Here is a 71,485-nt window from a genome sequence, read left to right on the forward strand (position 1 = left end):
TTGAGATTTACAATGATAATATTATTTCTAGTTCAAATCCAAATAATTTTAATAATTATTCACCTATTCAAAATGACGAGGATTTGACTAGAGATACCCTCGTTTTAGACGATGTAGTATTTCCTGTTTACAAAGCCGATAATGATTTAGAGGAACGATTTTATTCTGAGAATAATGTTTTAGAGTCTAGCGATTTAGAAACAATAGTCTTAGACGAAGAAGATGAACTCGTAGAGATGAGTGAGGATGAACCTGACTTAGAAGAATCAATTGACCATTTCCAGGAATCTGATGACCTAGAAATTAGGGAAGTTGTGACTAGTTTTTCTAGAGACACAGAAAACTCTAAGTTTGGGGGTGATTATCATTCTCCATGTGCTTTAACTCTTACAAAGTTCCCTCGTGTAGGACTTGACATTTATGCCTCAACCATATCACAATATTATCTTCATACATGTTTTCCCGAACCTAATGATGTCCATAGAGAAGCTCAGTTGTTAGAAACCCATCCTCTGGTTGATGTGGTTAACCCAGGCTATGATACCAAGATTGACTTTGTTTTTCCACCAAAAACTTTTCTTCCAATTGTGGGAACATATGATTTTCAGATGTGTTGGATATTAAGTTTTGAGACTAAACCTAATTACTTTAGGATATTAGGGTCGACACATTTTCTTAAGGATGACCATTATTATGGTCAACTTTGTGAGTCAAATCTAATTGACTTAGAGGATCCCCAATTATTCAGGTTGTTGTTATGTGCTTCTAAGTTCTTAGTTGAGTTTCTCCAGACTCTAATACCTGAACCGGATCTTAGCTTTGAGGAAATCCAACCGATGAAAACCTTTTATTTAGACCCTTTTATAGAGCCTGAACCTGAACCACAACTAGATGTAGTTGTCTTAAGAAAGGGTATGTTCGGTATCTTCTTGGTCTGTTGCGGTTTCCTCTTCTTGTGGGTAACACTTTTTGATCCAGATGACCCACAGTTATTCCGGATACTACTATATGATTCTACGTGGTGACTAATCCTTGCTTAGTCTGGCTGAAAACTTTAAACTTAGCACTTCTTGGGAGGTAACCCAATATTCATGCGACACGGTAATATCTTTCCTTATCTCTTTTGCTTCATTGGTAACAGTTTCTCCTTGTTTATGCTTTTAATTTCATCTTTAGAACATTGAGGACAATGTTAGATTTAAGTTTGGGGGTATGGGAGAAAGTTCTTAGTTGCAATAAATAAGCTCCAGAGACTAGAAATTTATACTTATTAAGGTTGGCACTAACTAATATAAGTGTATGGAAGCATTTTCGTTGTAGGATTTGAGGAACCAATCTGATTAGATGGAAACATCTAAAGAGTCTATTCATAAAAGCACAGAGCTCAGGTGTTAGAAAAAGAAAACATGGTAGTTTCGCCATATCCTCGTGATGGAAACATCGAAAGAATCCTGATCACTTCTTTTTTTTCTTTTTACCATTACTAGGGTGAAATAGAGTGACTGAGATGAAAAAAAAAATTGAGACCAGACCACCAGACCAACCGGAATAAATACAATAAAGTCGACCACTGGTACCCTTGTATATGCCAGCTGAGTTGACCTAGAGTTAGGATTATCGACCACTGGTTCCCTTGTATTTGCTATTGTGTTGATATTAGTGCAGACCAGTATCTCAGTCCATTAGGATAGGTTCACCTTAGTCAACATCATCCACATTTTTCTCTACATCCATCTTCTTAATCTATCCATGTGATTGGTTGACTCCGGTTTATGATGTCCAGAAACTATCTGAGTAGAGCTCTGTCACTTTATATGAATTTTAGTATGATTGAGTGCAAACTCGTGTACAACAATTGGAATTTCGCATCAGGGTACTTCCTCCTGTAGTCAATAAGTATGCCAACCAAGGAGATTCTTTAGTGCCTTCCAAGGTTCTGCATAGATAGCTAGGGTCTGGAGTAATGGTTTTGTGGGAACACCTCTGGTAAACCCTCCCGAGATTGACTCGGTTTTATTTATTTTTTATTAATTTTGCTCGAGGACTAGCAAATGATAAGTTTGGGGGTGTTGATAGACACATTTATGTGTCTAATATGTCTCAATTGTACGTATTGTTAATGCTCGATTTTGTATTTATTTTGTTATTTTATGTCTTTGTAGGTATTTATAGAGAAATAAGCTCTTGCGGCGAAATTGGCTCGAAAAGTGGTGGTTTACACCCCAGGATAAAGTACTAAAGGCACCCCAGAAAAGTACTAAAGGCACCCCAGAAAAAAGTTGGAAAAACCCCAGAAAAATTACTAAAGGCACCCCATGGGAATGTGTTATTCGGACTCCAGCAACGGATAAGGGGCGACCACTGGATAAGGGGTGTCCTTCTTCCAAAATTCAAATTTCATTATTGGCGGGAAAATTTCCTTCTTCACTAGCAGATTTTTGATCGAAGTTTTGAACGTGTTCTAGGGAGATTCAATGGCTGATTTTTGGTAGGAAGTTGTGATATGGCCTAGCAAACACGTTGTGGGCTTTTGGTTCGATCAGAATTATCTAGAATCGGCTAGGCAATCCACGAGTTGCAAACAGGGAAAACACGTACAGGGAGAAGATATCCACGGGTTCTGGAAGAATTTGTACGTGTTTTGATGATGTGTAATGACTTGAACGACTTGTTGGAGCGTGACAAAGATAAACAGGGATAGTTTTCACGTAAGTGACAGCTGCAGATACGTGATCGAGATAAAAAAAGGAAAGAAAAATATATCGTTTACTGCCGAGTAATGGGAGAATATTTGGAGTGATTGAGCAAGATTTTATGAGGCTGTTAGGTATAAAAAGGATTCTCGAGAGTCAGAGAAGGGGGTCGAGAGTTTGGGTTGAGAGGAGAGCTCAGGAAGCAGAAATCACGAGTTGCAGAAACTCGGTTCCTGCTGCTGCTGCTGAAGAACGCGAAGAACATGAAGAACGGACGTCCAGGAACCGTCGTTCTTCAACAGTGACAACGACAGGTCAGCGTGGGTCATAGGTGTGGGTCTTAGAACCACAGCGACAATATCACTTCTCTTTTATCGTTCTTTTGTGACGCTTCCTGTGGGTCGCACATTAGCTGTTTACACCATTTTCTCTTCTTCTCTTCATTGTAAACACCATTTGAGCAATAAATAAATATTTTGAGCGTGTTTTTATCATGATGAGCTAAACCCAACACTGGGACGACGGAGGAGGGTGAATTTCATTCACGGGTAAATTTATTTTATTCTTTTTTATGACTTTTGCATTAATTTAAAATTGAAATATGATTTGAATTAATTGGTTGTTATTTAATTTGATGATGTATGCTTAGCTTAGTTGTTTTGATACATCATGCTTAGGACTTACAATCAATGTTTTAAGAATCTATCTTGGCAAAATCAGAGTCTATGTTAATTTTATTGAGTTTTATTTGTCAAAGAATATATGAATGAACCTTCTGTAGTGAATTCAGCCAAATCCTTAGTCCCAGTACCTCTCACCCATTGTTAATATTTTTATGTATATAATTTTATTAAATCTAAAATTTCATTTCCTTTACAAGTCTGAAAAGAATCTTTTACCACTATCACTACAACAATTTTGAAAATTCCATCACCCACTCACATCTCTTGACAGCGTCCACGCCAGTAATCGCGCTGAGTCCCCATGACGGAATAAGGAAAGAAATGACTGGTTGTAGAGAAGATCGTTCGGTCTAACTTACTTGCGTTTGGAATCTATGAGTTAGCGCCAACATGTCATCTCCAGGTGTCCGGGTTCCGTCGGTAACTCGTCAATGCGGAAGAAAGTGGGACGGTTTGTTGGAGATTCTTTCGGGCGTTGACATCGGTAGAGGGGATGTTCACAATTTTTCCTTATTGTCGAGTACCCACAAGTGCCCCAATATCATGTCGTAGCCCAGTTCTTTGGCAATATGGAATTTGATATGCATTATGGCGTCTCCCATCTTGATCTCAAGATTAATGTAGCCGTACGCGTTCAAGGCTCCCCCTCCCGGGTTCTTAATCACGGATGGGGAATGGGTAGCCTCTTGTTTCGTAAATCCCGCAGCTTTCAGAGTCTTGAAAGTAACAATGTTGAAGTCAGAGGCCGTGTCGATTAGCGTGTTGTCGAATTCAATACCTCTTAAATAGGACGTGGTCAGCCCCCAATTGTCCTTTTCGATTCCGCTCGCTGAGAGAGCGTGGGCTCTTGGTGTGGCTTCCGTGGAGGGAAAAAGCCGTTTGCCCGACACGACACGATTGAGAGCCATGAAGATATCTTGGCGCTGCACCTTGGAGAGGTAGAGAATTTCGCATACGTGTTGCATCATGGATCGCACAGTCTCGTGCACGGAGTCCCCAGAGACTCCACAATTCCTCACCGGAAGTGGGTCTTGATGTACTCCCTCGTTTCCTAGTTGAAGTTCCCCTTCTTCTATCTTTTCTTTGAAGATATGCTTCATTCTGTTGCAATCACTAGTTGGGTGGTGAACAAATCTATGGTAGTGGCAGTATTTGGGGTTTGCCATCTCGGCCTCAGTCGGTGGGCGTCTGGGAGATGGTAGTCTGATAACATCATCTTGAATCCATGCTTCTAAGAGATTGATCACCTCCTCAGTGGGAAACATGAAATCCAGGGTATTTCCTTCAGCTTCATGATGACGCATGGGAGCTTTAGCGGCGGCCTTCCGTGGCGGAGTTGCTCGTCATGCTGGTGCTTCGCGTTTAGGCTGCTGGTCTGCAACTGGGGACTTGCTTTTTCCTCCCTCGTTTACTACGCTCACAGAGGAGGGACGAGCATTGTACTGCTTGTTGATGAGACGTCTATTCCCGCGATTTTCGCGTACGTCTTCGCCTCTGGTTGGTCTAGCTCTTTCTAATAATGCTGGTGATGTCGTTGCTGATCGCCTGGCAGCTTCATGGAGCTCAGAGAATGTCTGGAAATGCAGGTTCTCTAGCAAGGCGCGGTAAATGAGAGCCATACCGTTGATGCATGAATTCACCAGTTGTTGCTCGGTCACGTTTGGGTCGTGACAGTCTAGTGCTTGAACCCTGAATCTCTTAACAAAATCATTTGGATGTTCGTTGTCCCATTGGTACATCCTTCCTAGGTCCGGGAAGGTAACTTGTTCAGACACAAAGAAGTACTTCTTGTAAAATGCGGTAACCATGCTACCCCAGTTGGGGATGTTGTTTGGCGCGATGTTGTTGTACCATGTGTACGCTCTTCCGGTAAGCGATTTCGAAAATTCCCTCAGACGAAGAACGTGATTGTATTCATGTTCGCCTAGGGACTCCAAGAAGCGAGAGACATGCTCACGTGCATTTCCGGTGCCATCGTACAGGGTGAATTGAGGAGAGGAGTATCCTCTTGGAAGAGGAATTCTTTGTATTTCAGGTGGGTAAGGAGGTTGATGCTGATGCATGTCTATTTCATCATTCTTGATTAGATTCCAGAGAAGTTGCTCCAGATCCTCTCGTGTGACAAAATTGGACGGATGACTTCTTTCCAATGGGTTTCTGGCACGAATCTCCTCGTCCGCGGAGACGCGTTCCGCCGAGGTACTAGCGTCGGGGGTGTTGGAGGCGTTTCTAATCGGCTCTGGAGGGCGTGACTCACGCGGCAGTCGTTCTGTCAGGACTTTGAGAAAGACGAGTACTTCTTTCTGTGTCGAAGCCATATCCGTCTGGGCTCTAGCGAGAACCTCATGTCGTTCCATCAAATCAGTGATGGTGATAGAGGGTCGGCTTCCTCTGGTTCCTCCGATTTGGTGTAGTTGGAGTCTTAGTGGAGGTTGGAGGCGCCATGCTTGACGAAGTGTTAGGAGCGGTAACGGCAGCTCTAACCCTGGTGACTGGTGGCGTAACGCCTGAAGGAACGCTTTCAGTACTGCCAGGATTAGTAAGTTGCGCAGGGACATTAGAGGCGGCAGCGGCTCTGGCCCTGGTGATCGGCGGTGTTACACCTGAAGGAGTGCTTTCGGTGTTACTGGGGTCAGTAGGTGGCGTATTGACGTTGTTGGAAGTAGCGTTAACACCAAGGACAGATTCTGCGTTAGTGTTCTCGGCATCCGGATCTGAGTTCCACCATGTTGGAGTTGGAAGTGAAAGGTGATATCGGAAATTTGGAAATCGATATCGCAATCGAGAGATTTATCTCCCACTGTGGTCGCCAATTGTTTGAGGGTGAAAATGGTTTCTGCTGATTTTGCTAATTTCGGGTGTGTGGGTGAGAAACGAATTTAAACCTAAATAATGTACTGCAAGGGAGTACTTTAGATTTGAGAGATCAATCTGTACAAATCCGGCCTAAACTAAGAAATGGCCGTTCCAGACTTGCTTCGGTCACAAAGTGAAGGAGAAGAGTTGGTTTTGGGGAGGGAAGCGAAGAGAGTGTTGAGACCAGAATAGTTGATTCTGGAAGAGTAGTTGTTTTCTATGACTTGTATCAGATAGTGGGAAGCTAACAGATGGAAAGCTAGCAAATGTTTTCTGAGTGTTGTATGCTCCTGACCTGAACTTGTTGTTCGGTGGAAATAGGTAATGCCTATTTATACAAGTCGAAGTAAAACGTACTCTAGTCTCATTAAGAAATGGAAAATGGGTGAGTAAATGGGAGGAGGTGGTAACCAGTAACGCCTGGAATTGATGTTCCATAAAAGAAAGCTGTTCACCATTACTCCCTGTATTTACTAACCGCCTCATCCTTATGACACTTTCTTATAACGGGCGTAGTGTACGCCGCACGCTATAAACCGCCAAACCAATACCCAATGAGCATCCCCCAGTTTGTGACATGCGTTGATGTCTCAAGTGTTGTCATGGAAAATATGTAGCACGTTGTTGTTGTCTGGAAAGTTGAGCTTGGGAGACTTGTCGGCTCGACGGTGACCTTCGACGGTCGAGATTTTGCATCTTAAGAGGAAAGATAGCCGTTGATTATTGCAACTTCGTTTGGTATCCAGTGACATGAAAGCATGATCAGTATGGCTTTAATATGGCTTAGTTTAGGCGCGGCCAAAAGTTAGGGTTTTGGCTTTGTTTAGGCGCGACCAAACTAGGGACAAAGGTTGCCATGCGTTAGCTGGTAACCTTGGACGGCTAAGATCTGCACCTTAGATGAAAGAGTGGACGTTGATTGTTGTGGTAGCCGCATAGGAAAGGCCGGCATGGTATGGCGCGACAAGGTGGTTGGCATGCCATGCCTTGGCGCGGTTTGGCGTGGCCAAAACTAGGGTTTTGGGCCAAAGGTTACCATGCGTTGTTTGGCGATCTTGGACGGCTAGTATTTGCATCTAGGATTGAAGGGTGGTCGTTGATCGTCGCACGCCTTCGTTTTGGTAGCCGCATAGGGAAGGTCGACATGATATGCGCGGTAAGGTGGTTGGCATGCCATTGGCACACGTGGCATGGCATGCCTTGGCGCGGTTTGGCGAGGCCAAAACTAGGGTTTTGGGACAAATGTTACCATGCGTTGTTTGGCGACCTTGGACGGCTAGGATTTGCATCTAGGATTGAAGGGTGGTCGTTGATCGTCGCACGCCTTCGTTTTGTTAGCCGCATAGGGAAGGCCGGCATGGTATGACGCGACAAGGTGGTTGGCATGCCATTGGCACATGTGGCATGGCATGCCTTGGCGCGGTTTGGCATGGCCAAAACTAGGGTTTTGGGCCAAAGGTTACCATGCGTTGTTTGTCGACCTTGGACGGCTAGGATTTGCATCTAGGATTGAAGGGTGGCTGTTGACCGTCGCACACCTTCGTTTTGGTAGCCGCATAGGGAAGGTCGACATGGTGGGGCCAAGGCAAATGGCTCAGACGGCTTGGCATAGTGGGGCCAAGAGTTTGGCACGGACGGCTTGGCATGGTGGGCCCAAGGCAAGGTGCGGTTGGCTTGGCATGGTGGGGCCAAGGCAAGGTGCATTTGTCTTGGCATGGTGGGGCCAAGGCGCATGGTGCGGCTAGCGTGGTTGGGGCCAAGGCAAGGTGCGGTTGGCTTGGCATGTTGGGGCCAAGGCAAGGTGCGGTTGGATTGGCATGGTGGGTCCAAGGGTTTGGCATGCCATTGGCGCATGGTGCGGCTAGCATGGTTGGCATGCCTTGGCGCGGTAGACGTGGCTGGCATGGTTTGCCATCGGCACAGTGGTGCGGCTGGTATGGTCGGCATGCCTTGGCGCGGAGATGTGGCTGGCATGGTTTTCCATCGGCATAGTGGTGTGGCTGGCATGGTTGGCATGCCTTGGCGCGGAGATGTGGCTGGTATGGTTTGCGATTGGCACAGTGGTGCTGGCATGGTCGGCATGCCTTAGCGCGGAGATGTGGCTGGCATGGTTTGCCATCGGCACAGTGGTGCGGCTGGCATGCATTAGCGCGGTAGCATGAGAATTAGGGTTTGGCATAGATGACGTCAGTCGATGTTAAGGGTTCTGCCGTGGAACATGACCCATAAAAAAAAGTACCCCGATAATTCTTGCGTAGGCATGCTGATTGATTTAATAAATGTGCTAATGGTCATAGTGACGTCATGTCAGTTGTACAGTTTTACGATTTTAAGCCTAAGCTAAAAACCACCATCAACACCAAGCTACAGTGTTGTATATTCATAAAGGAAATGTTAACATGGTGTACATAGTGGTGCACATAATTTTTTTTATGTAAAGAGTGCTAGGTAGTGTTTTGTGAACTTACCCCACGCTTGCATAGTCAAAGAACTTTTGTATCCTTTTTTTGTCCTCTACTGGTTTCATGTCTTGGTATTGTTGGGATTGACGAACATTTGTCGATGGATTAAGAGGATGATAGTCATATGCCTTTCTATTTAGTTGGCAATGTATTAAGAGGATGATAGTCATATGCCTTTCTCTTTAGTGGCGCAGGATAGCCCAGTTCTTGTCCCGCTTTGATCTCCTTGCCCTTTTGATCTGCTTTTATCTTACCAGGTCTGGTTGTACCCTCGGTAGTGAACTCCAGATCTGGATTTTTCTTTGCAACTCTCTTTTGTGGCGTCTTGAACAACTTGCCAGCCGCTTGTGTCCTCAACATATCTGCCTCTCTCATTTTCCATGTTATTGTCTTTGTTGGTGTCTTTAGTTCTTCTACTTCTTGACTGCTAAAAAATCCACCTTCATGTTGTTGGATGAACTGCACTGTTTCAACAATGATCTTTTCTCGTACATCTTCATTGGATAATGATTTTTGCGACTACTCTTCTTTTGGATCTTTTTGGCTCAATAATGAAAAGCTTGGACAATCGTTGCGGATCATGGTTGTCATCCATTCCTTCACTTCAGGTCGTGCCGTTTTATAACAACCTTTTTCAAGCTTAATGAACACAGTATCAGACAAGTTATCTAGAAGGTCATGAATTGTTGTATAAGGATCCTTTTGTTGCTCTTATCCTTGTGTGAGTAAAAGGACTTCTTCTTCAACCCGGCAACATGCCTTAAGGGTCCAGCTGAGATATGGCTTGAGCTGCGATTATCGTAGCTTCACCAATTTCAACAGTTTGAGTTGTATTCATCACATCCTAGTTATCAAGGTGCATCTGGTCTTGTTGATCTTCAAGAATTTATGTTGTCTTTAACAGAGGAGCGCTGAAAAAATGCAATTTTATTAGGGTGTACAAAGTTGTACACTAGTGTACATATTTGTACACACACACAGAGAAGAAATCACTAAGGTGTACATCTTGGTACACATATACGGAAAATGAAAAGAAATGCGAGCTGAGATCATTTTTTTCATATCTCGGCTTGTTAGCAGTTTCAGATTCAATTCCTCGGCTTGTTCCATCCTTGCCATCCTCTTCTTCATTTGTCTTTGATAGAGGAGTGTTGAAAAATACAATTTTATTTGAGATGTTTTAATTTCCTACAAAGTTGCATGCAAGAATATGACGTATGTATAATTTTTAGCAGTGGTGTACAAGTATGTACACATACATAAAATGAAAAGAATGGACGCTGAGATCATCATACCTCGGCTTGTTAGCAGTTTCAGACTGAACTCCTTTGTAATATTCACTTCCATCATCCCCATCCTTTTCTTCATTTGCCTCATTGGTCGTTGATGAAAAAGTGCTAAAAAATGCAAGTTTTGAGAAACGGTATGAGTTTTAGCACACTGGTGTACAATTATATACACACATAAAGAATGTAAAAAGAAAGGGGTTTTTGAATTTTCACTCTAAACGAATTAGTAATGTAGCTTCCCCCTAAATTGTTAATATATGCAATTTGCCCCCCTAGATGTTAATTTCCGCCCAAAATGTCCTTAGTGTGTATTAAACCGTCAATCACCCATTTTGCCTCTCGTGCTGGACATGTCTCGTCCCTTGAAGAAAAAAACAGAAATGCTTGATAATGTTAGGGTTTTCGATTCTTCTCCAACTCAAAAGTCCCGTCTCCCCTACAACATCATCGATTTTGACATCTCCACCATCATAAAATATTTCCTCTCCAAAATCTCACTCACCTTCTCTACCACCGTTGTAGCCAGAGAGTGGTTATTGCAGCGGACATATATATCAAGAAAGTTTTTTCCTTCATTGTCATCTTCTTCTTTGTGAAAGAAGCAGAAATACTAGTTGGTGTATTTATTGGATAGTTCTTGTTTGTTTGATTTGGAGTATTTGTTTACAAGAAAAGTCAAGATGGTATTTGAAAAGATGTGTGGATCTGCTGTACGTTTAGAGGAGACTTTGTTTGAAATTAATTATGAAATGTTTTGTTTATTTCAATTCTGATTGAAAATTTTCAATTCAGTTACTTTTTTTTTTGTAATTATTTTTTTGTATTACTAAGTTCTTCTAGTACTTTCCAATTACTAGATCTTGTTGGATAATTCTCGATATTCAATGGATGAATCAAGTTTGATTGTTTTGATATACATTAGTGCATCTTCTGTTGGAATATTTTCAACGCCGCTAACCAAAGGGGGGTCCTGGGGGCATCGCCCCCTAGGCTGTGGTCGACCTGACAGGTCAGGTCGTGGGGGTCCAGGGGAGACCGCCCCTGGTGGGGTTTCAAGGGGGCAACGCCCCCGGAAGAATTTTTTGAACTGAAGGTTTTAATTGGCCGATAAAAGCCTGTTCGAAAATTTCGAATCCAAAAGACACCATTGATGTCTGTTGATGAAGGAACCTGACGTTTCGTGAATAGAAACCTGTTGGCGAATAAAAACCTATTCCCAACAGGTGCAAAACCCTTTATAAATAGCTTCTCCCAGTTTCGTTTAAGATATAAGAAAAATCAATCTGTTTTCTCTGTTTCAAAAAGCATCATCAGAAATCAGAAATCTCTTTGTGTGTTCTTGATTGAATCAAGGGGTACAAACCTTGAATTCAGTTTTCGTTGCAGGGCTTTCATTGTATCCTGAAGGCAATATTTCGCATACCTGTTGTAATTGCCAATTGTTATTGGGAGGGTAGAAATATTTGTCTAAAAGAAATTTATACAAGCCTTGAAAGTTTTGGAGTGCAACACTTTCTTCTCTGTGTCATTCATCCTTTGTGAAACCCATTTTTTTCCAACAGTTTTTAGACAAATACTTTCTGGCAATGGAGGGTGAATCTTCGAATTCGAATGCTACTGCTCAATCTCTGCAAGTGATGAACCAAACCTTTACTCGATTGGAACGTTTTGATGGTGAAGGTTTTACCCGTTGGCAAGAGACTGTGAAGTTTTTCCTGATCACCATCAAGTTGTGGTACATACTTGAAGATGGATTGGAGGAAATTCCTGCTGCAACTGACAATGACACTGAGGAATTGAAGGCTAGACGAAAGCAGCGTCAGGAAGATGATTTCATGTGTCGTGGTCATATTTTGAATGCTCTGGACAAACATGTGTACAATGCACATCGGAGTATTGGGACTGCAAAGGGATTGTGGACTGCGCTTGACAACAAATACAAGATTTCTGAAGCAAGCAACAAGAAATTCCTGATTTGCAATTTCATGGATTTTAAGATGGTTGACAGTAAGTCAATCATTGCCCAGGTCAGTGAACTTTTACTCATAGTTAATCATCTTAAGGATGCTGGAATTGATCTTGTTTCTGCGTTTGTTGTTGGGGTTATTATTTCTCGTCTCCCCCCTTCTTGGAATGGTTATAAGAAGAAACTTAAGCATGCTGAGACTGACTATGATTTAGAGGCCTTACAACGTCATCTTCGCATAGAAGAGGACTCTCGTAAGCGAGAACTTAAGGATAGTCCACATTCTGAAAACCATTCTAAGGTGAATAGCGTAGAAGAATCTAAAACACCGAATTCCTTGAAACCTAAGAATGATACTCAGTTTAAGAAGCATCCCAACAAGAAGAGTAAGAAGAAGGGCGCTGGCGGCCCTTGCTACTTCTGTGACAAACCCGGCCATTTTGCTCGTGACTGTCGTCTCAAAAAGAAACAACAGCAGAACCATAAAAAGGAGGCAAATATGGTCGATGACAAACTTGTGATCGTGGTGCAAGCCGCCAATGCTGTTGCTGAAACTGGGGGTGGATGGTGGTACGACAATGGTGCAACCATCCATATCTGTAAGGATAGAAATCTTTACAAGACATACGAACCGGTTAGTGGAGAAGGAAACGATGTTGTCTCCGCAAACGGTCAACGCAGCAAAGTTATTGGGAAAGGCACTGTTGAACTCTCGTTTACTTCGGGAAAGACTGTGACTCTTACTAATGTTTTACATGTCCCTGACATCGTGAAGAACCTTGTTTCCGGCGACCTTGTTATGAAGGCTGGATTCAAGACGACCTATGAGTCTAATAAGTTTGTGTTGTCCAAAAATGGTGTGTTTGTTGGACAAGGATATGCTTGTAATGGGATGATTAAGCTTAATTTAATAAATAATGGTTCTGCTTATATTGTTGACTCTGTTAATTTATGGCATGGTAGATTAGGGCATGTGAATTATGGTTCTCTTGGAAACATGAATCGATTAGGCTTGATTTCTGATTGCAATTTTGATCATGCTTCTAAATGTGAAATATGTGTGCAAGCAAAGATAACTAGAATTTCCCATAAGTCTGTAGTACGAAATTCTTCCTTACTTGAATTAGTACATAGTGATGTGGGTGATTTGCATGGTTCTGCCACTCGTGGTGGAAATAAGTATTATGTCACTTTTATAGAAGATAGTACTAGATATGCTTATACATATTTAATGAAATCTAAGGATGAAGTCTTTGATAAATTTAGGATTTATAAAGCAGAAGTAGAGACACAATTAGAGCACAAAATTAAGATTTTACGTTCTGATCGTGGTGGTGAATACTTTCCTACTGAATTTAATTCCTTTTGTCAAGAGCATGGTTTAGTTCATCAACGTACTGCACCTTACACACCTCAACAAAATGGTATGGCTGAAAGGAAAAATAGAACTTTGATTGATATGGTTAATTGCATGCTTATAAGTTCTGGTTTGCCTAATTCTTTGTGGGGTGAAGCTATGTTGTCTGCATGTTATATTTTGAATAGAATTCCTTTGAAAAAGAAGAGTGTTTCTCCTTATGAGTTGTGGTTTAAGAGGAAACCAAACTTGAGAAGACTTAAAGTCTGGGGTTGTTTAGCATATGTTCGAAAGCTTGATCCCAAAAGACCAAAGTTGGGAAACAGGGCTTATAAATGTGCTTTTGTGGGATACTCTCTTAATAGTATCACCTACAGATTTATAAACCTTGACACTTTTGAGATTATAGAATCTGTAGATGTGGAATTCTTTGAGAACTTAAATAGGAACAGTTCTCAAATGCAACCCATGGAGAATCCATTGTTACCTGATCTAGAACCTATGGAGATTGATAACAATGATGAAAATCCCTCTCCTACTCATGACAATGATATTTCAGTGCCTACTGAAGATATCGAACCTAGAAGGAGTAAGAGAGGAAGGATTGAGAAAAAGCCTGATCCAAACTTTATTTATTACCTTGTAGAGGCAAATAAGAATAGAATTCTTAGTGTTAACCAGTATGTTATGCATACTGATGATGACCCTAAAACTTATGCTGAAGCCATGAGTTCTAGAGATGCAAATTTCTGGAAAGAAGCCATCAATGATGAAAAGCATTCGCTTTTGACTAACGGGACTTGGGTATTAGTAAATTTACCTCCTGGTGCTAAAGCAATAGGAAGTAAATGGATATTCAAGAGAAAGTTGAGAGCTGATGGTGAAGTTGATAAGTTTAAGGCAAGGCTAGTTGCCAAGGGTTATAAACAAAGACATGGTATTGATTACTTTGATACATATGCTCCTGTTGCCCGCATCTCATCCATTCGTTGCTTGATTGCATTTGCTTCTATTCATAAGTTGGTTGTGCATCAAATGGATGTCAAAACTGCTTTTCTAAATGGGGATTTAGAAGAAGAGATATATATGGAACAACCTGAAGGTTTCATATTACCAGGCCAAGAGAAGAAAGTTTGCAAGTTAGTGAAATCTCTCTATGGTTTGAAGCAAGCCCCTATGCAATGGCATGAGAAGTTTGATAAAGTAGTTTTGTCATATGGTTTTGTGGTGAATGATGCGGACAAATGTATCTATAGTAAGCATGATAGTTCTGGTTGTGTGATTCTCTGTTTGTATGTTGATAATATGTTAATCTTTGGGTCTGACATATCTGTTGTGGAAGAAACAAAGAAGTTTCTTAGTTCTAACTTTGATATGAAGGATTTAGGAGAGGCTGATGTAATCCTGGGAATTAAGATCCTAAGAAAGGGAGATGAGTTGGTTTTAACTCAATCTCATTATATTGAGAAATTTCTCAAGAAATATGGTCACTTTGATGACAATCCAGCACCTACTCCTTTAGACCATACTATCAAGTTAATGAAGAACACCGGTCGTACTCATGCTCAACTTGAGTATTCTAGTGTTATTGGGAGTCTTATGTACGCTATGCATTGCACAAGACCGGACATAGCCCAAGCCGTGGGAATATTATGTCGTTTCTCAAGTAATCCAGGATATGAACACTGGAAAGCAGTTTCAAGAGTTATGGCTTACTTGAAAAGAACAATAAATTTTGGTTTGCATTACCAAGGCTATCCCGCTGCACTAGAGGGGTACAGCGATGCTAACTGGAACAATGTAGAATCAAATTTCAAGTCAACTTCTGGATGGATTTTTACATTAGGGGGTGCTGCTGTGTCTTGGAGTTCCAAGAAGCAGACTTGTATTTCTGATTCAACAATGTTGTCAGAATTGATAGCTTTAACTGATGCATGTAAGGAGGCAGATTGGCTTAGAAACCTACTTATGGAAATTCCTTTTTGGAAGAAGCCAACTCCGGCGGTCTTGATTAATTGTGATAATCAAGCTACAATCTAATATCTCTAATAAGACTTATAATGGAAAGTCTAGACATGCAAGTCTTAGACACTACATGGTTAGGCAACTACTCAAGAGGGGAGTAGTTACGGTTAACTTTATTGAATCAAAGAGGAATTTGGCAGACCCATTTACGAAAAGTCTACCAAGTTCAGTGGTTTCAATAAAAAGGAAAGAAATGGGACTAAGGTCTGTGAAGGAAGTTTGATCTCCCATAGCAGAAACCCAACCTATGTTTTGAAAAGGATAAACAAGGTTCAATGTGGTACCAACAAGTTATGGATGTGGATTATGGAGCACTAATATAAAAACTTCCCATTTCTTATTAGTGCTGGTTTCTGCAAGAAAATAGGATGGATGTAAATCCTTAATGAGTCTATGATTAGTAAAAGGTGTATCGCAGAAACACCTTCGAGACTTAATGGAAATAAGGCCGTTTCCTAAGAGAATAAGACCGTTCTCTAAAGAAGACTCATGAACAAGGATATAAGCACATGGCCATTAACGTGCTTGGCTACAGAACACATGATTTTATGAAATCAATATGTGTGGAGACTCCGGTTTTATCATAAGGGGTACTTGGTTCAAGACTGGTTTCACCATAGAACCTCGATAAGGCTTTGAGTTTCTTACACTAAGTGAAGGTTCAAATCCAAAAAATACCTATCATTTATGTGTTGATTTCAACGATGATGCTTAGTCTCAATTGTGCTTGAACTACGTTGGCTTGATCCCACTCGGGTACGTAGGCAGTCACTTCGGTGATGCAGTCACTCTGATTTAAAAGTTTTAACTTTGTTTTATGGTTTTTGAAAATAGGGGGAGAATGTTGGAATATTTTCAACGCCGCTAACCAAAGGGGGGTCCTGGGGGGCATCGCCCCCCAGGCTGTGGTCGACCTGACAGGTCAGGTCGTGGGGGTCCAGGGGAGACCGCCCCTGGTGGGGTTTCAAGGGGGCAACGCCCCCGGAAGAATTTTTTGAACTGAAGGTTTTAATTGGCCGATAAAAGCCTGTTCGAAAATTTCGAATCCAAAAGACACCATTGATGTCTGTTGATGAAGGAACCTGACGTTTCGTGAATAGAAACCTGTTGGCGAATAAAAACTTATTCCCAACAGGTGCAAAACCCTTTATAAATAGCTTCTCCCAGTTTCGTTTAAGATATAAGAAAAATCAATCTGTTTTCTCTGTTTCAAAAAGCATCATCAGAAATCAGAAATCTCTTTGTGTGTTCTTGATTGAATCAAGGGGTACAAACCTTGAATTCAGTTTTCGTTGCAGGGCTTTCATTGTATCCTGAAGGAAATATTTCGCATACCTGTTGTAATCGCCAATTGTTATTGGGAGGGTAGAAATATTTGTCTAAAAGAAATTTATACAAGCCTTGAAAGTTTTGGAGTGCAACACTTTCTTCTCTGTGTCATTCATCCTTTGTGAAACCCATTTTTTTCCAACATCTTCGCAAGTGTCAAGTCCGGTACCCAACGTACTTAATATGATACTCGACGGTCGATGCACCTGGAACTTAGAACTGCCAGCATATTAGTAAGAATCAACCATGACGCACCAATATTTAATTTTTGAGATGAGTTAGTTACGGCTACTTGGTGTCCTGACAAATTGAAAATTATTACACTTGATACTGCCATAGTTTTCATAAGTTTTTTATTATGTTTCTACTCATGGGAAATGCGACCACCTGAGGGTAAATGGGCATTGGATAGTTAAATACACACATGTGAACCGTACATGCACAACCTAAGGACAGTTTGGGTAGAAATTGGCATTTAGGGGTTAAGTTGCAACTATTAACAATTTAGGGGAAAAGCTACGTTACTAATTCGTTTAGTGGGGAAAACTCAAAAACCCCAAAAAGAAATAACTGCCACATTTAATAAAAGTGATGTTATACCTCGGCTTTTCAGGAATTTCAGACGGAACTTCATTTTTTTCAGATTCAGCTTCATCCTCCTCATCACTACCTTTGCTACCCTCCTTGTCATCATCATCATTCACATCACCACTTTGCCACCCTCCTTGTCATCATCATCATCATCATCATCATCATCATCACTATCATACACATCACCACCTTTCTCACCTTCCTCATCCTCCTCATCACTATCATCCACATCATCACCTTCCTCCTCCTCCTCCTCCTCCTCATCATCATCACTATTATCCACATCATTACCTTTCTCACCTTCCTCATCCTCCTCCTCATTCTTGTCAGATTCACGTTCATCCTCACGTTTTAATGCTTTTGTAAATGAAATGATTTCTTACAAGGTGTTAAATCAACAAGATCCTTATCATTTGGAACATTCTTCAGATCAGCTGCATGAATTTTTAGGCTTTTTTCTTCAGTGAAAGTAACAAGCATTTCATGTTTAACCGTCAAGTGATCAAGCTCTTCACATACTTTATCTTTTTGCATTTGTGCTATGCGCAACTTTTCCTTTAGTGAATCTGTGCTATTTTCTTGCCTATTCTATTGGTACTCATCCAAAACCTTTTTCTCTTCATCACTGCAAACTTTTACCCATTTTGGTTGCATCTGAAAACATGCCAAAGTATCAATATGGATCACAGGTGTACATCTTTTACACATGTTTTACAGGTGTATATTGTTGTACACATGACAAAATTCAAAATTTATCACCATTTTGTACACGTTATCAAGGTGTATATCAATGTACACATCTAGCAATAAATCACTATCGTAAGAAAGTTATCGAGTTACCTTTTTCATAGCATCATTAATGTCTCTCTCAATTGTTGTACTGATATCACTTATTATCCACCTTAGAAACCTTGTTCATTGCTCGCCGTCATGCTGTTGTTGTGTTCAGCAAACCAATACTGCATTAACAAACATGTAAAGAGCAAGAAATGTGATAGGACCCAACAAAGACAATGAACCAAAGAATTTAAAATGGTACAACTTAACACAGGTGTAAAACAATGTACACATGTAAACTTACCAACATGTATATCATACAACCATTAACTTTAAGTGGTGACTGGATATGTTTCCTAATGCTATCCATTAGATTTTTATGTATATGAACCGACCAGTTGGTCTTTTTCATTCTATACAATGATTCAAAGTAGTGAGACTTGGTAAGCATGCTTCTGTTTGCTTGGGTAAAAAAAAACTGCGATGCACAGGTACATCCCAAACAACACTACCAAGTCCTCAGCATTTCTTTCAATCTCCTTTTGCAACGTTGGTTTTCCTTCATTATACGCAAGATTTCATTCTCCACATCTAGTTTCCCCAACTTAGTTGATTCCTTCAGAGTTATTCGGGTTATCAGTGCACCATATGTCCTATCAGCTCGAGATTTGGTAGTTTCTCCTTCATCAGTTTCTGATGCCACCATATCTAATCCAATAATTAAAAACAAATCTTCTGGCATACTATTTACTTCCACTATCTTTTTCTTCTTGGCATTATTGAAAACGAAAACATTCTCCCCTGAATTATCATGGCGGATCTGGTTCGCAATCTTCAAGATTGAGTACGGATTCTTGTACCAAACATCTCTCTTTTTACCCCCATTCTTTTCTGACTTTTTCTCCTCTTTCTTTTCAGCTTTCTTGTGAACAAAGACGTCTACAACAGGCCGAAAAGGGCTCTCCTTTTGTTTCTCTAACTGAAAGTCAGTGAACCCGACTTTATCAGGATTCTTCTTTCTTACTTCTCCATCCTTCTCAAGGTGCTTGTTCACAAAATCATTGATTGCATGAAAACCTGATCTATAAGGTTTATTTTTATCTATGAAAATAGACAAATGGGAATAAGAAAAGGAAAGCATAACACATAATACTCATACAAATATGTTGGTGTACAAACCAGTACACTTCTACATAAATATAACAAGAGCAACATTAGTTCCCATACAACATTCCATATATCACTATAACACCATGATGGTGTAAAAACCTGTACAGTCCTACAAAAAACATCTTTAAAAAACACTCAATATGCCTTGAATCAGTGTAACAACATGTTGATGTATTGGTATGTACACACAAACAACAAATACCATAAAAACATCTCAAAAAGAATACTCAACATGTCTTGAATCACTGCAACAACATGTTGGTGTACTGGTATGTACACACAAACAACAAACACCATAAAAACATCTCAAAAAAAAAAACACTCAACATGTCTTGAATCACTGCAACAACATGTTGGTGTACTGGTATGTACATACAAACAACAAATACCATAAAAAAAACATCTCCAAAACACACACAACATGCCATGAATCACTGTAACAACATTCTTGTGTACAAGTATGTATACACCAACAACATATCCCATAAAAATTGCTCCAAAACACACACAACATGCCATGAATATCTGCAACAACATGCTTGTGTACAAGTATGTACACACAAACAACATATCTCATAAAAATTGCTCCAAAACACATACAACAAGCCATGAATCACTACAACAACATGCTTGTGTACAAATCCAACAACAGATCTCATAAAAATTGCTCAAAAACACATACAACAAGCCATGAATCTCTGCAACAACATGCTTGTGTACAAATATGTACACACCAACAACAAATATCATAAAAAAATTGCTCAAAAACACACACAACATGCCATGAATCACTGCAACAACATGTTGGTGTATAGATCTGTACACACCAACAACAAATCTCATAAATTTTTTCTCAAAAACAGACAGAATAGGCCATGAATTGTTACCATTTGCTACTTGAACAGATGTTGAAGCTGTTGTTGTCTTTGAAGGCTTTGATTTCTTCTTAGTTGCTGTTGTTATCTTTGGTTTCTTCTTAGGTGGTGATTTTTTTTGAAGATTCTAGTAATGAAATTGATGTTGAATTTTCCACTGTTGATTTTGATCTGGTCTTTGGTGCTGTTCATTTTCAAATTTCTTCTACTGGAAACCGTTCTTTTGGAGGCGTTTTTGGACTAAACCGTTTTTTTCCCTTGAATATGCCTCTCAATTGTTAAGTGCATAAGAACGGCCTCATAAACCGATTTTACCGGACCAAACAAACAAAGCCCAACAGGCGAATGAACACGGCAGCAGAGAATTTGGAACGACCCCCAGAGGTACATTTATGTGAAAACTACAGTCACACCCATTCTTACACACTTTCCTACTGTGAAATCCACGCCCAAAATTTTACAGGCGCGCACCCATTTTCTGGGTGAAAATTCTCCCACACCCAGATTTTATAAAATTATGTTTCTGTCTTTTTTTCATCTTCTATTCATTTTCTTCTTCCTCTCCACTATACCGGCACCTAAAACTCATAAAAAGGGAGAGATTCACGGGGTTGTGGGATATTTCGAATTTAAGATCTATTAGTGAAAGAGAATGGTTATGAGGCGAGAGACAGTTGAGTGAGATCAGATCGATGAAAAAAGAAATTTAAAGTGATTTTGAGATAATACCGAGATTGGAAGGGATTGAAAATGAAATCGAGTTCGTTTTTTAGCTCAAACAGATGGAGAAGTAATTAGGGTTTTCTGCTAGTTTGTTAACAGAGATGACTCGCAGGATATGTGGTCGATCTGAATTAAAATCAAACAGGGGGAAGATGGTTGAATTCGAATAAGAAATTGAGAGTCTGCGGATTGCAGAAATAAAAATTGGAGTTGATATTGAGACTTGAGAGATGAAATAGAGAATTTTTTATTGGGTTTCTGTTGAATTACCAGTTCTTGAGCAATTAAGAAGAAATAAAAAAGAAGAGAAATTAGATGAGGTGGGATTAAAATGGTTATGAGATTGTGCTGATATTTTTGGTTGTCCTGGTGTTGTTGAGTGGATGTAGGCTGGAGGCAGTGCAACGGAGATGGTGAATGGTTGAGCTGATAGTTGCTTGTTGAATTGGTGAAATAGAATTGAGCTATGTTGCAGATACGCAGTGGATATTGTAATGGAGTTGATTCTGGGAAGGTGCAGTGACACCAAAGGGTATATCCTCAATGCTGATAGCTCAAACATTGACAGGGGAGCTGACATGATTCAAACTTTTAATTTTTTTAGAAAAACATTTGATGAAAAAATATTAGATGCAGCTCAAGCCTAGATAGCTTAGCAAACGTTCTTGTTCACTACTATCCCATTGTTGGACGTCTTATGTTGAATGGGAAAAATAAGTTTGCAATTGTTGCACAGGCGAAGGTGCTCTTTTTATTGAGGCTGAGACCGAATGCACGTTGGAAGAGATCGGTGACTTGATGCAACCCAGACCTGCTACTTTTAAGAAACTTCTTTATGGCAATCTTGGTCCAGTAAACATACATGAATATCCTCTTCTGCTTGTGGTTCAGGTTTATATAATACATGCAGCTCATACTTTTAATTTCGAAATTAATTCTTGAACTCATCCTTAATTGAGTGTTAGTTATATATTATTCAGAGTATTTTTGTTCTTCTTAATTTCCTAGTATTTTTTGTATGAAGGTGACCAAATTCAAGAGCGGAGGAGTTATTCTCGGACTAAGCATGAATCACACAGTATTTGATGGAATTGGTGCAATGGAGTTTGTGAATTCATAGGGTGAAGTTACTAGAAGATTGCAACTAACAAAACCACCATCACTATATATATAGTTAAAATTATATGTTAAATTTTGGAATGCATACAAAATAATAATCGAGATAGAAAACAAAGATTTTGATTATTATTTGGTATAATAATCAAGGTATAATACAAAGATATGCTGGTGCTAATTGAAAATAGATAGCTTTTTCCCATATTTTTTAAATGTATCTCGATGCTGCCCATTACAAATTTTCGGTGTTGCTGAATAATTTTTTATGCAGTCATGAAAATGGATGCATAACCTGTTATGCATCTACATTTTTTTTTCGCATAACACATTATGCAGCAACATTTATGTGAGTATTGAAACCAACAAAAAAAAAGGCTGCATAATTTGTCATGCACCTGCAATAATAGCTGCATAACTTGTTATGCAGTCCAGGGAATGGTTGCATAACACGTTATGCAACTATTTTTTTGTTAGTATTGAAACCAACAAAAAAAAGGCTGCATTACTTGTCATGCACCTACAATAATATTTGCATAACATGTTATGCAGTCGAGAAAATGGATGCATAATCTGCTATGCATCCGAAAATATGACCGCGTAATGCATTATGCATCGAGAAAATTGTTGCACAATCTTTTATGCATCGAGAAAATAAATGCATAACCTGATATGCATCCGTAAATATGGATGCATAGTGCATCAATTTTTTTATGTACGCACTAAAATCATCCAAAACAATGGTTGCATAACTTGTTATAGATGCATAATTTTGTTATCCAAATGCATAATTTTTTATGCAGTGGAGAAAATGGTTGCATAATTCGTTATGCGTCTGCAAAATGTGTTATGCATCTTTTTTGGTTGCTGCATAATAGCTTTGTATCAAGTTTTCGAAAATTTTGCCTAAAATGATGATCACCTCCGATTTTTTCGTGAAAAACAAAAATTTGATATTCTTGTTTGTACTCGTTGCGTAGCTCTCTTAAAAATATTTCCAACGATATAAAATTTGTAAAATTCCCAAGGCGCGGATTTTTAGATATGTTATATCCAAGTTGTGTTACCAATTATACCCCTAATGCATAGCCTGTTATATGGATGCATAATCCCTGATGCATACACTATTAATAATTTCTTATAATTATGGATGTCACGAAAATAATTATGAGTGTCACAATACCTAAAATTAATTATGGGCTTGACAATGAGAATATTATTTTTTTTTTGGATCTCTCCCTAATTTTCCCTACATTTATTTACAAACATAAACCCTCCGTCCGTCGCCACTACCTCTCTCTCTCTCCTCTCTTTTCGTCTCTCGACGTTTCCAGATATACACAGTGAATTACCTAAGCTCTGCTTTCCTGCTTCCTCCTACAAACCTTTCTGTTTAGGGTTTCCATTAAAACAACTCTTCCGAACACCATTTTCAATCAAACTGATCTCCAATGGTGAGGTCCAACGGTACCAGACTTGCTTATTGGCTTGTCAGAAAGTCTCTCGATTCCAAGCTGCTATACTCTTCTCCAAATGTAAGATTCCTATAAATTTTTCTTCGATATGGGTGCATCAATTTATTTCAGTACTGTATATGCATTGATTCGGTGTTTTTTCTCGAGCAGTTAAATTATTCCTTGCGGCAAGGTCGGGGTTTCGTTTCAAATCCCTGCAATTCATACATGAATTTTGGGTATAGGGACTTGGAAAATGGTATGTTAGGTTTTTAATTGGATTTTACTTTTCATAATTAGAATATACTCCCTCCGTCCCAAATTAGTTGAGCTATTTGGTTTTAAGTGTTGTCCCACAAATAATTGAGCAATTTCACTAATCAAGGGGATATCTCTAAAACTATCATTTTAATTTATTATTATTACTATAAGAAATATGTATAATTTGATAGTCATGTTTATATTCGTTGCATAGATGTTTTAAAATGTGCATAGATGTTTTAAAATGTCTTTCAACGGTATAAAATTTACGAAAAACTGTGGTATAGTTTAAGAGATAAATCATTTCTAAATTTTATTAGTGATTATTCATAAGGGTATAATTGTAAAAAATACTTAAATACACTCCTCTTTCCTCTTTGCCTTAAGAATTGTGAAAACTACAACTAGCTCAATTAATTTGGGACGGAGAGAGTATTATATGTTTCATCCATTAATTAATGTTTTTTAATTTTTTGTGTTTCAGCAAAATTTGGTACTGGTGGTTTTCTAAATGGAGTTTTTCATGGGTGTTTGGGTTCAATGAGGAAGATTCATGCTGACTGGTACTAAAGATTCTTTTCTTTGTTCTCAAGTTTTTTTTTGCACCAAAAAAAAAAAGATCTTTTATTTAACTATTATGTATTGTTGTTTTAACGTGGCTTTGCCTCTTATAGGCTCAGTATGTAGAGATTATTACGATATACTTGGAGTCAGCAAGAAATCAAGTGTATCTGAAATTAAGAAAGCGTATCACGGGGTATGTTCCTTTATCTGCATTACACGCACAACAACTGCTTGCAATTCTTGTATTTGTTGACTTATTGTATAGTGTGATCGTCAAGGACATGTACATGTTGTGACACGCTGGTGGAACGGAATTTGGCTTATGCTGTATTATGATGGCCCGTAAAAATTTCAGCATATAACATCATTTGAGGGTTACTGATGATACCTGGATTGCTGTAGTTGTCCTGTTTCTTGAATTAATTCTATTTCTTTGCATGTATATGTAGCTTGCCAAAAAGTTTCATCCAGATACAAATAAAGGTGACGCTGATGCTGCAAAGAAGTTTCAAGAGGTTCAAAAAGCCTATGAGGTATACTTTCACGATATTCTTCTTAGATATTGTAACCCCTTTTCGTCATATTAATTCTATCTATTCATGTGTTATGTACGATTTAGGTTTTAAAAGACAATGAAAAGCGATCGTATTATGACCAGGTATGCGGATTTGTTCTCTATGTGTTCCTAGTAGATATTATGCAACTAATACACTCAAGTGATGTTCCTCAATGTAGGATAGTTTTTAATCTGCTTTTGCCATTCAGCTTTTTGGTTCTTTGCATTATGTGGTACCGATCCATTAATTCTTTTCTACTAATTTATGTTCCTTTTTGGTGTCATTCTTTCTAAGTTGCAATAAGTGCAAGTTTTATACATATGTTGAAGATTCCATCTGATACTATCTTCTTCTTCTTACAGTACCATATTTAATATGTTGTATTTTCACATATAAGGATGGTCTCTGCAAGTATGGTTATTTTTGTTCATATTCACCACTCTTTTCATCTTTAACACCCTTAGCAAATAACTTCAATATTGTGAACTCATTAATCACAAATGTCTAAAAGTTCGAACTTCGAACTATCTTCATCCTGTCTGCTCTCTATATATAAGTCTCATAATCTTGTTTTGTAAATAGGTTGGTCATGATGCATTTGAACAACAAGGTGCTGGTGGTGGTGGCCCCAGTCCATTCAATGGGGGCTTTAATCCATTTGAGGATTTTTTTCGACCCGGAGCTGGTGCTGGTGGTGGTGGAGTGAATGATGTAATGAACTTTTTTCACATGCCTTCATATTTTCTTATCTCTAAATCTTGTTAGGAATTCTCTATTTTTTTATTATGAATTTTAGCATATTTATCATGCGTTGACTTCATAGATTGATGCACATTTATACTTTAGTTGAAAGCCTACCTGTAAGAACAAGCACTGTGGTAGGCAATTGTCTCCTTTACGGCTTCTTCATGCAAAAGCAACTGCTCTGGTTGCTTAGCGTCATGGAAAAAGTACTTTTCTCTACTTCGTTCTTGCATCCTGTGACGAAGTTGGGTACAATTCTGTTCAGACAGTAAACTACTTTTTCATGAGAGACAAGTGTGTCTCTCTCTTTCTCTCTTTCACATGTTTTTAATGATAGCCGGACATTGGCTGTCTGGTCTCAATCGAATTTGAGCCTTGGGTTCGGTTTTGGCTATGGAAGCACCATAGCACTTGCAATTTGGAAGTCTTCCATGGCTGTCTTCCTGGCCACAGTGCTTGCTCTAAGCTGGGCAGTTAAGGTCCTCCGGGAGTAATTTTTGATTGAAAAATCTAATTGATATGTCTTCAGTTAACTCCTAACTGTTCAATTTGCAAATACAAAATCACTTTGTATTCGTTACTTCTGTTACTTATCAAACCAAGATTCCATGCATCCTCTATTTTCATCTTTTTTGTGAAATGTGATTTTTCATTCACAGAACTCCACATATCGTTTCTTTGATTGAGATAAGAATGACTTCCCTTCATTTAATAGGCGCCATATGCTATAATGCTTGTGTTCAACCGTTTTTGGTGATACAAACTACATCCTTATTTTGGTATAGAGAAACATAACAGGGATCACTTTCTTAGTTGAGTAGTCCATGTTATGCATCTAGATCCATTATCTTGGATTCATTTCAAACTCGATACATCAAAGTGTTTGTATTGGAGAAGTGAAGGGTAGTTTTAAAGTTGCTCTGTTCTATACAGTTGAGCATTTGCGTAGAAGTGGCTAACACGGAATCAGAATCAGATGTTCTTACTTGTGCTGCTTATCGTTAAATTATCTTGTTCAGAACAATTGAATTTTCCTCGGATACTGATTTTATATCTTTTGCTTACAACTGGAGCAGTTTTTCAAAGAATTCTTCAAGCAAAAAGGATTTGGAGGCCAAGATGTGAAGGTCTCTCTCTCCCTCTGAGGAAACAAATTTAAAGATGGTAAAGTGTTGAGTAAAAACTAAAACTCCATTGAGCTGACATCATTTCTTTATATAAATTGCTCTGCTTAGGTTGTATTTGAACTCTCTTTCATGGAAGCTGTCCGTGGTTGCTCCAAAACTGTGACATTTCAAACTTCTTTACCTTGTGAAGCTTGTGGTATGATAGATAACTTTTAATTTCAAAGTCTATTAACTTACTGTTTAAGTAGGCATTTTTTTCCTTCCTCAGTTTTTTGATGTTCTTCATGGGGTATGTTTTGCAGGTGGAACTGGTGTCCCTCCTGGAACAATGCCTGAAACATGTCAGACTTGTAGGGGTTCGGGAGTGGTCGGTTTTATTATCCTTCATTTTGCTGGTTCTCTGAACTCCTCTTTTCTGTGTTGTTAGTTAAAATTCGGTTCTTTAAATGTGCAGGTAACCATGCAGACTGGTCCATTTAGAATGCAAAAGACATGCACATGTTGTGGTGGAATGGGAAAAATTGTGACGGTATTGCTTATCTTTTAGATTGAGGATACTCTATTATAAACATGAGGAAGCTAATTTTTGCTGGAAACTGTTTGTGTGGCGTCTGTAGTTGTTATTTTGCCAGTATGCTGCAGATGTCAATAAGGTCCCTTGAGTATTGCCGAATTCTTTGTCATGTCAAATGGACTTCACCATCAGTTTCACCTGTATCATTTGTTAGAAGCCAGAAATAGGACTAATTACGACTTGGAATCAGCAGTGCTTATGGGAGTATATACGTCGGATGCATGTCTTAATTTAGTCTCACGAATTTGTAATTCTTTGAAATACTATATCGCCTGAAGTAACAGGCGAGGCACTGATAAACTTTAGACAAATTCGACGTACTTCTGTTCATCCATTTAATAAAAAGGGCTTAGTTAGAAATATGCTGTAACTTAACATCATTACGAGAAGTTCCCTTTTGCTTTATAGTTTGCCCCTGGTCGATCTTAATGATAGGCAGGAGCAAAAACCTCATGTTTCTAACCAAACAAATATACCCTTTAAGGAGATTTTGGCTTCAGATGATCTGTTTTTTGTGTCTTTTCTGTATTTGTTGAATTATTTAACTTCAAGGATGTACTGCAATGTGGATTATATTTCCTGCTGCATGTAAGTTAACATTGGAGCACCTGCTGTTGTTATCCACATGCAGAGCTTCTGCAAGTCATGCAAGGGAGATCGAGTTGTTAGAGGACCGAAGACAGTGAATATAAATGTGATGCCGGGTATGCTTTAATACTGCATTCCTCGCAATTGGAGGTTTTACGACTTAGATTCTGATCTGCATTTAAATTTTCAAGTCAGGTAGCATTTTTTCTCATTTTTGAGTGTTATGCATTGTTTGGATTCCTTTCTGCTGTTCTGATGCCGATATCTTTCATCTTCAAATAACGAATTTTTGGATAATAGTTTCTCTTATAGTGCTTAGATTTCGGTTTGGAAAGTTAGTAATGGTCTTTATCTGTGCGCTTTGTGTAACTGAGTCTTCAGCTCGATAAAGCTTGTTATTTAGGTCCTGCAAGTTTATTTGTTTATTATCAAAAACAAAGAAGATGTGTATTGTTGAGTGGCTCAACTGAACTAAATCACGCAGCATTCCTGGAAGCTATTGCCAACATCTGTCGTTTACTATTGATTCTTACATTTGAGTTTTGATGCTTTCAGGAATTGATAATAATGAAACTATCAGGATTCCTAAAAGTGGTGGAGCAGATCCTGATGGAAATCAACCTGGCGATCTTTATATTACGATAAATGTAACACATCTAAACCTCGCCATATGTATGTTTTTATAGACCAACCTACGCTACACGTATCGAAACATGAATTATTGCAGGTTCGAGAAGATCCTGTTTTCCGAAGAGAGGGTCTCGATATTCATGTCGATGCGGTAGTGAGTGCTACTCAGGTTTGTGCTTCGCAGACTAGCTTTCCCAATTTCTCAGTTGATGCTTTTGGTTCTCTCTCTCTCTCTTTTTTTTTTGTTCTGTTTGTTAGCTTTAATGTAGTGGTTCTTAAGCTTGAAGATTAAAAGTCATTGGAGGAATATTCGGGGCGGTGTCATGCTCCTTCCTGTTTGGCTATTTATTCTTCATATAAGTGCATGAAAGTAGTTCTTTGACAGCTAAGATGGGTCCCACTTCTTCTGCGTGTCTATGGGTCTAAGGCTGGTCACCTGAGTATCAAATATCTGGAAATGTCTTCCACTAATATGGACCTTTGTATGGGCTTCTTTTCTTTCATCAGTGAACCACAGACTCTTTTATGGTTTAGAAGCTGTGTTACAACGATACACCTAAAAAAAAATCAGCCGTATCGATACGTATTTACACGGATACGCGTACTAATACTCCAATACTTCAAGATACAACTCAGTTAAACTTAACTAAATATTAGATCTCAATACCTTAATATTAGAAAATTTAGATATTTTACTAGATTCTATGAGAAGTTTTAACTATAGTGACAAAATATTAGTTCCAAATCTGTCCACTGATCTTGCTCTAGACTATCTTCCTTCTTATCCAGACTTTTTTTCTCCAGTGAGGTTAATCATACATGTATGTATTTTGTTAGGTTTCTATCTTATATATAATATATTTATGTTAAACTACTGATATGCCGTATCGCAGTATTTTAGTTTTTCAAGTTGGGGTATCATAATAGCGTATTGGTATCTTGTATCCGATACCGTATCCGTATCGTTGCAACACAGTTTAGAAGTCCTGATGAAGACCCCCACCCTGTGTGCAAGACAGGGACGGGCCTAGCAAGGGGCTAAAGGAGGCTATAGCCCGTCCCTAATTTTTGGGTAACAAAACTTTAGTCTAGAAACTTAGGTTAAATTTTATGTTTAGCCCACATATTAGTTGTATTTAGCTAATTGTATGTGATTTTTAGCCCATACTATGAGATGTTCAAAATTTAAGTCATGTTTAAAGTAAATAATCTTCTTCTACTCACTACCTTTCAACTCCTACTTTCTTCTCTTTTGGTAATCACTTTGTATTTCTGTTATTTGTGTTCGTTTTAACTTTTATCTCCCTACCTATTTAGTATTGTACGGGTAGATCACTATTTGGCCACTAATTATGTGATGTATTCCAAAAAAATTTGCCGCTGCCTTCGGCCGCATTATCCACTGTTACAATCCAGCCCTACCCTAGGAAAAATCCTGGGTCCGTCCCTGGTGCAAGAACGATCTAATGCCTGATTTTTTGCTGAGATGGTCTCCACCCTTGTAAATCAACATAAAACATGACACGATCAAGGCCCCATTTTACCTTTTGTTAAACCTTTATGATGCGGGTGATGTCAACTTTTAATAAGATCTTGATTTGGACCCGTTCTCTATGGTGTTTCTGCAGGGTCCTTATTGGCTCAATCAGGTTCTATTTCATGGCTTAAAATGATAAAAATGTGATAGTTAGAAAACTAGTCATCGTAAGAGGACTTGGTTGATTGTGGTTCATAACTGGATTAGGTATTGCATAGATCAGAGGTGAAGTTGATGTTGATCCAATAGATATGCGTCCTCATACAGCATTTACAGAGCTTGTATCAGTTAGATGTAGGATAAGTGGAGGGTAAATACAAAAGTTGACAGCTGAAGGTTGAGATCTCTGGTTGTAAGTCATAAATAACGGGAAAATGAGTGTGAATGAAAGATAGACCATAAGTGTCCCTACTGCCACTAACAGTTCGGCATTTAGAATTACTAAAGATGTTTCTAGGATCTCTTGTAGGGATTTGAAGGTGTCACTGCTGTAAGTAGTTGAATATCACATGTATATGGCACTAGAAATGTGTTAGGTAGTTGGGAGTAGAGACCATTTTCAAACTAGGAAGGCTTTCTGCAACAATACCCGTTCTCTTCATGAGGTGCTTACCACACATACCTTTGCGGCTGCACTACCATTGCCGTCGCCATGGGATCGCATGTTCTTACTTTGTTTCCATGAGTTTATTTCTGAGTTACTGGTGAGCTGGTGAGGTTCGAGTTGCAGTGTGTGGTTGTATGGGTTACTTGAACTTGCTGAATCAGCGAATCAGCTTCTTGTACTTGAGCGGTGAAATAACAAATTTTTTCTATTTTTGTTGTAGGTAAGAATGAGTTTCTAGTTCATGTATGAGGAATATTAACTAGATTCTTGTTTGGGTTGTTTCTTTTATAGGCGATTCTTGGTGGAACAGTTCAAGTCCCAACTCTTACCGGGGATGTTGTTCTCAAGGTATGTGGAGTTCTTGCTATTACTTTATTGGATGAAAGATCAATTTATCGTGTCTGGAAACTATGGGACACATCCTGAACTGCCCATTTGTAGTTCTCTGCTCATAATTTTCACGACGATCATATCTATATATAGTACTCTCTCCGTCCCACTATTAATGTAGGTCACTTAATAGTGGGACGGAGGTAGTATTTTTTATTCAGTTATGTATTCAGAACTTATCCCAGGTGATGTAAATTTATCCCGGTCTTGGTTACAGGTTCCTCCTGGCACTCAACCTGGTCAGAAGGCTGTACTGAAGAGAAAAGGTTAGAAGAGTATATGGATGTTTTTGAATTTTACGCAAATTTCCAACCTGCATATGCTCTTAGTGGTTGAGTGTCTCGCGTATGGAATTAGTATAAATGATCATACTTTAGCCATAGTAAAACTTGATAGGGCCATGCATTTAGTAATATACTATAAAATTGATGATGCTCTATCACATATGATTTCAATTTCTTGGATGCACTCCATTCGGTCCCTCACAGCCTTAGTAAACTTACTGCACATGTATCGCAATCTCATCTTATATCTATACATGTTCAAACTTGGCCTTTCTTTTTTTCCTGTACCATTAATTTGACCCTTCCAATGTTCCAACAGGAATCAAAACCAGTAACTCTGCGTTGTTTGGTGATCAATATGTGCACTTCAATGTCAGCATTCCAACGTAAGTTCTATTGATATGTTTTTTGTTACGTTGATGCTAGAACTGTACTATTGGAGTATCTTTTAGTTGTGTAGAAGACTAGAAGTCCTGTTCCCGTTCCTCTATCAAGCTGTTAATCAATTCTTCAATTAAATTAGTTTTGCTAATATATTTGAACTTGGAAAAAAAAAAGCATATGTAAATAGCACATCAGGTATATATATAGATTTATATGAAAATATCTATTTGATGAGGATTTTATTTTCTTCTGGTACAGGAATCTAACGCAAAGACAACGCGAGTTAATTGAAGAATTTGCGAAGGAGGAACAGGGAGAAGATTACAAGGGTGATAGCGCGCAGTTTGGGTAAAAATGAGCATCATAATTTAAACACAACCAGCCTGCTTACTCGATTAAATTTTTTTGCAAATATTTTGCTTGCATTTCACTCCTACCCCTCTTACATGTTGCATCCATCTAGAGGGTATTTATCTGTAAGATGCGCAGAATTTTTCCTGGTTGAGATCACATTTGAATATTTGAGAGGAGAGTAAACTCATGATTACTCATTTGCAGATGTAGGATCCCTTGTTGTACATATTACAGTTTTCAATATATACTGATTCAATCATAAAGGGCGCTGTTTTATTTCATTTTTCCTCCTTGTGGTCGTATAATCTTATTCTATTCATTTTGTGTTACAACTTGCAAAGCATTCATAATCTTATTCTATTCTTTATCATTCCTTAGGCTAACCCCTATGGGCTAGATTGAACTGCTAGATTGGCCAAAAGTGTGGGAAAAAAGTTAACACTCTTTCTAGCTACTTCTTTCTTAGCATTTGCTCGCAGTCCAACTATCAGGAATGATAAAGAATAGAATAAGATTATGTCGATGAACCATAATCTTTTTCTTAGCATTTGCTCGCTGTCCAACTATCAGGAATGATAAAGAATAGAATAAGATTATGTCAGATGAACCATAATCTTTTGTTTTGAGGGATGCGAAACTTGACGATGAACCATTCGGCGTTATGTGAGGGATGCGAAACTTGACGATGAACCATTCAGCGCCAACATTATCACTTTGTAAAATTTGTGTCGTCACTTATCTTCTCTCCTGTTAAAAAGATGCTACCAAAAACCAAATTTTGTTTTGTCTTATCAATCCAAGTCATGTCTGATGAGAGGAAAGAAAAGTTGCTGGGTAAAGAGATATTTGAATATATTATCATTTATCATGTCATGTCTTTTTCTTACACATTTTGTACCATTTGTCCATTAATATTTTGACATACTTCTTTTCTTCCTAGGGGATGACGGTGGTATTTGAAATTTTTTTAAGGTAGATTTTTTGAGCTGTTTGGTTGGGCGTTGGGCGCCGTTTGGTTCGGCGACTGGCCGCTAGATTAGTCGGACTTAGGAGATTGCTCGTGCCGACGTAGATGGCCAATCTAACAGCTAAATATCTAGCCCATAAGACTTAGCCTTACGACCTACCTACCAGTAGTGGTCCACACAAACACCGATTATGGAAAAAGGAAGTGTTGTCGAAACTCTGCAATTTCCCTCCATTTGGTATCTGTCCACATAATCTATTATAGCTCACATTCAACAGTTGCAAATCCAAACCAATAATGTCCTCTGGGATTCCACCGAAGATCTTATTATGTGATATGTCCAAGGAGGTTAGACTCTTTGGAAACTTGACCTTTGTGAGATCAAACTCTAATTGATTCCTGGACAAATCCATCGTTCTGTCCACTGCGTGATTTGGTTTAAACAGTGTTGATGCGTCCCCAACAAGTTTGTTCCTCGACAGATCAAGTACTTGAGAATCCAGATCTCCTAAAGATTTTGGAATTGGACCCGAGAGTTGATTGTGAGATAAGAAAAGATAAATAGAAGCAGCAAAACTCCCAAAAGATTCTGGGATGGAACCTGTGAGTTTGTTTCTATCAAGGTGGAGGGTACCGAGGTTTTTAAGGCCAGAGAGATTGGGTGGGATGGAACCAGAGAACTGATTGAAAGAGAGATCGAGGTAAGTGAGAGTTGTGAGTTGATTAAGGAAATTGGGAACCGGCCCCGAGAGATTCATCCAGCTGAGACGTACAGAGCCGATCCTGAGCCTGAGAGGGCCCTGTGCAAAAATTTCTTTAGGGGCCTCTTATAAGGTCCAATATTTTTTTGTTGTTGATAATTTTGTAATAGCAATTATATCAATTATCAGTACTTATTTGTAAATATTTTTCTTCAATACTTATTTGTGATCGGTGCACTTATTAATGGTCGGAGATAATTTTGACGACACCAAATTTTATGTCGCTATATATGGCTTTTAATGATTACCGTAAATTGTCTTCAAAGTTCAAAATTAACGTCGAAAAATTAGGCCATCAAAAATAATTCTGGTGATAAAAGATTTTTCTCACTAAATACTTTCGTGATAATTTTGTTTTGTCTCCGTAATAAATTCCAGCAACAAAATACTTTGTCTTTAAATCATATTTTATCAACAAATGTTTTTGTCTCCTAAGAGATTTTTGGATGAGCGTAATAAGCGTTTTTAAAAATGGTTTCTGAAACAAATATTTCAGCCGCTGAAAGTGAGTTTTATACGCAAAGAAATTTGGTCTCCAAATATGTTTTATTGACTAATGTATTTAGTATGCAAAGATTCACTTGCGGAGACAGAAAAATTGGTCTCGAAATAAAAACATTAATGACATAATAAGTTCACATAATATTTGAGGTAAAGCAGCTGATTAAAATCAGTCCAGCCGATTGAGTGCTTTAGTTTTTCCTTTAGGTCGCAGGTTCGAATCTCGGTAGGTGATTTTTGGATAATTTTACACTTTAATGTAATAAGTAAGAAAATTTTTGGGCCCTCAACATAGCTGGGCCCTGTGCGGTCGCACGGCCTGCACACCCTCGGGCCCGGCTTTGGAGACGTAGCATTTTAAGATGCTTTAACTTTGTGATAGACTGTGGGATTGAACCGGTGACATTTGTAAGGTGCCGGAAAACAAGAGTTTCGAGGTAAGGAAGGTCGCCTACTGAGGATGGAATTTGGGCAGAGATATTACCTTGAAAGACTGTGAGTTGGTTGATACGGTTGGTGTTGGGATCACATTCGACTACGTACCAGTTACAACAGTCTGTGTTTGGAACCCATGAAGCTAGATGGTAAGGGTTGTTTAGAGACTTCTTAATATTCATAAGAGCTTTGTAATCACTGGGATTGCATTTTCCTAAAGCCCCAAGAGAAGGAGATATTAGGGTAGCAGATAAGAAGAGAAGAAAGAGCGAGTACAGCAGACAATTCATCATGGTGATCGACTGACTGATCGGTTTTATTTTGAAGATAGTGTTAGGGAGTTGTATATGTAGCATTAGCCAGCTTGACACGCGCATAGTGCTATGTTAGGAACTTAAAGAGATAAAAAGATACTGGTGTTTGCAATCTTTGACTTGTCTTCCTTTTTCTTATCTTTGTTTCGTTTCTCCATTTGTTGTATTTTGACTTTCAAAATTTCGTTCGTAATGATGGCTTGGCTGTGTTCTTACATTCATATCTTCTCATGCTGCTACTGTCTTTTTCTCTCTTAGCTGTAATGTAATGGAGAAGATATTCACATGTTCCTTTATGTATGTCCAACTAACACTGAACAAGGACGCACTACTCTACGTAATACTTAGTTGATAGAGATAGTGATATTGTTGGCTGTAATAATAGACAATATATTATATTTAGAGATGATATATTTAGAGATATTTAGTTACCATAATATTCTGGGAGAATACCAGATTTTCTGTAATACTCAAACTCTATTTATATGAGTTTATGGAATAATAATAATTAAGGATTGATTAACCTCCGACATGGTATCACGAGGCCAACCTCGATCCATCTTCTTTTTTCTCTAAATTACCAATAATCATCCATGGCAAGTGACAAAAAATCCTTACATCCGGCTTTCGCCGTTTCTAACATCAAAGTTTTGATCCCTATTACTCTAGATATCAAACAAGATGAATATTCTTCATGGGTTTTCCTTTTCCAACTTCATCTACAAGCACACAACCTCCTTTTTCTTATTGACGATTCCGCTCCACCACCAGATCTTGATGCTGCCACCATACTACAACTTGATGCCCTCTGCCGTCAATGGATGTTCTCCACCATGGCCAAAGATTTGATGCTTACTGTTCTCAAAACTGGTAAAACTGCGAAAGAGTTATGGAATCATCTTAAAAATCTTTTCCAAGACAACAAAGGAAGCCGTGCCGCTAACCTAGAAAGTAAGTTCGTGAATCTAAGATTTGTTGATTGTAACAATGTTGATGATTATTGTGATAAGCTACAGGCACTTTCGAATCGACTAAGTGATCTTGATTTTCCAATGGATGAGAAACGTTTGGTTATACAACTTGTCAATGGACTTCCGGAGGAATACAATATTGTTGCCTCCTTCATCCAACAATCGATGCCATCTTTTGACACTGCTCGCTCTCAATTACGCACTGAGGAGATTCGCCGTGAACAGCAATCAAACTACAGCTCCCATACTGCCCTTGCGGCTGCCAACAACCAGCGTTCACCTGCTACTTCTTCTTCCGTCACCAGCAGTTTTCACTCAGCGTCTGCCCACCAGCGTTCCGAGCCCAGTTCCCTGATGGGCCACCAAGCTGCTCTTCTGCCAACTCCACCAGGCCCAAGACGTCACCCTATTGCACCCAACTGGGCTCCCCAATGGACGTCTCCCCCAAGCCCATACCCTGCTGTACCTTACTGGAGTCAGCAGCATCATCTCTCTGGTCGTGGCCGAGGTCGTCAGTTCCGTGGGCGTGGCCGTGGTCGCGGACGCACCTTCTCAGCAGCCCTTTCACCACAAGCTTACGTCACTCCTACAATGGAATACCTTCAACCATCGGATATTGCCGAAGCATACAGCTCCATGAGCATTCGAGCGCCTGATGATGACTTCTACATGGACACTGGCGCAACATCGCACATCACCTCGGATCCAGGTACTTTACATAATGTTTTTCCTTCGAGCAATGTGCGGTCTATCTTAGTGGGTAATGGCAGCAGCATTCCGGTAACTGCTAGTGGATCTAGGTTCATAGATCTTCCATCTCACACCCTTCATCTCAAAAATACTCTTGTCGTTCCTTCCATCATCAAAAACTTAATCTCTGTTCGTAAATTTACCACTGATAATCATGTGTCTGTTGAATTTGATCCTTATGGTTTTTCTGTGAAGGAGTTGAATTCGAGGAAGACTATTCTCCGATGTGATAGTTCTGGGGAGCTTTATCCCATCACCACTTCTTCCGTGCATTCCTCCCTTTCGCCACTACCTCACCAATTCTCTCTTGCCGTCTGCTCACCTGAAGTTTGGCATAATCGCCTCGGCCACCCTGGCGGGGCTATCTTAGATGCTTTACGCACAAAGTCTTTTATTAAATGTAATAAGAATCTTTCCCCCAATCTTTGTCATTCTTGTCAACTTAGCAAACATGTTCGTCTTCCCTTTTATGACTCTCATTCTACTAGTGCTGCTCCTTTTGATATTATTCATAGTGATTTATGGACATCTCCGTTGAATTTAGACACGGGTTTTCGTTATTATCTTCTCTTATTGGATGATTTCACTAATTATCTATGGGTTTTTCCACTAAAACTCAAATCCCAAGTCTTCACCAAATTTTTGGAATTCCGTTCTTTTGTTCAAACTCAATTTGAACGCCAAATTAAGTCATTCCAATGCGACATGGGTCGCGAATTTGACAATTCCTCTTTTCATAATTTTGCTAGTCAAAACGGCTTAGTATTTCGCTTCTCTTGTCCTCATACATCCTCTCAAAATGGTAAGGCGGAACGCATGATTCGCCGAATCAATGATATCACCCGTACCCTAATGACCCATGCCTCCGTTCCTCATAAATATTGGGTCTATTCTCTTCTTATGGCCGTCTACTTACACAACATTCTTCCCACTAAAATTCTCCGCTTCCAATCTCCGGTGTCCGTCTTATATAGACGTCAACCCACATATGATCATCTTCGCATCTTTGGTTGTCTTTGCTACCCTAATCTTTCTTCCACAACACCACACAAACTTGCTCCTCGTTCCACTAGGTGTGTCTTTCTTGGTTTTCCATCTAATCATCGTGGTTATCGTTGTCTTGACATTTCCACAAACAAATTCATCATTTCAAGACATGTCACATTTGATGAAACCATCTTCCCTTTTTCAAGTCCCTCTCATCTAGACTCTTCCCCTTCTCAAGACCCACAAATCCATCCTCTTTACTCCTTCCTAGACTCCTCCACATATCCCCCTCCTGTAGCCTCTCCTAATACTCATCCATCTCCATCCTTCTCCGTCCCTGTTGACGGCCCAGTCGTCTCAAACCTACAGCCAAAGCTGTACTCTCCCCCTCATCGACGCCAATCTCGTCCTTCCCAGCCCACTCCCACTGAGCCCACTCTTTCTTCCGAGCCCACTCATCCTTCCAAGCCAACTCGTCCTTCCCAGCCCACTTTTGCTGAGCCCACTACCCATGACTCTCCACCGTCCTCCCTTACCCAGCCCATTACCGTGCAGCCCAACACGGTCTCCTCTCCACAGCCCATCAATGCCCCGTCCAACCCCTCCAGCCCACTCCCTCCGACCTCCCCTTCCAGCCCACTTCTTCCAACAGCTACTCGCCCAACTACTAGGGCTTCCCGTGGCATTTTCCGCCCCATTCAGCGACTGAACCTTCATGTCCAGTCCAACTCTCCAATTTCCCCTCTTCCACGTTCTTATCTTTATGCTCTTCGAGACCCTAACTGGAATGCTGCCATGTGGAACGAATACCTTGCTATGATTAAGACCGGCACTTGGGTACTAGTTCCTCGCCCCAGGAACGCCCATATCATTCGGTCGATGTGGGTCTTCCGTCACAAGTTTCACGCTGATGGCACCTTGCAGCGGTACAAGGCTCGTCTAGTAGTCAATGGCAAGTCTCAACAGGTTGGAGTTGATTGTTTTGAAACGTTTAGTCCGGTTGTTAAACCAGCGACTATACATACTGTGCTCAGTATAGCAACATCACGTTCTTGGGGTATTCGTCAGCTGGACGTTAAAAATGCTTTTCTTCATGGTGACCTAGCTGAAACGGTTTATATGCATCAACCACCGGGTTTTGTTGATTCCGCTCATCCGGATTATGTTTGCCGCCTTCGTCGATCTCTTTATGGACTTAAACAAGCACCTCGGGCATGGTTTCAACGTTTTGCACAATTTATTATTGGTTGCGGTTTTCGTGGAAGTGTTTGTGATTCCTCACTATTTGTTTATCACTCTGGTTCGGAAACTGCATACTTATTACTATATGTGGATGATATTGTTTTAACCGCTTCTACTGATGCCCTTCTAGGTCGTTTCATTGAGTTAATGAAACGTGAATTTGCTATGACTGATCTTGGTGCGTTACACCAATTTCTGGGTATCACTGTGACCCGCTCAGATTCAGGATTGTTTCTGTCACAGTCTTCATATGCACGGGATATTATTGCTCGTGCATCGATGACGAACTGCAACCCAGTCGTTACTCCAGTTGATACACAACCGAAGCTCAGTACTACATTTGGCCCTGCACTCAAGGATCCAACATTATACAGAAGTCTGGCCGGAGCTCTTCAATACCTGACTTTCACCCGCCCCGACATTTCTTATGCCGTGCAGCAGGTTTGCTTATTTATGCATGACCCTAGGGAATCACATATGCAGGCTATTAAACGCATTCTCAGGTATCTTCAGGGCACTCTTGATCACGGTTTATTTCTGTCCGCTTCCACTGTTACTGGTTTGACTGCGTACTCTGATGCTGACTGGGCGGGTTGTCCGGATTCTCGTCGGTCGACCTCTGGCTACTGCATTTTTCTTGGAGTCAACCTGATATCTTGGTCATCCAAACGACAAGCTATTGTATCTCGTTCTAGTGCGGAGGCCGAATACAGAGGAGTTGCCAATGCTGTTGCTGAGACTACTTGGTTACGCAATTTACTTCTCGAGCTTCACATCCCGTTACGACGTGCCACTATTGTCTACTGTGATAACATTAGTGCCATTTACATGACTGGGGATCCTGTCCAGCACCAACGCACTAAACATGTGGAGATTGATATTCATTTTGTACGTGAGCGTGTACGTATCGGTGACATTCATGTCTTGCACATCCCTTCTGACAGTCAATATGCAGATATCTTCACCAAGGGCCTTCCTCGAGTATTGTTTGTTCGTTTCCGTTCTAGTCTTAACGTGTGCTCCTCTCCCGTTACGACTAAGGGGGTGTAATAGACAATATATTATATTTAGAGATGATATATTTAGAGATATTTAGTTACCATAATATTCTGGGAGAATACCAGATTTTCTGTAATACTCAAACTCTATTTATATGAGTTTATGGAATAATAATAATTAAGGATTGATTAACCTCCGACACATGAAGCTAGCAGCAATGTGTTGTTTTTTTTTTTTTTGATGCAAGAAGTTAGCAGCAATGTGGCTAGGCTAGTATGTCAAAAGAGTTTTAGTGGCGTGGAAGCCTAACCCAGATTTACGATTGGGAAGGAAAAGAAAAAAAGCAGGAAAGTGTTACCAAGTCGAATGAATATGTAGGTCGTGATAGGTTGGCGAGAAGGGACATCTCTCACAGTGTGGGGCTCGTCAAACATGCTTACTAACTCGTGTGCCATTGGAACATGCAAGTATATGTATGACGGTTATACTGAGGCCATTGGCGTAAAGGATAAGACTTGCTAAGGTCACTGGCATAGAGGATGAAACTCTAATACTGAGAAATATATCATGCTTGGATGCTCCTGGAAGCTTGCTCAAGTCTTAGAAAATCCAGATACATTCCAGTTTAATTTAGATAGTAATACAGATTTTAGGGAGAAAAAACATATTGGGTATGTTTGAAATTACAGTTCGAATTGCTTTCGTGACTTACTATGGAGGTGCTGATGTGGTCGTTTTTTTGTTGAATCACTCTCTCTAAGCTGTTCATCCCTCTCGATCTCTGAATCCCCCAAAACCTGTTAAACTGGGGCGATGGGAACTCCTTTACACAGTTTTTGCAAAATGAGTTTCCAAGGTTAAAAGAGCTATGACCACAATAATCTTAGCCGACAGAACTAGAATTTACATGTAGAGGCGATATACAATGTTGCCAATCTATTACGAGAAAAGGAAAACTAAATTTCATTTTATTTCTAGTTCCAGGGAGAACAAAAACGACAACAGAGTGAACACTGGAAAACATCAAGATACAGAAGGGCTAGTTTCGTAACTCATCTGTACAAGAATAAGATCAAAACGTCTTGGATGCTAAATTACTTTACATCAAGTTAAATCCTAGTTTTACTCAGGAAACTCTGGTCCGGTCCCTGCCAGCTCACAGATTAGTTAAATTAAACTTACATTTGAAAGGATTCAAGGAGCTTGGCAAATTAGATTACAGCGTTAGACGTCAACGATGACCATCTCATCATCCTCATCATTATTGGAAGCTGCCACTCTAGCCTCAAATCCTCGTTCACCAATCTCAGTCATCATCTCATTTCCTGTACCTAGAGTATGCCCATTATCACAAATACCACGGCCTTCTCCTTCAGTCATCATCCCATTTTCACTGATATCATGTTGTTTGTTTGGCAACACCAGATCCCTCCCCATTGGTGGCCCATGAGTATTTGCATGTTTGCCATCATCTGCTCCCAGCAATATAACAAGAAATCAAATGTAATTTAATGAAAAAAATAAAATTTGTGCTACTCATTAGTCTTGACACTACAAGGGCCGAAGAGAACACAAGAATCCTCAATTGATCAGATATTGAACTGGTGCAATACTTGGGCTATTTATTACTGGGACGGTTGAATCTATTCACCACAATAAAATCAGATCCAAAATAATTCAAATACACATCCACTCTCTTCTTGTAAATTTCTATTTTCATGCTGGACAGCAAATCCACCTACACATTGACCTAGCTCTCTACATATGTTTTTTTTTATCAATAATTATACGTAGAAACCAAATCTGATTACAAGTGCTAGATATATTATGTTACAGATACCACTTGGATAAGCTACTGCTAATGTATTAGAAGAAATCAACATAAATTAATCCTTAGAAATACAGGTACGATTACATTCACATATTGAGCACTTAAATACAATAATCGAACAAAATCATTCAGCCCAGAATTCTCCAAACGCAATTCAGCTAAATGGTTCCAGAAATGTCAGTCTACTGCTCGCTTTTCAAGTGAGGATATTACTACAATAAGACATTGGGTAATTAGAGTAGAGAAAAACTGATAGAAGATCTCTTTCTAGGTGTTGAGTTACCAAGTGCAATACAATGATTCAATTCATTATATTTTCAGCTATTTTTAATTTCAAAAAAAAATATATTAAAAAAACAGAGACTTCTTTTCACCCATCTACACACAACACACCAGCTGGTTGCATAATAAACAGAGTTGGATAAGATCCAGCCTTCAGTTTTCCTCTCCTTTAATTTTTTTTGTTTCATTAATTTTCCTTTTTCTGGGAGAAGCTAGTCTTGTGTTCACTGACTTGTCATGGCCACGATAGAAAGAGTTGGACCTAGAACCAATTGTCAGCATTAAGGAAGAGACCATACACTTTTTTAATTACTTATTATCTGTTGGTATTTACTCCGAGATAACCAACTGGTCCAACTTACACCAAACTCAGCAGTTGTGTTCTTTTTGTTTTCCTATCTATATGACTTGGAGTAAATTTCAACAGCTTTCGTAGTTAAACGTCCAAAGCACGTGCAATGTGTGACACCACTTAGTTACTTATAAAGCAAAGGTAGGCAGTAGCTGTGAAAAAACAGAAGACGCTAAATATAAAATTCTGAAGGATCAGGAAATATAGCTATTACCACTTTCCCCATCAGAAGCATCTGCAATCCTTGCAAGTGTATCAATTAATGTTTTTTCTTGGTTCTGCAATTACAAGCAATAAGATTTAACTTGCCACGTAAAATCAAGTGAAAGAAAAGTAACAATAAAAATTGAAGGTTTGTGCTTACTTTCAGCATCGTCATTGCCTTCTCAATCTCAAGAGGATCGGGGCGACTCAAAAGGAAAACCTTTTCCACCTGCCCATAATAACCAAGAACGGGAAATGCCATAGAACGATTAGCAATGTAAATTTCACGAGTTGCTCTAGGCTTAGACTGCATTCTAATATAGGACAAGTTAAAGGCTCTTCTTCTTTTTCGAAGTCAAAACATGCACAAAATATATTAGATTCATCTAATATATTGAAATGGTAATTACATTTTCACCAATTTCAATCTATGTACAGAAGATATGATGAAATTCTGATACCGCACGATTCTTTTACAATCTCTAGAACAATATTACCTCTGTTTCAAAAATAGGCTTGTTTCATGTATAAAATTTCATACATGAAACAACCCTGTATTTTTGGAATGGATGGAGTATAAAATACTAGAATATAAACAATCTACTGCAAATTAAAGACTGAACACGCCAGCATCATATTAGATTAAATAATGCAGTAATCTTTAAAGTAGTTTTGCTGGCAGTTAGTTAAGATCACCTGAAGAATTAAAAACTGAGAAAGTTTTCTAGGGCATTATGGAAAGTATTGCAGTAATTCTACTCTTTCATTAGTAAAAACTAAATGATCACTATTGAGGATCAGCATCAAAATAGTAAATTCACATACAATATTCAGTTTTACACCTGACTCCCCACCAAAGGGCCTCTACTTATATGTATGTGTGAATATTATATGTTCCCTTCTATGGCCATGCTTGCTATTGATGTAACATACTACCAACGAGAAAGGAAAGGTGCATAGAGAATCCAATGTTGGTAAGGTTGTCACTGTCAGTATCAGACAACAACCACACAGGTAGCTTAGATATTGAGATATTTGAACATTGAAGCCTTGGCTCAACCATACCTCCTTAACTACTGTTTCTGTGAGAATCATCTCAATATCATCCATATTCTTCTTTCCATTTGTATTTTGTAAGGGTAGAAGGTCCTTCTCCGGTTGACTCCTGTCCTCTCTCCCTCTCCCTTCCCATGGCACAACACCATCATGGTCCATGGACTTCTTCATTCCACGACCACCTTTTCGAGATATTCCCATGTTCTCACCCTCCCACCTAATGTCTTCGGGGGAAATCTGCAGTTAAAATAGATAAATTTAAACAGTCATATTAAAACATAACCCAGCTATAAAATAAAGTGAACAGTGTGGAAATGTATAGCAGAGAGAATAATGTAACCAAATATAAGAAATGATTACACAAGAATTCCCTTTGAGGATTCTGTCTGATCATATGTAAAGGGGCCATACATAAGAGAAACCACTAACCCTTGACTTGCACATGGTCCATCAGATACAATTTGGACTTTAAGTTAAGTGTGACTAATCAAACTGGATAAACACCGAGGATGTGAGTCATAAGCCGACAAATAAACTATATATTGCCCGGCAAACAATAATTATCTTGGTGTTATCATGGAAAAAACATTTTTATTTAACAATATACAAAGTAATGAACTGCTTCAAGGAACAGTAAATTGAAGCTTAAGCATTCAATAACAGACTTAATTGAGATGTGATAAAGTGTCTTCTAGATTGTACCGAACATGTAGAATATTTACCTCATTGAGATTAACCCATTCAAATGCCTCATCATTTGTATGCATATCATACACGAGAGCATGTAAGCCCTGCCAAATATTCCAAATAGGTAAGGTGGGTTAAAAACCTGCCAAAGACCAATATCACAAGCACTTCAAAGTCAAACACACCTGTATAGGATCATAATCAGTTATAACAGCTTCATAGAAGTTGTTATCCTCGGGCCACCTTGTCATCACCTTCCGCCCAATGTATGGATCAGAACTTCCAGCTCCCACGCGTCCATTTGTCACAAGTGCACCAGAAAGACCCCGATTAGGACGGAATCCCCTTCCAGCTGGACCAGTTAAAGGATACTGCACAGGCTTAACTAAGGATACACCAGGTAACGGCTGACCCTGTAAAATAAAAAAGAACATAAACCAAACAGATAAACATAATGTTAGTTTACACTTTATATAACACCTATACTACTAATATTTAACTTACTGATTTAGGCTTCTTGCCCCTAGCTCCTACCGCAACACCTCGTTTTCCAGAGGTTAACGTTGGCTGCATCGATGCAGCCAACATGTGTGGATTCAATGATAGAGAAGGCACTGAGTTTGATATCTTTTGCTTCTTGCGGAATGTTGCGACTATTGCATCATGAGTAGGTTGAGCAGTTGTGAGCATACCAGGCTGATGTCCTGCTTTTCTCCATTCCCTTAAGAAGTTCCCCAAAGAATTCCAGTTAAAAAAACAACCAATTGATCGAAAATGCTGATAAAACAATGCCTATCAGAAAGACAACAACAGAGGTCACTTTCACCAGACCTTATCCTGATAACGATGTCATCTGCATTGACCCTTCCTAGAAGTTCCCTGTGTTCTTCATCCGATACTCTCAACTCTCTTCTAAGTTCTGTCATTAAACTTTCTTTTTCCTAAGACATGCAACAGCAAAAAAAAATGATACTCAAATTATATATGAGAAACATTGGCATGTGAACAATGTAAAGAAAGATATATACCCAAGAAATGGCATCAGATTGCACTTTAAAAGCCCTCAGAATTGAGATGTACGCATCTTGCTCAAGATGGTGGATTTGAGCCTCCATGTCGTTATAAAATCTAGGGTGTGGAGCAGAACCAGCTATAGAAGATCTGCCATTGCCAGCCACCCGACCAACTCTTCTACCTCGATTTTGATTATTCGGAGGAAGATCATCCCCAGTGCCTGCAGTCATTATGAAGAAACTGATTTAACTAAGAAGCACAAACATGACATACACAATATGGACCTAAGAATCTAATTTAAATCTGAATGCAGCAAACTTTGTTCAGGATTTACAAGACGAGATAATCACAAATTTTGCATGGATCTGCGATTGATTATGAAGGAACCCATGAGAGATAAATCAGCATACAATCAACCCATATGATCTTCGGTCCTTCATTAAGATACAGAAATATTATACGAAGTCTATGAACAGAGTGGTTGTGAACTCCAGTCTTTCATAAGTTACAAGCTGCTATTCTATTGCTCTTGCACATTGCTGTACTTAACTAGTATCTGGCTTTCTAGAGGATTCTTTCTAACTCTCACATAACTGAAGGTCTCTCCCATAGCCATGTGAACATCCTTATCTATGTCACATTTCTTATTCCCCATCATTCTGTTCCAACCTAGCTAGTTCTATAAATCACCAATTTTAATGAGCCAAGGAAGCAAACACCGGACAATGAACACAGATTTTCTATAAGTTAAAAAACTTTAACTACCTAACTTTTGCAGCCAGTTGCTGTATACATTCTTCTCACGCACCTTCAGTAGCAACCTAGTTCAGCAACCCAAAGCCTCAGATAACAGAAAAGAGCCCAAACCCCAAAAAGTAGTATTCAGCAAGTACAACAGTGAAGGGGAAATTAAAAAGGGGGGAAATTTCTTTATGTTTTCTCTATTTTTTTTTTTTTTTGATGTATGAGATTCCAACTTTAATTTCATGGGAAACGAAGATTTACACTATGGGAAAAGCTTAATCACAAGAATTACTAGCAACACATTTAGTTAACAAACCCTAATTTCTTTTTTCCTCGGTCGAATGCAAAAACCCTATTCACCGTCTAAATTGATCTTACATAAAAGAATTTCTACAGAGAGAATTAGTGAAAAATCTACAAAGACCTAAACCTAAACCCACACCCTATTCCTGGAAAAGAGACGACGGAATCTCATAAGTAACAAAAAATAAATTCATAAAAGACATGAACTTTATAAAGAGCAACTAACCACTGCTGTCGGAGAGACCATAGTCCATAATAGCCAGATTTAAGAATACCTAGAGTATACTGGAAAAGGAAATTCTTCAGCTGAAACCACGATGTAAATCACGAGAGCTTTATCATTTGTTGATATTCTTTCCCAAAATTGATATAATAAATCTTAAATTAGGGTTTCGAGATGAAACCTATTCTTCTTCTTCTGGTGGAAATGAGTAAGTAAGTACTCTGGCACCTCCTATTGAAAAATGAAATTAGGGCTGATAGCCAGCCAAAAGTGAACCGACACAAACAAAGCGAAAGCCAAAACGAAAAGTGAAACGAGATTTAGAAACTCACATTCCTTCATAGAGATGCCCCGGCCGGCGTATTTATATAGAAAGCAATGGGCACACATGCCCCTCGCTCGTGGAACATTATTGAAATATTTACTTTTCTACCCCTCATCCAAGATTTAATTTTCGTATCCTCCTTCCTTAACCCTCATTTAAAATTAGAACAAATAGAAAAAAGGTCCCCTCAGTTTTAAGATCTTTCAAAAATAGTCCTAAAATGGACTATTCCAGTTTTAGGTCCAGTTTCGAGCAAGTCTATTCAAGCTCCAAAGGAGTTTTTACTTTACATTTCACTTCAGAGCATCCCTACGGTTCACGAATTCTTCGACAGTAGATCTAAAATCATTGTCACTATGACAATTTGAGAAAAGACAGGAAGGGGAGTATTCTTCTTAATCTCTTAATGGTTTTTCCTCGTTGATTCTTGATGACTTGATTCTTTCACAAAGAAAAACATTGACAGCTTCCACAACATCCTTCTTTGTAACACCTATAGTTATTGGAGCCATAATTCTATACCTCTTTTTCAAGGAGTTGGAACAAATATATATAAAGGAGAATCATCAAGAAAAGAATTTTGTGAAAATAAGGAAATTGGTATGTTTAAACATTACATATGAGTTCGTTAACTAGTACGACGCAGGCAGCTGCGAGCCGATCAGTTCGTGAACCCTTTTTAACACATTTAAAAAAACAAACTACTTTTATAATTATCCAGTTATACATTAGATGTCTATCCATTTAGAGGAGTAATTCTCACATAAAAATTTATTAAGCTTAAACATCAACTTTATGAGTTAGAGAATTTAAGAGCAACAAAATATATTTTTAACTTGTTAGATAGAAGTTCCCATGGATCATGTTCTCGTATCTTACTTAAGAGTCATATAGGACGGAAAACTCTAACTAATAACACAAAATAAGTTGATGCCAACATCATGTCATTATATGTTTGGACTCACTATTTGTGATGTGGTAGCACCTAGTCACCCTTGATTAACTTTGAGGTGCGAAGAAGACAATGATAGCTAGTATAAGTCAAGTTACATATAGTCGGTTAGGTGACTAGTATTAAAGTAGTTTAATTTATTGGAGCAAGGCTCAACAAATAAATATAAACTTTTTCCTGTCTTCCCTTCTTAAGAAGAATATGATCTATACAATAATGGATTCCGTAAAAGCAAATAGAAGAACATAAAAGATTGTACAAACGTACTTGAGCGACCTTAGCATCAAAAATATTGTTTTCATGATTTTTTTTTGTGCAAACCTCATATAATTAACTCAATACTACACATTACTACACGTAAGTAATATTGGGCTGAGTTTGTCTACACATTACTATACTTATGTAATATTGGGGGTGAGTTTGTGACTTACCACAAGTGTCCTTAGGTGACACAACAAGGTCGTTTGTATTTCATGATGATCAGGTTTTTTACCTTTCATGTTCTTCCTTTAGAATCTCTGACAATTCTCTTGAACTTGTTTGTTACTTCCACATAAGGAACAATGTTTAAAGAGGCTTTCTCCTTGAGGTTCAGCTCCTTTACTAGCACCAAGATTTTTATCGTCATCCTGATTAGATCCTTTAAGGATAAAGGTATTATATTTAGTGTAAGAGGTGTTACATACCATTAAACCCGACAACATTGGTATTTCCAAAGGATTTTTGACCAAAAAGCATGGTCAAAATCTTAACAGAACTTTCTGAGAGCCTTAATTTGTAGATCATTCTTCAGGGTATCGATCTCTTTTTCCTCCAGATATAGGGTTCTAGTGAAATTCTCATTGAGCTTGTCAAACTCTTGATTTTTCACGTGAAGAGAAACTTCAGATTTGTCCAAATTTTTCTTCAGTTTAAGATTTTCTCGATGAAATTCTTCACTTTTGTGCATGAATTCAGGAATCTCCTTGTCTGATTCAACGTTTGAATCAAGATTAGGATCTACAGATATTTTTGTTGTGAGAGCTGAATTTTATGTATAGTCTTCAAGAACATGTTCATCAGGCATATCATCAAGGGAAACAATAAGAGCATTATTTCCTTGATAATAGTCCTTGCTAGGACATTCTTTTTTCACGTGTCCAAAGCTAGGACATTTAAAGCACAAAAGGAGATTCCTATCCTGATAAAAGATTTTGTCTTCCTTAAATTGAGATTTGTGAGTTCCTTGAAATTTTGTGTGATCATAAACAAGGTAGTGGCGTATATTTCGTCATGATCGTCACAGGATTCATCAGCCCTCGAGGACCCAACCATTGAAGGAGGTGGACTAGGTTAGGTGATGGTTTCTATAGCAGAAGCTTTTTATTTAGTCGTGTGTTGTTCATTATCAAATATCTTTAAATTTCCGACGAGGTTTTTTATGGAAAAAGTTGAAAGATCGTTTTTATTCCGTGATGCCATGTTTCTTAGGCTCATATCGAGCCGACAAAGATCTCGTAATTTTTATCGCAATATCCTTTTTGGAAATAATCATACCTAACACATGAGAGGCATTCACTATTTCAGATAACTAATAATTAAATTTCTCAAACATATGTTCGTCAGCCATACAAAGGTTTTTCCAGTCAGAAGTTAGCTTTTGAAGTCTTGCTTCATTTTATGAGCTACTAGGGTATCACCCATGCCTTCATCCTGGGATCAACATCTTGTGCGCCTTCGACGCGTGGGACTTTAGGTATTGGTCGCGCTTTTGGCTCGTGGGATTTTCTAGAAATCATGTTGTGTGAGTAATGATGGGAATGCTTCTATAGAAGTGGTGCAGAAAATCAAGAAGTTATTCCAAAGATGAGGACGTTGCTACAAGAGTAGTGCAACCACGAAGTTATTCCAAAGATAGGGACGCTACTATAAGATTCGTGCAGCAAACCAAGGGGTTATTCCTTTATGGAAAACATAAGATTGTCAATATCCCGCCTATTACATTGTCGTAATTTCATTTTTTTTTCATTTATAGTTTGTGATTTCATATCTCATGTGTGGTTCACAATGTCAGTCATGAGAATCAATTTTATGGCATATATAGAGAAAAAATAGTCGTTATCTAGATTCGACAAAAATGAAGAAAAAATAGAGACATAAATTTCCATTAGAGCAACAACTGTTAAAAAGATGAAGGAGGTTGAATAAGAATTAACCAAATTTATAAGTCGAACTACTGATCTATGGAGCACAAAGGTTCAATGTTGCAAAGTTCTAAGCAAATTGCGAATTTCCCATTTTGGTACCAGAATGGATACCAAACATTGAATTCAAAGCAACAACGTAAAATTAGCATACTGCATTTTTAACAATTCTTAATCAAGTTAACAAAATAAAGTTTCAAGGTAGTATATATCTCCCCTCTTGCTATCACAGTAGCCATTGATATAAGAAAACTAAGTGATCGACGGTTGAAAAAGTAAATGTTTCCATTACATTAAAGCACAAAAAAAACTTAGAGAAGGTCAGGCTTCTCAAGTAAATCACGTTATTTCCACTGGTCATGGCATTTGTATGCATATAACTTCATTGCCATGGCTACCAAACACATTCTTAAATGTCATCTTTGTTCGTTGACACTTTTGGTATATGTAGTTATGAATATATTTTAGGACACCTAAATCCATATCCGTGTCTTGAAACACAAAACAAAAAAGTTAATAGAGGAGAGAAAGAACAACAAAAACATAAAATTCCTAAACATCGAACACTAAAATCATTTACTTCACAGTCAAGTTCAAGCAATACTTAACAGAAAGCAAGGTTGCACGTAGTTTTTTGACACACAAAAAAATAGATAGAAACTTCAAAAAAAATAACTTAAGTATAGTAAAATCCGAAAAACATTGAACTGCAAAATCCGAAAAACCCATTTCTAAAGGTTTAAACAATCAAACCTTGATCTTCTCAGGTCTCTGGTTTTCTTCCGAACACTAGTGGTAGTATTTACTGTCAAAACAATTTAGGAAGGAAATAATAATTTAACTAATCAACTCATTAATATTTTACACAACATTGAATCGAAAACGGATGTATAAGAACAAAGTATTTCGAAAGTATTTTTTGTAATATAATTATTGGGTATGGACATATGTATACTGTGGTGGTTTAGGTAGGTAAACGTAAGTCTATTGTCCGTTTGACTGCAAATGAGGTAAATAAAAATCAATGACACTGCAATCAAAAATATAAAAATATTTAAAAGAAAATTAAGTAGATAAGCAAGATTTCTTACGTTGATTGTTGCAAGAGAGGAAACTGTGAATGAAGAGACTTGAATGTGGAGGAAATGAAGTGTTTGGAATATATAAGAAATCACTGGGTAAATTAAGTAAGTTAGGAGTTGGTTTCCTCTTTTTACGGTAAACTGAACATAGAATCGTGGGTAACCTTAATTGATTGACAAAGGATGAACGACCAAAAATGATAGTCAAAAGCGGAAGCCTGGGTGATCTATCTATTTTGGGATGTTGGATTAAATGGAGAGTTCCCTAGCTTTAAGATATACCTTCAGAAATCCGTGGGAATTCCCCAAACATAAAAGATCATCCTACCACCTGAATTGGTCGAATTGAGTCTGCGAAAGGGATAAAGTGTAATGTAAAAGTTAAAAAAATCTAATAAGTTTATATTTATTTCATAATAAACGCTTCATGTTTTTCTATGTAAAATCGCATGTGGTGAAAAAATCTTGAACAAAAATACAACTCAAACAACTGTGTTCTTCTCTGCAAAATCGCAACAAAAATCGAATGGATTAATAAAAAGGGAAATAAAAGAGAAACTTAAACATAAATAACAACAACAACAACAACAAATTGAAGGGAACGGAAAAACCTTACAACGATAAGGAGAGAAGAAAGGGAACTACAAAAAATGAGAGGCAGTCGTTAATGGAGGAGGAGAACTATCAGAGAGAAAGGGATATTTTTGAAACAATTTTGATGATCGAAGGCATCCCTTAGCGGGAGAGTGATACAGTCTTACATAAATCAATTTGTCGAAGAGATTAGGCAGTTTAGGTCGTTTTTAAAACAATCAGTGTAAGAGACATCTTGTGAAAATATGAGAAAAAAGGGGGTTCTGACACGTATTTAAAATTTTGGATTTGAGGCGGTTTTAAGCTTTCATCAATATCTGACTACGTAGATGTAATTTTTGAGTTAATGGCTTTTCATTCGTTGGATTTCACTTTTCCAGATCAAAAACGGAGGTCCAGACATGTCCCAAAGACAACGGACGGTGGATGGGCCAAAAAATCCAATCTTCTATAGTTTATTGATTCCCTTCAAATAAGGTTTCGAAGATATCCCAAGCTTCTTTCGAGGCAGTGCACGTAAACACATAATGTTGAGGATCTTGTCTCATTGCATGGATGATAGCATTCAATCCATCATAATTATTCTTTGAAGCACATATTTCAGTCGCGGTATATTCAGATATGTCCTTAGTAACACTTCTATTATTTTCAGAGCCTATCGGCGAATTATATCCCTTAACTACTCGACCCAGGTTTGGAAGTCACGAGCTTGTAAAAATAAACACATTGTTATTTTATGCCATAAGTAATTTGTGTCATCAAAGGCTGGTGGTATGTTAATAGATATTGAACTCTTGTCCATAGATTTAGATCGTCATCAACACGTACTTGTTAGGTGTAACGGTGTTTGCCTATTCTAATACCAATTGAAGAGAAGATTGTACCAGGTGCACCACCAACTTTTTCATTCGGAAACATGTATGGACAAAAACTAATACAATCACAAGTAAGTCAAAGCAAAGACCCTTGAATAAGATTGTATATAGAGTTTATCTCATTTCTCTTCCACAATAAACATGTTTAGTCTAAAGGTCCTCTAACCCGATTGTGCAGAAGAGTTCTTGGACGATCTCAAAAATCAATATCTAATGTCAATCTAGTTGTGTATGAATTCTAATAAATATGAAAATTGCAATCTATATTTTGAGATGTGAATTAAACAAGAACAAGTCTTGTCTTTTATATTTATTAAAAAGGATTTAAACTCTCTATATTGATTACATATTCATTGACTACCCACATCCAGGTTTGGAACTCACGAGTTTGCAAGAAGGAACCGTTGTTATTTTCCACCATAAGTAATTTGTGCCATCGAAGGTTGTTGGTTCTTTAATAGAGATTCAACTCTTGTTAATAGATTCAGATCTCCACAAATACAAACTTGTTAGGTCTAACGGTGCTTGCCTGCTCTGATAAGACTTGTTATCTTAAAAAAGTTATACTCAAGATCAATCAAGTCGTATCCATTTTTAACAAATAAGAAACATGCAATCTATTATTCAAAATACTAATTCAACAAGAACATGAGTACAACCATGTTTTTCGTCTGAAGGAGTTTTCAAAGACTCTGACAGTCAGAGCATACACCTGGTACAATAACATAACACCAGGAAGCATCGCCAATTGGGGAGAAATAATTAATGCTTTATACAAAAAGTATTTCTTTGTTTTAGAACAAGTTACCCTCTCTGACCTGGGAAGAATGTTTCAGAGTAACAATGAACATCCCAATGATTATATGAAAAGGTTAAGAGTTCAGTCTTTGGATTGTCATGATCCATATGTCACAGAGCAATAACTTGTAGACTTGTGCATAAATTGAATGATCCCGGTCTACGGAGCCTTATTAGAAAATCTCTGATTCCATACTTTATCAGAACTTCATGATGCATCCAAACGATCAACAACTACTGCACCTGCTTTACTGGAAAGAGCAAAGACTACAAAAGTCGAGGAACCTCGTAAAACTCGCGGCAGCCGATGCCTGGTCAACAAACAATACAATATCCAACCTTTCCCAAATGTTGTTGCTGAAGGAAGTAAAAGGAAAGCTGCTAAACAACAACACAAACATGCAACTCCAATATCCCAGGCTCTTCCGAAGATGCAAAGGAAGGATAATCAAACCCGATATGCACAAATGTCGACTCAACGTCAATAAAATGACCAGACGTACCCAGGCTTCCCTCTTCCCATTGAAGAAGTGATCCATTTGCTAGAAGTCTGGATCCAAGATGGTGCAATCAAATTGTCATACATCTGGAAAGAGATGACTGGAGAAGAAATGGAAAATCCTCGGTATTGTCGCTTTCATAGGTCTGTCAATCATCCAACAAGTGATTGCAAGGTTTTGAAGCGCATCTTCAATTAAAAGGTTGAGTCAGGAGAGCTCGATCTGGGGAATAAATGAGTACACATGGACTCTCTCCCAATCATGACATTTACTCTCTCTGAACATCCCTTCAATGAAGCAATTCAATCTTTGGTGGAACACATATGTGAATTTCTCTATTTGTCAAAGGTACAAATGAAATATATGTTCACAGCTCTGAATCACATCGTGTCAGGAATACGTCTATCCATCTCGGAAATACTTCCTGATCAGAAACCGGTTCAATCTCCAATAAAGCTTGTGCCGGTGTTGATGGTGGTTTTTAGTTCAGGGCTAAAACTGTAAAGCCCTATATTTATGTGCCTTTGTTCTGCAAAGAAATAAAGCCATTTAAAGCGGATGAGCACCTACGTCTGTCTGCTTACATATGTACTGAGTAATTCAGTATATTTATATTCGAAATTTAATTAGAATAATGTTGGTTCTAAAAATCTCAAGTATTCTGTAAATTTTGTTGAGCTCCTACTCGCATTATTCACTAATGCAGGGCATGCTGAGTATCTATCATATGTTGTGTTCCCAGCTGAACTCTTAACACTGACATGATATGACAAGTTCATTCTCAGCTGAGTAGCATGAATTTCTCGAAGTGTCGGAATTAAGATGCGCATGAAGGTACTCAATCAGAGGCGTGCAAGTAGCGTCTGTGGGACCAAAGATGCGCTGCTCTCCAAGATAAAAATTAGTGATTTTGTATTATCATGCAAAATTCACCAAAATTGATTTAATTTATGTCAATTCAAAATTTTGACCTAATTTTGTCGATTTACAAAAATTAGGTTTTTGTCCTAAAACGCGAACCTACATGGTATCTCGATCCCTATTGGTTGAAACTAAACCTAGGCAAGCTAGGAAATTGGTCCATCATGGATCTAGTAGGAGCAAAATCCTACCAAAATTTGGAAAATAGGAAGAGGGAAAAACCGTGACTAAATTGGATAGTAGCAAAAGGGGGCGCGGCCGTGCCACTTGGCCGGTCGGTTTGCCCTATATGGCGTCTTCCATCACCGACCGGCCTCACCCCATATTGTTGTCTGTCGGCCTCTCTTTCCCATCGACCAATCAAATATTTTTAAAGTTTTAAGCTCCGCTTTTAATTAAAGATGGAAGTAGGCTGGTCGACGCGTTTAATTTCTTAAGAAAATAGATCTTGTCCGCTCAAGTTAGTCGCAAACTAATCACCACCACACGACTTGGCAAGCTCCATTAGCTAACCCTAGCTCTTTCAAACTTGGTAAACAAAGTTCCGTTATGATAACCGGACGTCCACCTATTACCTCGACCAATCATATCACTTATAGACTACCTGCTTCTACTCCAAATTGTTATCCAAAGTAGGCTAGTCGAGCTACTTCTTATATATATGAAAACTAATCTAAACTGCCCAAGTCAGTCGCAGAACGATCAAGACCACAACAAGCTTGTGCCCTATTAATATGACCGAGCAAGCTCCATGACATTCACCTACGGGTCCTCTACTATTTCATCCAATCAGGTCATTCCTAGCTTACCTACTTCGGTCTGAATCATCGCCCAAAGTGGGTCAGTCACGCGGCTTGAAAGGGTCTTAATTAGGTCAATGACAGTCCATGGCAGTCTTAAAACGATCTTAGCCGGCCGACTTAGCCGGCCAAATTGACCGGCTTAGATCCAATTTGGGGCGACCAATGAGGTGTTGTAATGATTACTGGTCACCCCTCTCCTATCAGGACCGATCAACCCGTTCCCAACCAACTCGAACAACTCCTGGAATCTACTCAAAGACATCCAATCACGCCCCTTTTTAAGACCGTGAAGTCCGCGACTGACTCGAGCAGGCTCTATACTACGATGCTTTGCATGCATCGATTATTTTTGAGCTGCTTGCTTAAAAGCGATGTGTTACATGCATTGATTACAAACGATATTTTACGAATATCGATTTTATAAATAATTTAATTATTTATTTAACCTAAAAGCATCGTATGCTATTTTTTGAGCGCTGACTCACGGCAAGCCTCATTCATACGACTTGACTTGTCACTTAGGACCACCTTCCGCCAAGCTTGCGCGTGATTAGTCAAAATAGTTAGGTTTTGCGAGCAAGACCCACTCAGCAACTACCATGTAGGACTTGTTCCATTCTTCATGTAACTTGCTCCATATTTTCTACAAAAAATACTCGAGACATCAAACATGTCACAAACTAGGGGATGTTTATCAGGGTATTGGTCTGGCGGTTTACAACGTGCGGCGTGCAATACACCCATTGTGAGAAAGTGTCAAGAAAGGCGGACAGTTGACCGCAGTAGATAAGTAGTGGATGTAAAACCGACCAGTCTTCCCTTCACAATAGGGATATGGTTCTCACCATTTTTACACGATCCCCACTTCTCCATCACTCAACTACTTCCACTTCCGACGAGATCAGGGTGTTTATTATGACTTACTATAAATAGATTTTATTTACTGAACAACGACAATAATCATTAACGCAAGTATCCAGAGAATACAGAGAATTGGCAGCTTATCATCTTTTGCAACAAGTTCCATTTTCTGACATAAGTTATAAACAACCACATCTTACAGAGTCTATCTCTCTGATCTCAACACCTTCTCTGCTTTCCTCCCTAAGATCAACCATTTTCCTTCATTTTGTGACTGAAACAAGACTGGAATAGCCATTTCTTGGTTTAGGCCAGAATTGTACATATTGATCTCTCGAATCTAAAGTACTCCTATGTGGTAAATTTTTTTAGGGTCTAGACTCATTTCTCATCGACACACCCAATTTACCATTTGCTCGGTCGAACTCACAAGTGTTGCTATCTCAAGCTTATTGTCAAATTTAGATGTCAAAACTATATTTTGATTTCTAGTCTACACTTAGTTAAGTCCCGGGTTAGGATAGAAGATGTAGTTGAGAAACGGACATCACGGCAGTCATCATTGTGCTCTACGTTTTGAAGCCGAAGATGAACCGAAGCTTTTATAGAACTTCTTCAGCAAAAGGTAAGTGAATACTGGACCACATATATCTCAAGTTCATCTTTCTATGTATGAGGCGATATCGCATAACTAATTAGACTATCGTAAGCATGTCAACAATTTCGGGTCAAGTTTATCTTGGTAATTAGTTCTCGAAATATATGACTAAGCTTAATGAACATTTGTTCATACTTGATGAATTTCGGTTAAGGACAATCTATTGTTCGTAGTCTAAATTATGATTCAAGATAATTGTTCGAAAATAACATAGAACAGTGATACGTGTCATTGATGTTATTTGAGAATATTTCGAATTGATTTAGAGAGAAATATAAAAACTACTATTATTCTCAGATACAAGACCGTATACACACCAGTCTTACAAACTAGGAGAACTTTTATAGGTCTGAAACCGTAGTACAAGTACCTAGTACACGTACCGAAGTAGCTATAGGTCGACAACAACTTTTTGGTATGCATACCTTAAAAATTTTGTGAACTCGTGAACCCGGATCAGTACGCATACCCCTATCCATACCGGTACGCATACCATAAAAGTTATGTGAACTCCGGAACCGGCTGTGTCTTAAAGGTATAAATACTAGTACGCATACCGTAAAAGTTCTGAGAACTCCGGAACTCGGTTATGTCTTTAGGATATATATACCGGTACACGTACCATGACATAACTGTTCACGAACATATTAAGTATATGTACCTAGTATGCTTACCTACCATGTCGATTAAATTCATATGCACATAAAATTATTTCTCCGAGATAATTAGCATTTGAATAATCTCTAAAAACACTATAGACATATTTGATCACATAATTGTGATTCGAGTTAAAGTCTTAAGTGGTATATGAAAATGCTCAAGCTTATAGTTCTATTGGCTAGTCTCGACTACCATTCATGAACGTTGCCTTTGTACACGGTTCGGTCACGGTTCATCCTAACCAGAGTGTATATCTTGATATGTCAATCACACTCAAAGATTCATCTAACAGTGGATATTGATTACTTGGTTCCAAAGCTAACTTAGCTTAAACCTATAGCAACCCATGCTTTGAAAGTATATAAAAGGGGAACCTCAAGAAACTAGGATCTTTGAATCCCGACACTACTTTTTTGGTGTGTCCTAGTTGTAAACTAGAGTCGTCCTCTTTCTGAAACCCTTTCAGGGTTAGCGACTACAAAGACTTCACAAGGATTCGTGAAGCCAAGTCCATATATTGTTATCTTGATAGCTCGAGTATCCTGATCTTGTTCGACTGTTGGGATGCTTACTTGAACAAGATAGGTAGAAATCATCAAAGTTTTCTTCGTCTTAGACTTTATTGATTCCACAAGTTTAATACTTGTGAGGTGAATAATAATCTAGCCTACACTTCGGGTAGCATAAGTACGGATTTTGAGGTTAGCTATACTTTGTCTATTGCTATCGATTTTCAGTCTCACCTTGATCTACGATCAAAAAGGAAATCACACATATAGGCTTATCTATGGGAGGCAGATTGGTTTAAAGTCCTCAACTGAGTTGAAACAACTCTTAGGCTGTAAAGGACGTCAGCTAAGGAAATCATTTGCGCGGAGTCTTGCTGGGATTCAAGAGGCGCAAGTAGCGCAACTATAACTGAATTGCTGTGAGGGTTTAATTCGGTCTCAAATACATTCCAATCCGAAGTTAATTGGTAGTAGGCTAGTGTCTATAGTGGCTTAATACAGTTTGGTGTTCAACCTGGACTAGGTCCTGGGGTTTTTCTGCAATTGTGGTTTCCTCGTTAACAAAATTCTGGTGTCTGTGTTATTTCTTTTCCGCATCATATTGTTTATATTTATAATTGAAATATCACAGGTTGTACATAAATTCAATCAAGTAGATACATCCATCCTTGTTTGTTGGATACGACTTGATTGATTACTTGAAAATTGATCTTTGGAATCACCCAAGTACTCTCACACGTAAATCAGGTTCACGGACTAGTTTCTGTAAACATTCTGATTGTGATAGAAAGATATATAACGCTAGATATTATTCATTGATTGAGATTTATTAAGTTGAACTCTCAGAATTGTATTTGAGTTTTTCCATACAGATTTCCTAAGAAAAAGTTGATGGTGTATTTTTGTAACAGACCAGAAAATTTACCCTTCTAACGGGTTGGTTTGTAACCCGTCCAACAAGGCTAAACCCCTGTTTCGTCACTCAAAAGTATAAAAGGGTATGTAAATTCATTTCAGAAAAATAACAACAAAATGAATTCAAGCTGCAAATCAGAACTATTGTCTTAAATGTAAAAGATCAACAATAGAAGTTTTCATGAAAAGAAAAAAGAACAACATAAGAATACTTGACATTCATAAACAGTGTAAAAGTTCAAACCAGAAAATAATTTTTTTGTGTAAGTACCAAGCATGTTAATGAAAGTTTTACAAAACTAACACTCAACCATGCAAATTTAAACCATTTGTACTTGGTAAAATATTATCAATATATATAGACAAGGACAACAACATATACCATGTTGTGTCCTTAGCTCCACGTCGTAAGGTCTTCCCAGCTTACCGCATCAATCTAGATCCAAATTCCGTGGGAAAACAAAACAAAATGGGGTGAGCTACATCCAAGTAGGGGATATAAAGGTAGTCGAATGCCATGAGATATACAAATAAATTTCCAAAAGGTTAAAGCATCAATAGAACATAAAACTAGAATCTGAAATTCATAAGTAAATTTAAAGCATTTGTAAGCTTTCATTCATTTAAAAATTGATAAAATCACTCTACTAATTCTTTGGAGAATGCCATTGTCAGGGTAGTTCGATACCAACCACCATTATCAACGAAACGGTCTTCCGGGTTGCCACCCGTAGGTGGGGTGCCAATTAAGGCCCGACGTTCCTATAGTAGAGTTATCGAGTATCCAAATGTAGTTTTCATGAAGGAATCATCCGCAAATCAAGTTATGAAAAAACTCGTGAATCCATAACTGAAAACTTACTCAAATACAAGAGTCAACAGCATTCTCAACATTCGATTAAGCATACAACTACTAGCAGTTATGTTTATAAATCAACAAACTTAATCCATTATAGCTTAACAATCAAATCTACAAGAGAAAATTTTGATTATCAGATAACATAAAAGGAATGTAACTTGTCAAATCATTAAGCATAAACTGCAAGGAATCTAAACATGAGATGGATATTCAGAAAATTTCCACTTTTGACCATCTTTAATCGAAAATCCGTACAAAATTCATTAGACGATGGAACTTGGCCAATATTACATCGTTGGAAAGCTAAGAATGTCCTCTTTAACATAAAAATGATAAGCAATAGTAATCAGATGCATAGCTGTGTGTAAAAGTTTCGAAAAAAATAGGACAAGGATTACAGTTTCAACTATATGGAAGACTTGTTTAATTTCACAAAAAAAAATGAATCATAAATATCACAATTGAAGAGAGATTTTAAATGCCCATTTAATGTAAAAGGATTTCCAAACTTCAAAAAGACGTGCAAAGAATGAATCTGGCCTTGTGTAATCAACAAGGTATTCTTGAAGACGAGAAGAAATCTAAAAGAACCAGATTCAGACGAGGTAAGAAGCATATTTATACAACAAACCTTGATAAGTCACTATGTGATAAAATATTTGAGCATGTGGCTCACTCCGTCACTATCTAATACTAGTGACGTCTGCATCCTCATCTTTAACTTGAGAAAATGAGGATTGCATCAAGGTTGCTCAAGTTTTGTATAATTGTTAATTTCTTATTTTATTTTTATGTTAAGAAAATATCTTCTTAGTTAAAATAAATAATATATCATGAACCGTAAAAGACTTTTTCAAAGCTCTTCAAGGGTTTGGATGTCCATTGGTCTATTTATATTCATTTGTGATCAAAATGCTCTTCACTTCTTTTATCTTGAAAGATACAATTCATGGCTCCTGTAACTAGAGGTACCACAAAAAGAGATGCAGTTGAAGCAGTTAATGTGTATATCTGTGAAGGAATCAAGTCCTCAAGGAATAAGAAGGAAAAATCCACAAATGATGAAGAAGGTTCTTCCTCTAACTGCCTCTTGTCTGTTTGTCATTTTGATAATAACTTTGGAGGTATGGTGAAGGATTTCATTAAAAAAAGAAATGATTTAAAATCTCAAATCATTTCCTCTAACTCACTATGAACATATGTTGTCTCTAACAAGGAACACCTTGGTGAACTAAAAAGAGAACTTAGTGAGTTAACTGATATTTATGAAGATTTAGAGGATTTGAATGTTCCTATAATCAATGGTTTTTTCAATAATGAGAAAAATTCTCAGTAGATGCCCTGAGAAAGAACTACGATATCTAGGAAACTTATTTGAATTTATTCTTGTGTTTTAAGAAGGATAACTAGGGTTTGGAATAAAAATTATTGTGAGTACACATAGCTATTGCCAACGATTTTCATCTTGCAATGTTTTTAGATTTATTTATTTAAATTATAAAGTTTATTTGGAAGATGATTGTGCAATATTAATCTTTATGGTTTTGTATATTGCAACTTGTTATGGGATATGTGTGTTTGCATGTGTGAACTGTGATTGTCATTTTTTGCTCAAAAGTTAAGTCTATCACATGTCTTTATTGATAAAAGATAGAATGAACTTTTGACAACAAAATTTAAGCCTATTATGTCATTATGCAAATATTGATGAAGATAGGATAAACTTTTGTCTGCAAAGATTAAGTCTATTATACGTCTTTATGCAAATATTGATGAAAAAAATAGAATTAATCTTTGAATATTCCGCAGTATTGGTCTTTCTCTGATCAACATCCTTGTGTAAATACTGTGTGGCTCCATAAGTTCTCTTATGTGAGCATTTCCGATTAAATTAATCATGGGTTCTCTTGTGGTAAATTTAATTGAGTTTTCTGGATACAAATTCATGTTTCATATGATTTTTTAATGTCCAAAGAAATCCTTCTTTTCTTGTAAAAGTAAGGTCGCTCTTGTTGTTCTCTCGGGAATGACATTTTATGGGGGAGAGTTCTTAATTTAACTTGTGCTTAATTGCCAAATCTTTGTAGGGAGTGCGGCTGTGGAATATTGTAAGAGTTTTCTTTTATCTTTATTAATTTCTTGATGAATGCATTTAGTTTCGATTATATGATTTCATATAAACAAAGTTGATATTTTTCCTTTTGGTCATGAAGTATCTTCATGAGAATTTCATTAGGATCCCACTAGTTTTCGTACCTTTGCCAATTTATATTGACAAAAAGGGGGAGAATTAATGTGTAGTTCACACTACAAATACATATGGTTTACGGATCATATGTAAGGGGGAGTGGTTTTCATGTGAGATGAAGTATTGACTAAGGGGGAGTGATACATATCACCATATTATTGTTGTCAAAGTTGTGATACAATTGGACTTTGATGTTGTGTAATGATACTATGACACTGTATAACAATGATTGAGAGCAACTGTTTTCTCACTGTTAGGGCTACGGATCTTCAACAACTATGATGCTGAGTTGAACACATTTAGAATCACTGGAGGACTTGGAAGTGACGAAGATTTCGAGTAATGTTGAAGAACCAAGGAAATCAAGCATTTGGATGAGAAGCTACAAAGTTTATTTATTTTGTAATCCATATGTATTGATAGTTTTTAAACTAAAATTGACAAAGGGGGAGATTGTTAGAGCACTGCTCGGTCAAACTCGCAAGCGTTGTTGTCTCAAGCTTGTTTGTCAAGTTTAGTTGTCAAAACTACAAGTCTTGATTTCTAGCCTAATTATAGCTAAGTCTCGGATTAGGATAGAAAGTGTAGTTGAGCATTAGACTTCACGACGTTCATCGATTGAAGACGAAGAACTACTAAGGGGAGCTTGTGAAACTTCACCAACAAAAGTTATGTGGAGACTTGAACTTATTGGTTCAAATTATTTAATCCATGTATAGCAATATTTTTAACTGGCTGAGTGAAATGTATTTTTCCTTGGATGCACCTGTTTTGCTAGATAGTCTGAATAAGGGAGACCAAGCAGTTACATGAAACTTTACCAAAAATAGTAGGTAGATTCCCAGTGATTAATGAGTGTCCTGACTACCTAATGATACTGATATGCAGGATAAGAAGATGGTCTAAGAAATCCAAATATGTTCAAGCAGAAAAGGTGTAAGCAGGGTGTATGAGAAAAGAAGACAATGATTTTGAACTAGTAAAGAAAGTGAAAAGCACCAAACGTTTCTTCCATAAAAAATGTGAAACTATGGGCGTGGCCTTGTCCTTTCTCCTCCATTCTCATCCCACTTTCTTAAGATCAGAGGGATATGAATGTTCATATTACACAGGAGAGAAAACCTCATGATGTTTTCATTTCATTTCCAGCACAAGGCGATGTAGGTCCTATGATGATATTAGCCAAACTTCTTCATCGTAGAGGCTTTCATATAGCCTTTGTGAATACAAAATTCAATCATCAAAGTTTAATAAACTCTAGAGGACCTGATTCTGTTAAAGGTTTCGTTTCGAAACAATTCTTGATGGTCTTCCATTACCGATCGATTTGAATGCAACCCAAGATATTCCATCTCTCTTCCACTCTATTAGGAACTATATGATGTTACCATTTCTTAAACTTATCAAGAAACTCAACAACAAGAGCAATCTGTCGTCCTTTTCTTCCGATGACAAAATACCTCATGTAACGTGCATAGTTTCGGATGGAGTCATTAGTTTTCCTCTCAAAGTTGGTAAAGAACTTGGAATCCCAGTGGTTCTGTTCTGGACTGCTAGTGCATGTGGGATCATGGGTTATTTGAATTTCCCTCAACTCGTACAGAGAGGTCTTGTTCCACTGAAAGGTAATATTTTACAAAAATTTCATCTATTAAACTAGGAGCTACATGAGTGTTAGATATTTACAAGTGTTGTATAAAAATCATCCCGTTTAACATAAGCCCTTAGTAGTGTCTTAGATAGTCTAATTTGTGGCAGACTGAACTCTGAAGTATTTAATTATCAAATAACAATATGTGCATGTAATTGTATTTGTTGCAGATGAGAGTTATCTAACAAATGTAACACTATGTGCATGTAATTGTATTTGTTGCAGATGAGAGTTATCTAACTAATAACAGTATGTGCATGTAATTGTATTTGTGCTCGTATGTTTGTGGTACTTCAGTAGATCCATTTTGGCCACTTTGTATGTTTGAGCTCCGAGGAAAATGTAACAATGAGAAATGTCCTTGGCAACATGTTAAGGACTTCATGAAAAATGTAAAGCAGGATGGTGAATCTGAACGTGCTGGTATCGCTTTAACCTGATTTGTTCTTGGCGGTAAGTGTCATATTATCCTCTATTTTCATAAAGTCTTTTTTATTTTGTAGATTGCGAGGTTGGAATGTCATCAGACCTGGGAGAATTCAATGGTCAACCCAAGCTTTCTCAGCTTATGTCAGCTCCACCAATTTATATAGTTAGCTCAGATGTTCGCATCTAGATCTGTGCTGGCTCAAAATTATTCCCACCACAATCTACTCTATCTCCTATTTTTGACAAAAATCGTATAATTATATAGACTTCGATTATATACATATAATATTTCGAGCTGAGTTTAACTCACTTACATATTTCTCGAAATATGTGTTGGTAAACTTTCACTTTAACCAAGTTCATATTATATTCTTGACGAAAGTCAAAAGATGATCATGTGAAAATCGCCTTGTAACATCTTACATGATTTGTGCGAGACAGTCAAGTGCGTAGAGTCCTGCTGGGATTCAAATATGTAAGAAGCGCAACTGTACCTTGATCAGTGTGAGATTGGTTAGGGCTCAACTACATTCTAGTCCGAAGTTAACTTGGAGTAGGCTAGTGTCTGTAGCGGCTTAATACAGTGTGGTGTTCAAATCTGGACTAGGTCCCGGGGTTTTTCTGCATTTGCGGTTTCCTCGTTAACAAAATTTCTGGTGTCTGTGTTATTTCTTTTCCGCATTATATTTGTTTATAAAATTGAAATATGACAGGTTGTTGAAAAGTGCTTAAAATACATCTTTCGAATATCAATTTCTTACGCTTTTCTTGGTTATTCTCTTGTATTATTTGTATATTATGCTTCATTTCCATTTTATAGGTATTTTGGAGTTATGCGACAAGAAACAAGGCAAAAAGAGGCTCAATTCATTGCTTGGGAATCTTAGGCATTGGCGGATTCAAAGCACAACAGGACACATGCCTGTAAAGCGTCTAAAATAGGAAATTACTGAAGCACCTGTCACCTTACTCAGGGCCACCATTCTCTATACCTATAACCAAGGTTTGAAAACGGGTCACGACTCAGGTCATGGATACCAGGCGTGACCGTTATAATGCGTTTTGACGGGCGTGAGCACGTTTTGGGCCAAAAACGTGTTATATAGGAATAAAACGCGTTTTTTTGACCTTTTTTTTAAATAACGGGTGTGATAACGGTTAAATAAGAAAAATAAATAAATTGTGATCTGAATTTCCTATCTAACGGTAATCACATGTGTGAAAACGGTTACAACGGGTCTAAATAACGTTGTTACTACGTTTTTTCATTTTTTTTTCTGCTTTATTTGATTTTTTTATTTATTTGTTTTTGGGTTTTTTACATAACAATTTATGGATATCTAGTAAAATTCACAACCCTGAGTCTATGAGTTATAACAATGCATTGTAGTTATCATCTACCGACAATATTTATACACGCATACTATCACTATCAAGTTGTCACTTGAAAAGTTGAATGCACTCCCCAATTTTTCAATAATGCATATTCGGATTCAAAAGCAGTCAAAAGACTCAAAACTTTGTTGTCAGATGATAAGTGAAATTGATAAAATATTGTAGTAATAATACTCTTAGGCTCTTAGAGCGTCCACAGTGGTGCGAGTATAACCAAAGATCAAAGACTAAAAAAAAAGACCAAATTTGGGTTTAGTCCGCCATGTGGCGTAGTGGGAAAAGAGTATATTTGGTCGCGCGTTGATAAAGCTTACGCCTGGAATCAGGCGTTGATAAAGATAACGCCTGACATGGGGCGTTTGTAAAGATTCCGCCCGACATATTCAAAAGAAAAAAAAATAATTGGGGCGTTGATAAAGTTAACGCCCCAAGCAAAGTTTTGAAAACTTTGTGAGGTTAGGCCATGACTATATCAACGCCCCAAGAGAGGCGTTAACATTATGTACGCCTGGGTGCCCGGCGTTAACTTTACGTACGCCCCATCCAGACGTACATTTTACGTACGCCCCATCCAGGCGGACATTATACCAACGCCCCATCTAGGCGGACATTTAACCAACGCCCCTGCATCAGGCGTTAACTTTACGAACGCGCGGCTACAAACGGACATTATACCAACGCCCGTCGGGTAGGCGGACATTATATAAACGCCCGACTATATTTGGGTTTGGTCTTGATCGCCAACCAAATTTGGTCTGGGTTTTACTCTTTGATCAAATTTTGATCGATGGTCCGTCCCACTACGCCAGCCCACTCGACTAAAAATTTGGGTTTAGTCGTCCACTGCAGTTTCTCTTAGCTACTTGCTTCAAGACTAACCAACAAGAAATACAAGAGGAAAATACCAGCTAGAGAAAAAGAGAGTGAGAGAGAAGTCAGGGAGTCGATTTTTCTTTTCTTTTTTTGCATTTGGGGGTGTGTATATTACACTGTATGCTACATGTGGTCTATACTTTAGACTCAAAAGTTAAAGAAATAAAACAAAAAAAGAAAGTAGTTGGTTTCATGATCAAAGACATGGCTAGTCTATGTTTCTAAACACATGCAACTAGATTCCTAATGTTTCAAGAATATATTGATTACCTAGCTAGTATGTCTTCTTGCGCAAATGAATGCTTTAAAAGGACAAGAGGAGAATTGAAACGAAATCAATACCTCTGGTTCTTTGCTTCTTGCGCAAAGGAATGCTTTGGATTTTGAATTTTTCAAATACAAGTTTAAGAGGTAATATTAAGTTTTTTTTGTAGATTTTTCATTCAATTAAAGATATAATTTGTTGATACGTTGTTAATTTATTTATTATCATTTTTTTTCTTTCATGATGTCGGAGTAGTGATGTTAATGTTGAGAAATGTTTAAGAAACGTTTTAAGATATGTTTATTTAAGAAATGTTTCATTTTATTAACGTAGATTTACTTAATAAATGTTTCATTTTTATTTAAGAAACATAGATTTTTCTTTCAATTTATTATCATTTATTTAAGAGATATTTTAAGAAATGTTAATATTCATAATTAAATAGTCCACCAACTTGAATCAGTTGATACGTAAAGAATCATTGTTTCTTTATAAAAAAAATGGCATGATGAATTGATGTATGGTATGTTATTCCTGTTCTTAATCATGAAAGAAAGAGAGGCTACATGATCCTTTTCTCTCATTACACTGTCGATCGTCCAGAAGAAGATACCCGAGGAATTAATGAAGAGTATAATTCTAATATTGATATCAATGATGAAGTAGATAATTGTAATGATGATGAGGAAGAAGACTATGGTTATGAAGATGACGATACTGTTAATTACGACAGACAAATGCATTACGGGAACCAATATGAGACGGAGGAAGAGGAGGAGGAATCAACTAAGAATCATCGAGAAAAATAGAAAATACTTGAATAAATCGAAAAAAAGTGCTGGTTCAAATTGGTTTGTTTAAGTTTAAAATTTCAAGCACTACTGTCACTATGTTACTTATTGTAAGTTTATAAAATTTGAAGTGTTTAATCATATAGGTACGGGATACTTTTGTATTACTTTTAAAATTCTAGTTGTTAGTTTGAAAATAAAAATTGCATAAGAATTTCTCCAACTTAATTTTTTTCCTAAAAAACGAGTATAACAGGTGTGAAAACGGAAAATACGGTCTAAAAAATTTGTGTTAAAATGTTATTTAGAAGAAAAAACGGAAATATCAATTTTAGAAAAACGGAAATCACATGCGTGAAAACGGTCATAACGGGTCTAAATAACGCCGTTTTTCCTATTTATCGGTGTTATTTAGGTAAGCATATCTGTGAGCCTCACGGGCACGCTATATAGGCGTGACTGTTATAACGGCCGTTTTTTCGGAAAAAACGGCCGTTTTTCAAACCTTGCCTATAACCTAGCAGCTGAAGGTCGAACAAGATTATTCACAATCTGTCTATGTTGCAACCAATTTCCCTTCTCACTAAACCAAGTTATGCCGTCAGTTAGCCATGGATCATTTGATCATTTGCCAGAGAGTTAGGACAGCTTTTGAAGCCGAGGCGAATCAGAAAGCAATGGGTACGAGTTTGGGTTGAAATTCACATTAATCAACAAAGAACAGGGAGAAATTAGTGTTTGGTTTCGTTGGTTTGTGTCGAAGGTGATTTAGAAAGGGGTTTTGAGCTCAAATGGCAGAAGAAATATGTGGTAATAAGTTCATGAGGAATTGGTTTAGTTTAGCTCGAATTGGACAGCATTATGTGCCAAGAAACTCTACCAACACACAGCCAAGAAACCAGTGGAGAACAAGTAGTTGTCTGCCATTGATTGGAGTGATGAACGAGGGAGATTGACAGGATTTTAAGAGTCCGTGAAGAACAATGGAAATGGTTTTTAGTTAGAGTTCGAATCTCAGCAAGAAGAAGGCCAAATAAGAGACGGACATCATTTGCTCATCTCTAATATTACCTGTCCGTGCAACTGAAGATTACTGCCATTGAAACAAATGATGAACAGAGAAGAGTGAAATTCAGTTTTGAGATTATGAATGATGTGTGTATGAGAATATAAATTGTTGCAGGGAAGGAGTTGTGTGTGGCCTCCAATATACAGCCAATGCCTAGCGATTACCAGTTTGCAGAAAGCACATAAGGTGTTCGTAAAAATGCCTGACCGACTAGCCTTTCACAACACGTTCAGTTCAGCTAAACCAGTTCTGCTTTGTCACCGAACCAGTGCCTATGCCAAGTCTAGCCGAAGCTAACCATGCTCTCAAGGGTTGTGTTCAACTGGCCAGGACAGAATTTGAAGTTGACAAAGACACAGACTTTATGCGTCGATTTGATAGAGTTTTGGGTCTCGCTTTGTGATTGGAAAACAGGGAAGAAAGGTGGGTTACAGCTGCTAGCCATGGGACTGATAGGTCTGTACCAAGGGGTTGCATACGGTTCAGAGACTGAGATGAACGCAGAGCAGGGAATTCAAGTTACAGATACAAGTATTTGCCTGGCCGACAAGAAAGGAAACTCAGGGATGTTATTGTTGCCGTTTGATTGAAGCAATAAAGGGTGGGGATTAAAGACAGAATTTGGAAGTTGCGAAGAAAGAGGAGTTCCGATTCGAATTCACAGGACTTGAAGAGCTATAAAAGGGGTTAAACCTGTGTTGCAACAATACGTCAAAACTTCTTTTTTTGGCGTATCAATACGTATTGTATGGATACGTGTATCCAATACGTCCAATACGGCCAATACCAACTGTATAATCCTTTTTTTCAGTTAAAATACCAAAAGTTGGATAAGAAGCAACAACTGTCCATATATTTCTTTAATACTAATAAAAGTTAGATATTTATCATCAGCTGTCATCACCCCCTCCAGTCAATACTTATCCCAAACTTTCTCCTCCTCCTCTTAATCTCAACACTTATCTGATTACCTCTAACTCTCTCTGTTTTATCTCCTCCAAAACCAGCCGACAACCAAACACCAAGGAAGATTTGAAGAGTTTCAGTGGATGCAAGACCTGGTTACAGAAGGAAGAGCAGTCAAAATATTTGTTGCGAATCACTCAAAAGCTTTAACAATTTACAAGAAATATGCTACACTAAAGTTGTTGAGCTATGGTGAAACAAGGTTTGCTACTAACCTGATTATGTTGCTCCGTTTGGTTGAAGTTAAATCAGCTTTGTCGGCTATGGTGATGGACAAAGATTGGAAAGATTACAAAGGGGAAGACATTGCTAAGGCACTACTGATTAAGAATAGGATTTGTGATGATGATTGGTGGGAAAAGGTATGTTACTTGATCAATCTCACTGCACCAATTGTTGATTTCTTGAGGTTCACCGACACTGACAAACCATCTTTGCACAAAGTGTATGATATGTGGGATACCACGATTGAAAGGGTAAGGCTAGTTATATATGAACATGAGGATAAAAATCTTGAAACAGGATCATCTTCTTTTTATGATCAAGTACATGACGTTCTTGTGCGAAGATGGAACAAGAGCAACAATCCGCGAATATGTTTGGCTCATTGTTTAAATCCAAAATTCTACAGTGATGAATGGATTGAAGGTGGGTTGAATCGTGTTCATCCACATCGTGATGAGGAGTTATCAAATGGTAGAAACACTTGCTTTGAGAGATTGTTTACTAGCTCGGAAGATAGAAAAGCAATTACAGATCAGTATGGTGCATTTTCTGGATGCAGTCTGGGTTCTCTAGTTGGATCTCTCAAAGAGATAGGAATACAGAAGATGATGCATCATGGTGGAACAACTATGGATCTTCTGCACCTTTGCTAGCTAAGTAGGCTGACAGGTTGATGAACCAACCATGCACCGCTTCTAGTGCTGAGAGAAATTGGTCAACGTATTCGCAAATTCAAAATGCAAAGCGCAACAAGCTTGATCCACAAAGAGCAGAAGATCTGGTGTATGTTCATAGTAGTCTGAGATTGTTATCTAGAAAAGAGGATAGATATACCAAAGGGCCAACTCAATATTGGGATGTTCAAAATGATGAATCTAGTCTGAGAGCACCTACTGAACAAGAATTAGCAAACTTAGGCCTTGATAAACCTAGTTACACTCTGCCACCAAGTGGTGATTCAGAGGACATTTGAGCTACAGGTCTGAAACTATAGCTACATTTCAGTGAGATCAAAAAGATAAGTGGACAGTTGAAGTTTATGCAGTGATTTTTTGACTTTTTGTACTGCCTATACAACTATGCATGTATTTTGCTAAGTTTACTAACTTATATATGTTTTGATCATGCAAACAGATGTATGTATTTTGTTATGTTTCTATCTCATATATGATATATATATATTTTAAGACTACTAATTAATATTGAGTATTTCGTATCGCTGTATTACCATTTTTTTGTTGGTGTATCCTAGTAACATATTGGTATCCTGTATCGGATACCGTATCCGTATCGTTGCAACACAGGGTTAAACCTAAAACCTCTCGCGATTGTTTTCATCTCAACATAGAGGAGCTTTGCTCCTCTCCAAACCCTATCACCAGGCATAATCACTCTATTGTCATACACCTTCACATCACCATCTCATACATCATCTGCATCCACCAACTTGCATACCATCTGCATCACCACCTCCTCTGCACAATTATCATC

At 38.0% G+C, this 71,485-nt stretch overlaps 5 protein-coding genes and 1 long non-coding RNA gene across 12 annotated transcripts; 2 read left to right on the plus strand and 4 right to left on the minus strand.

The window, feature by feature from the left end:
* Window positions 1-17,360: 17,360 nt before the first annotated feature.
* Window positions 17,361-18,398, minus strand: LOC113355242 (acidic leucine-rich nuclear phosphoprotein 32 family member B-like). The gene is made up of 3 exons (XM_026598062.1): window positions 18,333-18,398; window positions 18,162-18,210; window positions 17,361-17,608 (listed from the first exon to the last, which is right to left on the minus strand). Exons 1-3 carry the CDS (start codon window positions 18,396-18,398, stop codon window positions 17,361-17,363), a joined length of 363 nt encoding a protein of 120 aa, XP_026453847.1.
* A 4,529-nt stretch (window positions 18,399-22,927) lies between these two features.
* On the plus strand, window positions 22,928-32,245 carry LOC113309218 (chaperone protein dnaJ GFA2, mitochondrial-like). The gene is made up of 18 exons (XM_026557630.1): window positions 22,928-23,444; window positions 23,535-23,622; window positions 24,109-24,187; window positions 24,299-24,381; window positions 24,638-24,721; window positions 24,808-24,846; window positions 25,328-25,456; window positions 26,566-26,616; window positions 26,725-26,812; window positions 26,919-26,983; window positions 27,071-27,145; window positions 27,822-27,894; window positions 28,334-28,425; window positions 28,506-28,577; window positions 30,844-30,900; window positions 31,160-31,208; window positions 31,546-31,612; window positions 31,869-32,245. The coding sequence occupies exons 3-18, from the start codon at window positions 24,178-24,180 to the stop codon at window positions 31,960-31,962; spliced, it is 1,128 nt and encodes a 375-aa protein (XP_026413415.1). The 5' UTR covers window positions 22,928-23,444; window positions 23,535-23,622; window positions 24,109-24,177; the 3' UTR covers window positions 31,963-32,245.
* Window positions 32,246-32,818: 573 nt separating this feature from the next.
* On the minus strand, window positions 32,819-34,959 carry LOC113309229 (polygalacturonase inhibitor-like). Its single transcript, XM_026557640.1, has 2 exons — window positions 34,521-34,959; window positions 32,819-33,693 (listed from the first exon to the last, which is right to left on the minus strand). Exons 1-2 carry the CDS (start codon window positions 34,919-34,921, stop codon window positions 33,081-33,083), a joined length of 1,014 nt encoding a protein of 337 aa, XP_026413425.1. The 5' UTR covers window positions 34,922-34,959; the 3' UTR covers window positions 32,819-33,080.
* A 576-nt stretch (window positions 34,960-35,535) lies between these two features.
* Window positions 35,536-37,223, plus strand: LOC113355248. The gene is made up of 2 exons (XM_026598066.1): window positions 35,536-36,622; window positions 36,859-37,223. The coding sequence occupies exons 1-2, from the start codon at window positions 35,536-35,538 to the stop codon at window positions 36,891-36,893; spliced, it is 1,122 nt and encodes a 373-aa protein (XP_026453851.1). The 3' UTR covers window positions 36,894-37,223.
* A 3,607-nt stretch (window positions 37,224-40,830) lies between these two features.
* On the minus strand, window positions 40,831-46,919 carry LOC113309238 (protein EMSY-LIKE 3-like). 7 transcript variants are annotated; one of them, XM_026557683.1, is made up of 11 exons: window positions 46,769-46,919; window positions 46,640-46,670; window positions 45,332-45,537; window positions 45,135-45,244; window positions 44,808-45,024; window positions 44,489-44,716; window positions 44,339-44,407; window positions 43,626-43,853; window positions 42,721-42,789; window positions 42,571-42,634; window positions 40,831-41,363 (listed from the first exon to the last, which is right to left on the minus strand). In XM_026557683.1, the coding sequence occupies exons 3-11, from the start codon at window positions 45,416-45,418 to the stop codon at window positions 41,116-41,118; spliced, it is 1,320 nt and encodes a 439-aa protein (XP_026413468.1). In that variant the 5' UTR covers window positions 45,419-45,537; window positions 46,640-46,670; window positions 46,769-46,919; the 3' UTR covers window positions 40,831-41,115. The 7 variants fall into 7 exon arrangements, with proteins under 7 accessions (XP_026413468.1, XP_026413442.1, XP_026413454.1 ...); XM_026557657.1 differs by having other exon boundaries at window positions 46,591-46,670; XM_026557669.1 differs by adding an exon at window positions 46,083-46,138 and having other exon boundaries at window positions 46,591-46,919.
* Window positions 46,920-50,172: 3,253 nt separating this feature from the next.
* LOC113334398 lies at window positions 50,173-51,171 on the minus strand. The gene is made up of 2 exons (XR_003352766.1): window positions 51,139-51,171; window positions 50,173-51,046 (listed from the first exon to the last, which is right to left on the minus strand). It is a non-coding gene; the product is annotated as an uncharacterized LOC113334398 (long non-coding RNA).
* Window positions 51,172-71,485: the final 20,314 nt, after the last annotated feature.

Source organism: Papaver somniferum, chromosome 1, assembly GCF_003573695.1.
Source record: "Papaver somniferum cultivar HN1 chromosome 1, ASM357369v1, whole genome shotgun sequence".
Classification (NCBI taxonomy): Eukaryota; Viridiplantae; Streptophyta; class Magnoliopsida; order Ranunculales; family Papaveraceae; genus Papaver; species Papaver somniferum.

Excerpts from the sequence above, each read along its gene's own strand:
- LOC113355242 (XM_026598062.1), bottom strand. The coding sequence starts at position 18,398 with ATGGATAGCATTAGGAAACATATCCAGTCACCACTTAAAGTTAATGGT. Across the intron at positions 18,211-18,332 it reads GTTGTATGATATACATGTTG|TATTGGTTTGCTGAACACAA; the intron begins GTAAGTTTACAT and ends TTGTTAATGCAG. Across the intron at positions 17,609-18,161 it reads GACGGCGAGCAATGAACAAG|CATTAAAACGTGAGGATGAA; the intron begins GTTTCTAAGGTG and ends CATTTACAAAAG.
- LOC113309218 (XM_026557630.1), top strand. Across the intron at positions 24,722-24,807 it reads AGGTTCAAAAAGCCTATGAG|GTTTTAAAAGACAATGAAAA; the intron begins GTATACTTTCAC and ends TGTACGATTTAG. Across the intron at positions 24,847-25,327 it reads AGCGATCGTATTATGACCAG|GTTGGTCATGATGCATTTGA; the intron begins GTATGCGGATTT and ends TTTTGTAAATAG.
- LOC113309229 (XM_026557640.1), bottom strand. The coding sequence starts at position 34,921 with ATGATGAATTGTCTGCTGTACTCGCTCTTTCTTCTCTTCTTATCTGCT. Across the intron at positions 33,694-34,520 it reads CTCCAAAGCCGGGCCCGAGG|CTGGATGAATCTCTCGGGGC; the intron begins GTGTGCAGGCCG and ends TGTACGTCTCAG.
- LOC113355248 (XM_026598066.1), top strand. The coding sequence starts at position 35,536 with ATGGCAAGTGACAAAAAATCCTTACATCCGGCTTTCGCCGTTTCTAAC. Across the intron at positions 36,623-36,858 it reads GCACATCACCTCGGATCCAG|GAGTTGAATTCGAGGAAGAC; the intron begins GTACTTTACATA and ends TTTTCTGTGAAG.
- LOC113309238 (XM_026557657.1), bottom strand. The coding sequence starts at position 46,618 with ATGGACTATGGTCTCTCCGACAGCAGTG. Across the intron at positions 45,245-45,331 it reads AATCTGATGCCATTTCTTGG|GAAAAAGAAAGTTTAATGAC; the intron begins GTATATATCTTT and ends TGCATGTCTTAG. Across the intron at positions 42,790-43,625 it reads CAGAAACAGTAGTTAAGGAG|GTGGAAAAGGTTTTCCTTTT; the intron begins GTATGGTTGAGC and ends TATTATGGGCAG.